Source organism: Battus philenor, unplaced genomic scaffold (assembly GCF_028537555.1).
Source record: "Battus philenor isolate CCGP_79_NKW_IND1 unplaced genomic scaffold, ilBatPhil1.0.hap1 SCAF_2, whole genome shotgun sequence".
NCBI lineage: Eukaryota > Metazoa > Arthropoda > Insecta > Lepidoptera > Papilionidae > Battus > Battus philenor.
The window spans coordinates 14,220,422-14,292,510 of NW_027181682.1; the positions used below are offsets into that span (position 1 = coordinate 14,220,422).

Sequence of the window (72,089 nt, forward strand, 5' to 3'; positions counted from 1 at the left end):
TTACTCATTCATTCTCTATAAAAGTCTTTTCCTCCACTGCGAAGCGGACTCGGAACGATTCGAAATTTTTCACGTCAATCTCTTCTACTTCCGTAGTCTCTTCGTTTTCGACGATTGTTATCTCGTTTCCTATACTCGTATCTATCCACTGCAGCGTGGTTGAGCTGTCGCATGGTACGAAGTACGTAGCGCCGTCAGTTTGTGCCACCGTTGTCGATACCAAGTTCATTTGCTCCCACGTCAGCGACAGTTCATTTAATAACGGCTCCTCATACCTGCGAATGTGTCTCACATTGTGAATAATTTTTATCTTTTGTACTATACTATACATATTTTTTCCAAATTTCAGAAATAAAGATATAAAATCGGATATTCCTCTGAACCCACCACCTATGGGAATAGTGAGAAAACCTTCGTATTTTTAGTCCGAAGATAGATCAGCTTATTTTCGACGTTATCTTTCACCATTTAAGTTAATGTTTATAAACTTGGCCCAGAGATATAAGTTACCGATGAGACGATAAAAAGTCACCAGAATCCCGTGTTTAATTACTCTCTTCCTGGAAAAATACCTTGCTTCACAGCAATGAAAATATTGCAAAGCTTGCAAAACTAACAGGAACGTATTCTACTTTTACATGACAATGTTTCTAGCCGAGAGAGTATTCATGTATACGAAACACTAACACGTGTAGGTTTTTATTCAAAACAATAATGTAATGAAATTAAGATCCAAACAGAAGTCTTCGCTTGTAGTATTATATTAATTTACAAACATTCATATTGACGATTTATAAAACGTTGCCTAAATAACGCTTTAGCTAAGGCTCAAACACCTCTTTTATCCTCTTAAGTTATTGCTTGCTCGCACAATGTAACTATTTTGCCTATAGTTACTTGATGTATTGAGTAAAAATATGGAATAAGCTTGCTAGGTATAGTAAAGTTTATTATGGGTAAGTGACCGAGAGAATCATTCCTCAGATAATTATTATGAAGATAGTGAAATTTTTGCTATATTCTCCGACCTACTTGATGTAGGCCAGTGTCTTTCAATTTTGCCATGTTCCTAAGCCTTTCTAAAATTCTCATCCCCTCCATCCCCTATATAACGTTCATAATTATTTAACAATATGCTCTTAACGTTTAATTCGGCACCGAAATCGGCCAAAGCGAAATGGTTAATCTCGAGTCCATTTTCGAATTGCCTCCCTGTGGGCTTCACGTTGGGAAACACTGGTACAGACAATTACATAAGTTAGTATTTAACACACAAGACATACTGAACCTCAGTTAATTAAGATATAGAGATATTACGGAAATGAATCGCGATTTCTCTACTAGATCGAATTAGAAATGAAGAGATCCGTAAATGAACAAAAGTTACCGACATAGCCCAGCGGCTTGGCAAATTGAAGTAGCAATCAGCATAACACAGCGCGGAGACCACGGACTAGTATGTGCAGCGCTGGACATCCGACCATAAAGCAGATAACCTCGTAACAGTCATCAAAAAACGCTGGATGAAGGCCGCCTTCAACCGGTGTTTTTTTTTTTTTTAATGAGGCCTCCGCTATTGCGACCTCTCCTTCCACCCCTGTTTTGTTGGGAGCAGGGTTTTTTATTTCTTAACTATTTTTTCACATGATTTTTTTATTTTCGACATCGTCTTCTATAGTTCACAATATCTTTTTTTCTACCTTCTATCATTCCATAATTCCATCTTCCTTTCTCAATCATTCCATTCCTTTCATCCATCCTCAAACACTTCAGTTATATTTTCTATTGCGGTATCACAGCTTTATCTAGTTTATTTATTTTTCTCATGTACATCAATTTTACATTTTTTTTTATTTCAATCTATCTATCTTCTTATCTTAATAAATCTATCTTAATAAGATTAAATGTATAATAAGACTTACTATATTTTATGTTTAACTATGTTTTATTCCTATTAATTACATATTGTGCAACTTTCCTTCAACCGGTGTTATAGGAAATCTATGGAGAGGTTTATGTCCAGCTGTAAAGATTCTACGGCTGAAGTGATAGGCAGTCATTGATATATATTCGGTAATGATATTAAATGTTAAATAGACTATATCAAATATTTACGTAAAACTTTAATTACATAATTTCTTTCCAGAATAATCGAATTGGTCTTTTACGTCGAGCGCTGACTTAAGTTCAAAGATATAAGTATTAAAGGAGTTTACTACATCATAACAGCTTGATCGTCTATTGCTACGTAAAATATTGTACACTTAATAAACAAAATCAAACGGTTTAAAGCAGCAACCCAGTGTTTCCCAACCTTTTTTATGACATGCCTCACTTAAGTTTTCTCTAATTTTTACGCCCCCTATGTAAGTTACGTAATTTTTATATAAAAGCAAAAGGGTTAAAAGCGTGATGAATCCATTTTCGAATTACCTCCCTTATCAATCAAATTGCCCACATGTAGGGCGTGGGCCCTACGTTGGTAAACACTAATATAGAGTAAATATAATGTTGTCTGTTCCTTCTAGAGTCTTAATTATGATTTAATAAATTAATATATAACGAATTTTTGTCTTATTCCTTATAAAATATTATACATCTTATAAACTTAGAACGCAATTTAATAATTGATAGATATTCATTTAAAATTGACTATTTATTAGATATTGCTTTCTGTTGACTCTAAAGTACAATTAATTTAAGAAAAGTCTATAGGAATTGTATTTCAGTATATGCTTATATTAGGGGGACCGGAAAGTAATGGCGCTTTTTTAAGTTAAATTCACACGATTACACTTTTAACAATTTTTTTTCCTAATCAACAAAATATTTACCTGCGTTATCAACAATCTTTTGCCATCTACTATACAATTTTTTAATGCTGGAGCGGTAATAATCAATCAGTTTTTCCTGTAAAATATGTTGTCAGAAACGACTTTACTTTCTGGTCTCCCTAATATATTAGGACTAATTTTCATTATCTAAATTTATAGAACTCTATCTCTTTTTTATAGCATAAATATTGATCTTAAATCTTATTTACTAAAGACTATAATGTCTAATGTTTTTTAATTGTTATTCGACAATTTTATTTTGTAACAATTAAAGGATCAGTTTAATCAAACCAGATTAAAATTATCATCATCATTTGAACCTTAGAACATCCTTTGCTAGATATAAGTAGTCTATACCTTGCCTCTATCGACGACCTTAACTAAAACATGACTAAATAGAAGGCAGAGAAATTTTATATTGTATATTAATTATTTTAACAGAACAGAATCTTAGAATGGAATAGTGTATCTTGGTCAGTATTTTTATCTTAACATTATAAGAAACCATATTGAAAATATAGGTTTTTACACTGAAGCATTGTACAAAGATCTCTTATCAACACTTAACATCAGGTGAAGTCGCTGTTGAGCTTAAGGCTGTTATTATCAAAAATTACGTCTGTACCAAACCAGCTTATACAGGGTGATCGGTTGTAGGTAAAAGCTTTCGTGGGGATTTTCAGTCATTCCTCATTTCAATGTAAATTATTATTTTCTTTTGAATGCCACATGCCAATAAATTCAACCAGTACAAAGTAAATGATAATTAATTTTAATATATAGTAATCCATAATTTTAAAAAATATTTTTGTACTATATTATCATTTCCTTATTTATTATTTCTAAACCCATTGAGTTTTGGATGGGAGTTATCATATATTAATATAGCTATAAACCTTTGAAGCTTTTACACTTTCCAATTACTCTGTATAGCTATAAATTTAAATAAGTTCATTCCTATGTAATTGTGAAACAAAAAAATGTTTAATTGTATTTTATAAAATATTGCAGTTCGCATCCCTCAGGGATAAAATTCTATTTGATCTCTTGAATTAACATTTTCGTTTTAATTTAAACGATTTTTATGCCAATTATGTAAAAAAATCTCTTTAATAATTAAATTGTAAAGAGAAGACCTGTGTGATTTTTTAGAGATATTTGGATATGATTGTTTAATTTGGTCGGATTTTCTACAGACCTTTGCTCGATTTTCTTTTATGCCAATTATTAGATTATGATTACCACTTTTAATGGTTTTAAAATAAATTTACCTATAATTTTTTACGCAGTCCGGATACAGTAGAACTTTATCGCCCGCCGCAGTTTACTCGCGCCGAAGAATTTTGAAGAATTTTTCCTGTTTTTTTGTTATGCCAATTGTGTTTACGATTTTTACTAATTTAATTAGAAGTGTTAATGTCTTGGGAGGGGATAGGTGTATTAGGTTTTTTACTAGTACGTAAGTAAAATCTAAGCTAAATATTAGTTTGATTAAATACGTCGTTGTATAGACTATTTAATCAATCCATAATTAATAAAATTGTAGATTATATACCAAAAATATTGAAGTAATTACGCAAACAAATTTTCATATATATATGTTGGAAACCTCTGTTACTTATAATTTTCAATTGAACCAAAAACTTTTTATTAGATTAGATTTAGAAACAAAGAATTTGAATTAAACTTTTTCAATATCCAATTTCACTTACAATCATAATTTATAACAAAATTACAAAGCTCCTTTTTTTTTAATTTTTAATGTTTTTGAAAATTTTTCGTTGTCCTTTCCTTTTTTTAAAGTTTATTTTAATAGGTTATAAAGCATTACGCAATATATTGTGTTCATAATTAAGAAAAAATAATATTTTTAAGACAATTTACCTAAATATCAAAAATTTAAAACATTTCATAACATAGTCAACAATAAGATAAATCGTATTAGCAATTAAAAGTTTTACAACAACCACTCGTAAATAAACTATGGGCTCGGTCGCATTAAACTTAAATCAGAAAGAAAAACCATAAGCAACATAAATTACTTATTTAAATGTAACAAGTTAGCTCACAAATATAACTTATATTATATTTATAAAGTAACATACAGAGATGAAAATCTTACAGTAGCGCCTTACCATTGAGTGTTATGTAAATACGCAACTTTGCTGTTATTTTTTGCCAGGCGCAATAAAATTTGAAAAGTTAACAATTAATAGAAAATCATCAAATTATTTTAAATAAACACAATAGTTATAAAATTTTTGCTTTTAGTTGTTTTTTTATATATAACTTACCATTTATTAATAAATTTTCCTAACTTTATATCTTATCTTAGTCAGGTGCTTACCTCTTAACATTCGCGAAACACTCAACGTTACTTAAGTACTTGTCTTACAATTTATAAAGTTACACCATCATAGTTTTCGATGATGCATATTAAACAACTAGGTTCATCTTACATTAATTTTATTCTTACCTATATCTGAGGATTACTTATGTTCTACAAGAAATGTGAAATAATAAAACACAATGATATATTTTAGCAACATTTTTTTATTAATTTAAGAATTCCACAATGGAACAAATGTTTTCTTCCATATAATATCTATATCTAAGTCAGATGTAGGTACGTGTAGTGGGATCCAACTGCATTTACTTTATATATTTAGTGCACGTGGACTATCAGAGTATTACCTGTATCAGAGTCCTATAACAAAACTTATTTACATCCACGAATTGGATATATGTGAGGACGCTTAATGTACATCTTATCAAATTAATACCCGGTGAAGGGTCGACGCTGCCTTAATATTACCGATTTCTATACACACACTTCAAGAGAGCGACAGATTGCGGAAATTGCGATAGTCAGATATATCCAAGACGGAATTTACATGGAGAAGGTGAAGCGGAATTACGCACATAGAAATGAACCGAGAGCAGACACGAACGCATGTACCATCGGCCCACACCGCTCCGTTGGTCGACCAGAAGCAAACATAACATTTACATCCTACGTATATCACATTAAACTAACAAATCATGAATGCCAATACCACGCTAAATAATTCGCTAGAATGAGGTAAATCATTACTCGTTAATAAATCATTTCGCTAACACGTGGAGAGCCGCGCGACTTCGAATCTGTTTAAATTCGTAACCGGCCCCAGAAATCGCGATTCCCAAGCCGTTTTTGTTTTGTTTTCGAAGCACACGCGACTCCTGTGCAACACAAAGAAGCCGTCACAGCCGCCGCAACGGCCGCTGACTTCGCCGCGTCATTTGTACGTCAATTTGTATACGTTATGTACAATCAACCCGCCTGCACTACACCGCTCTACCTTACCCATAAGTCGTATAATACAAAAAAATTGAAGTCAACTAATAAAATACCTAATGTAAAATATCAAGTAATGCTATTCTTACTGTTAAGAAATTTTATATTTTTCAATTTTTTTTTCCATATATATAAAAAAGTCGCTTAAAAAAATCACAGACAATCACTTCTCCCCTTTTACAGACATTTACCATCGACCGATTTACTCCCTTACTAAGCATTGTTACATCGCTACATACAAAAATCTACTTAGTTTTACAACCATGATGGTTTACATACAATCTTACAGTCGATTCCTAACACGATTTTATCATTCTAATAAAGTACTCGCCGAGTACCTTGTATACCCTTCCGCGTCGCGAGACTCCAATCCAAATCATAATGAAATTATACGTAAACAAACGCTTTGAATACAGTGGGCACCGTAAGTCGCTGTATCAGATACTGTCGAGTGGAAGAGTCCTTAGGTCCAAAGGTTGTTAACAACTGACGACGACGATTGATCCGACGCACGATGCCCACATATAACCTGTTAAACAAAAGCAAACACACTCCAAGTCCCCATCCTCGTACTGCGGGCCGCCCGTACATAATTCTTCACGAATTTCACCAAAATTTTTTGTACTCTGCACGTCTATACGCTAAATTAACAGTAGATGATGATGCACCAAAAATATAATTTTGGCAACATTTACAATAAAATCCGATACCATAATTTAATTATTACGTTCTTTAACCTTTAATTAAATTTGTACTGACAGTATTTATTTAAGACTTTCCAATTTGTACTATAGTTCTTCAAGGACTTTGACCTTGCGTCATTTATATTGATTTGTTACATTCACTAGTTTAATAATTAGTATACATGAGAGACATTTACTTGAATCGACATCGAATACAGAAAAAATGACAGCGAAACACACCACAAACTTAAACATAGAACAACAAATGTATTATTTCAATGAAATAAGTGTTTATTTACAATCATGATACCGATTTACACATCCAATAAATACAATGCGAAACTACATATAGAGACATCGAATCCAATAAAAATATTACAAAGGGCAATAATGCAAATAAGATGATTTGATTACATTATTAAATAATAAAAAAATATTGTAACGATAGTGGTGCAAAATAATGTAACGATATTGCCCTTTAAAATATTTACGGTGATAAATGTTTTTTGTTATATTTATTTTTATATAAAACTTGAAAATATATTAATAGCGAAAATGTAGACGTGATGACAAAAATTCATTTGTATGTTCCCTCTTGGTTAATAAAGCAGTTCTTAAGTAATAGATCGTTATGCAGCTTACAATGACAAACACTGTTTGGTCTTAATTACACACACAATCTTTAAAAGTGTGACCAATGTAAGCCATATAATGAAAATTACGCGTTCCGAGCCCATGTTTAAACATTTACTAATTAGTTCGTAATAAAGTGGATGAAATTATTATATTATTTGCATCTATATGATGGTTTTTCAGTTAGTCCAATGCGTGAAACACTTCGATGATGATTTTACCAATTAATGTATAAGATGTGAAAAAATGTTTGTAGTCTATGTTCCTTATTACCAAATTCGTTGAGATGAGTTCTTGACATTAGCTTATGGTCAAACGCTAGAACATCCTTAGAATATAAAACATCGAATGATCACTTAAATATTTTCCTGTTCATTTAAGTGCATTGTTGTTAGGTACAAATACTTAAATAATTTACTTAAAATTACAATAAACATTAGACACGATGGACGGGTGTAACTTGTCGAGATAAAATAAAAATAAAAGGTTCTGGATGAAGAGAAGCATAAGGAAAATAAGGAAACAAAAAAAAAAAACAAAATAAAAATTAATTTTGTTACAATTTTAATTCGCAGAAACCTAACAAACAATAATTTTCATTTTTCATGTCCTTAAAACATAGTAACATCTATGCAACACAAAAAGTAACTGGGGAAAAAAAATTAATAGTGATAAATTTATGAATAAAAATGTTTTATACTCCGGAGAGTGAAGAAAGGTACAATTAGATTACGTCAAATAACTCGTGGCCAATCCCCGACACGCAGTGCGCTATAAAAATGAGGTAGAACATCAGTGAGATTATTAAAAACTAGTCTAATTAACACTTACGCACTAAGGTTTTAGGACCCCAACTCAGGTCAGAGGTAGATTTGTTGCTCGCCAAAACATCTATACGCTCGCCACCGGGCCAGACACTGAGTCGAAAGCACTGTCTACACTCCAGAGATTCAATTGAACTTTACTGATTCCTGATCTGAATGACAAACATTATTGTTTACTCCGCGATCGCCTGTCGCCGAAACTGACTCTCGCAGCCACCAATCCCAACATATACATTAATTTTATCAATAGACATCCACTTAAAATCTGTTACATTAATTAATATTTAAAATATTATTATTCTGTGACGGCATAAAAATTCCGTATTTCTAAATTTGAATCCTGAGGTAGCATTTTTTGTACTTTATTTTTTTTAATACACTTAACATCTAGTTTTCAATTTTTTTTCTTCATATAAAAATCTATTTAAAAGCTTACTTATTACTATATTATATTCCTCGAGGTAGATTAACTTATACGCTAAACGAACCGGGCAGTAGAATACATTCATACGTTTCTCATTATACTTATGTTCGAACAATGACGCACGCAGTGTGTTGCTGAACATCCGTACCGTCCACGACACGAATGTACGAACTGCGCAGTCCATGTGACGGCAGAGGGTCACCATACCCGTAACAATCTTTGGCTTTACCATCACGATATATCGCGATACAATTACAATTAAAATAAAACTTATAAATGAAATGAAACTAAACAATAGATATAAACGTTAGATGAAGCCAAATTAAACAATTAGATTAAGCAAACGTGAAATGCGAGAACGAAGAATTGAATTATTTTTTAAAAAAATATTCTGACATATTGACAATAAGTTTTCAAATGGTAACAATAATTTTTGAGCTTTCAATAATGGTCTTAAAACGCAATTGCGTTAAAAATTTAATACAACAAATAATTGATACAATAACAAAGATAATAGCAACTTAAATTATAAATAGAAACAATCACTGGCCGCGTACGCAAAAGACTCGATGAGATCCACACCGTCTTGACACGCACGGTCCACCAAACATTTTCTTATTTAGAAATAGAGCCACAGAGGTAGGGGATTGACCCGAGATCGATTAAGAATTGCAATACACCGACTAATGTGAAACCTTATCACATCGAATAGAACATTACAACTATTAGAGACATCAAACAACTCGTCCACTTACATTAGTTATAACAATGCGACAGCTTAATTTAGAAAACTTTTATCCCAACGTTAGTATACTGATCTTTGTACAATCATAACGACAATCCGATGAAAATAATCGAACATTACATAGTGTCACGTCGAGTTGAAAATAAATTGACAATAAACATTGTAATCTACAGTACCTTATTAATTTAGAAAGATGAAATCCAAACAATTATAGCGACCCTAGTGCCGACCGTCGTAACCATTCATAACCCCAAGTTGAACTTATCCGAAACAAAACGAGGAAAAGCTTAAAGAAATTGATGCATTAATGCAGTTCTCTTTTACGTATCACAAAAACATTAAATGTCAAAAAAGAAATCACAACTATGAATTTTGAATTCATAAGAAAAAAAAACAAAAAGAACTAATACAGAACAACGTCTTTACGTCCCACTATTTTTCATAATAAAAATAATCGTCAACAAGTATACGTTATTGATATAGAAAACATATCAATATTAAAAAAAAGTTTGTCAAACGAGATAAATCATTTAAAAATTCGTTATTTTCTTATTGAAATGTTGACAGAAAATTTTGAATCTAAAACTGTAAATGTTTTTCAATTGTCTAATTACTCAGAATGCAACAGTTTCTAACACTTCAGATGTTACTACTGGAAAAAAAATGTCTCCGTCTATAGAGGTAGCATAAAAAATAACTTCCAGGCGTTATAAAGTTAAGTAAATAACAAAATATATATTAATTGTTAATATATAGCAATTCACTGGGTACGTTGTTATGCTAACTCCACAAGCGGTAATGTCAAAATAAAACAAAATTCCGGAGATACGTTTGTTTGTCAATAACGGCAGTAAATAAACTGTCAATTCTTCCAGTACATTTGTATTTAAAAGTCAAAAAGCTAATAGCGTATTTTTGTGTCTAACAACGTGTTAATCGTTTCTATTCTGTATTCGGTAGACAGAGTTAATAGATTAGATAACTTATCTCATTGGTTCTTCATAGCGAAGCAAAGATGCTTTTACATCGGTGGCAAAATATCAACCTACGTCAACTTAACAAAAAAAAATATGTTACTTCATCACCTAAAATGTACAAATCAACTATTTATGTAATTCAGTTATATTCCGCTTATGCTGCATTGCCTTTATTTAGCTTAACCGATAGTTGTACGAATTGCGCTTTGAGAAATATTGTACTAATTCTTTTTACAATCGATTCCCGTGGAGAATAATAAATGTAGTAAATAATATTGTAATTGGACCATATAGAAAACAACTACAATATGTTCAAATCAATAGAATTAATATTGTCAGAGGTGTTTTAAAAATTTTACCTAAGAAGTCGTAGAGTCAAAATTGATGGACCTTTGGCCAATAAAATAGAAGCAATCACTGAAACTTTAATAACTATCATAGAAAATTTTTACTATTACACTTTTTTAAAAAGTAGCCATGTGTAAATGCATCTTTGTAATTCTTCATGGTAACTACATCTGTCCCTTTCACTTGCTCAAACTGTGGTTGAAAGAGCGTTTTATCAACTCTGGTAAATACAGAATTATCATTTAACACGCAGTTCTCAAACGAATACATAAAAAATATATTTCAAAATATATTTTCGAGTGTAACTGTTTCTGAAGCGTTCGTAATTATGCTCTATCTTCTTCATGTTAATAAATTGATATTTTTAAATTTAATTTTACGAATTTTAAACATAAATTTTCGTAGAGAAAAATCAAAACTAATGTTCATAAAAAAACTTCTAGATAAAATATGTTTAACCCAAAAAAAAATTGAAAAGTAAATTGTGAAATCAACCCTATCATTTCAAGAGAAACATTATTTAATATTGCTGAATTTACAGTTTTTTTTGTATATATTATTACACAATTAATTTATTTATCTATCGTTTTCATAATTTAAAATTTGTCTAAAACGTTAATCGGAGAACACATGTAAAATATTGCTGGATACTGTATGGCGTATACAAAATAGGATTTCTATAAAATATAGTTACAAAATATAGAGATATATGATTACAGAGGTATAGAGGTATTTATATTAAGGACATATAACTAAACGGGAAAAAATTGTTTTCTTTCTAATGTACTTCAAGTAAATCGTTTTGTTTATCAAAGCCCATGTTGTTTTTGTGTGACATTTCGAATTGAGGCAACCCTAGCTTATCTGACACATAAAGGACGAAGACGGAAATAAGTTTCACGAAAAGAAAACGTAACTGCAAATAACTTCTAGAACTTTCTAACGTAGAAAAATTGTTTAATAAGGATCACTGAGCCTTCATAAAGCATATCGTTATAAAATATAAACCAGTGTATCCTTAATTATAAATATAATAAATATGAATGCAACTCATTCCTAAATATCAGGAATTCAACACGCAGTCGCTACATTCACACTTAGAGAAAATAAAAAAAGACATAAATCAACAAAAGATGTGAAATTAATGAGGATATTTGGCACTGTCCCATTTGCTTCAAGTTTAACTTAGATATTGTATTGCTCGGAAAGCATGATAGACAACGCAGCCGGCGTTCACTCAACATAATTATAATACAATAACACCGACGTGCGCTACTAAATTAAATAATTATTTACTCTTTTAAATCTCAACTGGTTGCACTCGAAATGACTAGGTATATAGAAGTAGCAAGTGGCCTTCGACTAAAAGCACTACGATAAAAAAAATATAACGGAATGTTAAAATCGACACCATCGCGTTAAAACATATAATTATTTGGTCTCAATAGTAACACCCCAGCAGGCGAACCTGGTACGTACGACTGTAACGGATTGTAGATCATTCACGCCTAAAGACTTACACAGAAAATTTTTTAACACTTTTTACCTAACTACTTATGTATCTAGGGCAAAATTGTACTTTGTACAAACTAAAACCGTTCCATTTCACTGTACAGTACAAAACTGCTGATTTCCCCGCTTATCTCAACCCTCTTTACGTTGATTTTATTGACAATGTGGCAAAAGTTAAATAACATATAGAGCCAGTTCACTATTGTATCACAGATGCGTTAAAAATTATAAACTTAGACCCGTAAATTACAGACTATTGCATAATGCGTACAGATTATATAAATATAAAATAATTAAAATGAAAGATTTGCCACAGAGTCGTGTTAAACGCGTGTCTCAACCTAGGCCAAGGCGATATACAATATTCTCCTATTATTTACATACACTTAGCCTATGACCATCAGTCTCAACATCATTTCTAAGATTCCCTAGCTCGGATAATACAAAATAAGCTATGTCTTACTCGACCGAGAGCTCAAAATAAATCGTCTATAAAGGTAACTTTATCTCACAGTCAAATTAAGGTACATAACATGTCCTGGCTGATAAACACAGGTACTATATTTTATAAACACGGTACCGAAGTAAGAGACAAGCGATGAGCAACCGTTCCAAGTCACGCAATGACACGTCGTAAACAAAATTAAGTAACAATTGTCGCACACGATCCGAAAACCTTATAAAACCCTAACATCAAAATTCTGAGGTAGACTGTTTACATTAATATGCATCGATGAGGTATATTATTGTACGTTTTACGAAAAATAGAGACGCGGCTCGGGTGACCATTTGAACGCAATACAGAGGACAAATCGGGACAATATTAAATCGTAACACTAAGTGGAGGTCACAGGAGCCGGTCGAAAATAGAGGTAGTTCGGTTGATAAAGAGTTTTAAGGGAATAAATATTTTTTTTTCTCTTACTGCGTGTGGTTTGGGAGAGGGCCTTGTTGATGGAGTTGTGTGACCGCGTGGCGGTGCTCGCGTGCGATGTGCCGGCGCACGGTGTTGTTGCGCGTGAACGTGCGCGTGCAGTGCGGGCACGGCACGCGGATGCCCTGATGCCGCTGTCGGATGTGCGCGCGTAGATTCGTCTCGTACCCATACAGTCGCTCGCAGTACGGACACTTTAGCTTTTTACCTGCAACCGTCGCACCTCGTGAAGCGACTTTCATCATATCAGCCGATAACTGGCCATTGCAAGGCATAGACCTCCAAGACCAAAGGATCACCATGATGACCGGACTTGCGCTGCCCGCATTCAATGCCATCCGACGGCCTTAACAAAGATGTCGTCCTAGCAACTGATGACTCACGTACCAATGCTTTGTAAGTCATCAAATGAAATTAAAGATCTTTGGCGTTGTGGAGACCACAGGCTGGCAAAGCGCATCGTTGACAGATCTTCTTTTACTGCCGTAAATCATAACTGGTAACACACATTAGGCGTAGAATTTGGCCACTGAGGGATATTGGACGAGAAGAAGAAACGTAGTTTCTTGAACCTTGTTCAGCCTAGCAAAGCCTGCTTCCCAATCCCTAGAGTGGATACCACAGATCGCCAAGTACAACGTAGGATGGACAGACGCACCCACAAGGTAAACAGATGATCTTGTCAAGGTTGTCGTAAAATGCTAGATGCTAGCCGCTTTCAACCAGTCTTATTAATAGGGGAGGCCTATAGGCTGGATATATACGTCAGTGGATATCCTACAGCTGAAATGTTGATGATAATGAATATATTTTGTTAAAAATACCAATAACGAAACTTATTTATAATATAAAGTACTTGTAACTTCTATGCTTTGTATCGAGACTAATGGAATTAATTTCGTTATAGAGCATATCATTCTTGTCCATCGACTGAAGTCAACGCACTTATAATTGAATAAACCGGTCACTATACTGATGAAACTGAGATAGAAAATAAATTTTATCGCTAGAACATATTGTTCGTGTTCACTGGCATAAGTTGACACCAACATATTTATTAGTTAAAAATCCTACAGTTTAATTTAAATTATACATATATATTATGAATAGACTTACAATAATAGAAAAAAACTTATTTTTTTTACTAATTCGTTATAATTCGTACACAAAGCTACAGTAATAAAAATTTTTTTTCAATAAACATAAAATAAAATTATAATTAAATAATTTAAATAAAAATTAACTTAATACAACAGGTGTCTCCCGCCCGCTTCGCAAACTAATGAAAGCCTTGCGAGTGGAATTTCGTCCGTTCTTAGCCGACCATGGCTCTACCAAATAAATATACCTACCAAACTTAGGTCTTTATTACTTATGGTTCCTGAGATATCGTGATGACACAAGAGTAGAAATTCCGTTGATGTATGAAAATTGACAATAAATCGAACAAGGACGTTGCCATCTCGGATACACGTAAAATAATTGTATCAAATTGATCTCACCATCAGCAGTTGCGATGCCACCAGATTTACTGGTGATTATCTTAGCTGGCCAAATGTCGGGGCTGGGTTTCGGCGGCACTGGTGATGTCTCTATCGGCTTATCGTGGTAGTTGGTGGTCGGTATTGGCAGGGCTGGTGGTGGCGAGTTATTGTATCCGCTCTGGAAGTCGTTCTCACTTTTTATCCGTAAATCTGTAAATGTTAAACAATACTACGTGAAGATTCATTCATTTACATTTCTAAAGGATAACTATTAATTTTATCATCTTCATTACTATTTTAGCGGTAAGACATCTACAGCTGGACATTGGCCTCCACTATAGATTTCCAATAAGATCAGCAGGACGGACCCTGCATGTAGCGCTTTCCGACAACCTTAACAGGGTCATCTGTTCACCTTGTGACGCTAGGTAGTATAGACCACAAGCAACGAAGGCGCTACGCTTGCTGTGCAATATTAAATTATAACAAAGAAAGAAATACACTACAGAAAACATTTGAAATAGCTTTAAATATCGAGTGTCAATTTTCAGTGCAACAATTTTTATTTCCATTATTACATTGCAAAAGAAATTATCCCATAAATGTAAGCCATATTAACATTACCAGACCCAATTATAACCAGAGATACATATTTGTCTCTTCTTTGTCTTTTTGTGTTAAAAGAAATGAAATATTCAATCATTGCAGGTTGCACTCGATGCCTATACCAGAATATATACATACATACATACATACATATATATATATATATATATATATATATATATATATATATATATAATAGCACGAAGAATACACTCGAGGCAAGTATGATTTGGTTGATAATAAATATCATTAGTATATTTGTACACAGGGTGACAAAGGGTGGTTTAAGGTGTAGAAGCTTGGAATGGGTAAAAGTATAGCACATTTGTCAGCAAAAAAACTTAACTCTGTTTTCCAATCACACTGTATAAAGTTCCCACTACAATAACACGAAAGGTTAATAACTCTGTTTACAGGGACAGGTTAACAAGAATAGATTTTAATACTTAGTAATTTGAATTTTAGGAACGTTTTTTCTTACTACGTAATCATTATTTGTTATTTATAAAATCGTTGATTTTTGGATAGGTTGTACGATATATAAATTGATAATGAATGCTTTTACACCTATTTATAATTAATCATCTTTTAAGCCAGTTTTGTCACGATATTCTATCTCGATACATGCAACTTAGTCTAATATTTCAGTTAGTAAGCACTAATTTTAATTATGATTTAAAATGTGTGACTAAAAAATTTTGCTTATATTTGGAGTAGCAACTCAGAAGCGAACCTTCAGCTCCCTGGTCGTTAGATAGGCGTTCCATCATTTCGTCGTTGGCGCTAGCGCTGCGTTCATATCCGTTGTTCTTGATCGGGTTGGCAAGTGTTGATGTGCATTCGGCGGGAGGCTCCTCATACCGGGCCCCGGCTCCGGGCGACGAGCGGGTATCCGGCTCGTCGGCCACGCTGCCACAATGCGACGAAGATGAACTCTGCCTGTAGTCACATTACGTAAAAAAATTAAAAATTATCAAATATTTTCAATTTGAACCATTAAACTTTTTCATTGTATTTGAAATATTAGAGTTTGGTAATTAAGAAAAATAACATATAAATCCACCGCGACCTTGCATACAAATGACCATTCTACTGTCAAGATTTATCAATTTCATTTTAGCGAAATGGCAGGTTTTATTTCGTTAACATTGTCACATATTTTGAATGAGTTTCTAATTGTAAGTGGCTAAAAGAAAATTAAAATTTTCAATCGAATGAATAGGCTCACAATAATATTATTTTTTCGGTTGCCTATGGATTTATGGGATAGGCCTATATCCAGCCATGGACGTCCTATGACTAAAATGATAATAATGATAATGATTCGATGGCTATCCGACATGAGGCCCATTTAAAAATCACCTTTCAGTGTTACCTAATCTGGAAAAATCGAGTAATAAATACGATCTCATATCTCTCGATCTTATTTACTGATTTGTAGTAATAGAGTCAAGAAATTATCATACTATCAATAATACGTTCTTATAGTTTATGTACCTGTAATTTCTAGCGTGCGGGCTTTGTGATGGTGATGGCTTCGGACCTGCTGGACGACGATGAGACGGCTGGTGCATCGGCATGTGAGCCGGTGGGGCATACCGACCCATGCTGCCACTACTGCCATGAATAGGAACGCCATACTGTGGCATGATAGGGGCAAAAGTGGCAGTGTGCGATTGCGGGGTAGCTGATTCCTGGGCCTCGCAATTTCCAGATCCCGACACTGGGCTTGTCTTAATGCGGGTTTGGTGACGATCTCCGGAGGGCTGTTGAGTTTGTTGCTTCACCCAAGCGTCTTGAGACATTTCCATCGACAGACCTTTGACCTGAAAAATTAACACTTCGAATGATGAATTTTTCGCTCGCTCGTTTTTTATACTTTTTTAAACTAGCTACAAGTGTTCATTCATCGTACATAACAGCAGATGCTAGATAAAATTTTATAATACGAAACTCTGTATATTTTACGCAGTATATTTTCGTCATCTTAAGACCTGTGACAGTACGAAGAAAAACCTATATATTTTCATTACTTATAGCACCTCTGAACCAGAAACTGCACCTTAGATATGTAAAGTTAGATATGTAAGGTGTGCGTTTCATAGTAGACAAACCTCATGTGGCACAGCAGTTTCTATAGCATAATAAAACTCAAATTAAATTACGCTTTGACTTATTTTGTTAATGGACTTTTCAGGTAAATAATAAATTAGTAATATCATTACCCCAACCAAGAACAGGACTCCAACGTCATTGTGCTTATATGCTACGAACAAGTAATCGTAACGCTGTAAAACTACGAAAGGCAACGAACAGACAGATATTTTATCAATGATAAAAAAGTATATTTTTAATAAAAAAAAGTATATATTGCTGACCTGCAAATTTTCTCCACTCTTGAGGAAGCTGGAGAGTGCGTCTTGACTGACATGCACTTCTCCCTTGTACATGAACTCCAGTAATGCCTGCATGTTGTCCGCGGTAGTGGCCTCCAGGATGACATAGCAAGCGCCCGCATGGCTGGGCGGTGCTGTGTCGAACAACTCTTGGAAGTGCTTGCTGCATGCTGCTAATATCACTTTATGCGCTTTGAACTGGCGACCTGAAACAATACATCGGCAATGTTTAGCTACTGCTATAAACAATACTGACTGTTTGGACATCCACTTCATAGACTTTTCCACTTCACTTCATAGATCTCTAATATGTCAGGTTGGAATCGGCATGCATCCAGCCTACTTGCAGAATAGACATTGAAAAGATGTTATGTTTTTTATATTAAATTTGCTGACCGCATATACTTTACAATCTCAAAAGTTATTGGCCATTCGCAATGTACAATGTAGTATTATGGTACAGAGAAGACGCTGCTGAGAATGTCTCTAGAAACTTTATTTGTAAGCAATGACAATTCTATATATTTAAAGCAAAAAGTGTGAATTTTATAACATTGTATACCGGATATAAAACCCGCGGCCTCCAATCGCAAATCTCAGCCCTCTACCGCTGCTCACCACTTTTTATGGTCAATATCGCAATATTAAGGGTACTGTATAAGTATGTAATATATATGTATCATCATAATATGTAATAATAATAGAATGTATAAGGGATATATAGTAATAGAGCAATTTATTTCCAGACATATGGTTTAAAGTAACTAAATAACAAAATCTATCATAGTAATCGTGCTATGAAGGTGCTATGGTGAGGCGTGCTAAGGTGCTAAGGCGTTTAATTTTTTAAACTTATCTTATACCTTGAACCATTACATGGGAATGTATTGTAACACCGCACACAGTTGCCCACAAATGAGTAACTAATTTTTTTATAACATTGAGAAAGACTTAACAAACTCATCTTTCTTTCTATTGCTAACATTATGTATATCGCTATTAATGTATTTAAACTGTATCTAATAACAAACTTTCATGATTTTCACAACACTTCAGCGTTTGGTTTATGGAGACATTTTTTTATACTACAAAAAATAGCAAAATTTCACTTATCCTACTGAATACGTGTATATTTCTAACTGTCGCGAATTAGCAATGCAACTAAGTTAGTGTTATTTAGTGTAATCTTGCTAATAATATATTAAAAATGAACACGGCATAGAGGTTATGTGATCTCGTTGCTAGATTAGCCGCCACGCGATATTCAACCTTGGGTACGGGCTAAAAGCGTATCTTACCGTAAACATATCCGTTGAAGTGTATGCTCGAAACTAATGCGACAGTATAAACGAAACCCTTGAGATAAACTCGCGGTGGTCTATCGTTTCCGAGAAGAGCGGCCTGCGGTCCCGTATGACGTCACACACGCACAATCACAACATTTATAACTGAATAGTTTTTAATAACAGTTTATATCTAAACATTTCTTTCTTTTTCAAAACAAATGCAACGTAAATTTTATTAAACATCGATGAAAATTATACAAGTTGATTAGTAGGGCTACTTTAAAAAAATGTGTAATAGTCCTATCCAAATATAAAGATAATGATAATATAGTAAAAAACATGGTTTAATATTTTAACATATTAAAATTCATTACCTTGTCGCATTATAACAGAAAAAATTATAAATTAATGTAATATATTTCAGAGTGATAAATTTATAAAAGATCTTTTTGCTGTCAAATGAGCAATAAATTCTATAACTAATCGACCTATATAATTAAATGAGGAAAAAAGTATTCATGATTATGTATAACGCAAGTAATTAGTTTATGTAATGAAAAAGTAATTATATTTAATAAAAATGTTTTCAGATGCACCAGCAAAAATGTTCACATTTAAAAAATCTTATGACACGATTTGAAAGTCAATTTAATGCAAATTATTAAATTATTCAGCAAACAAATTATCCGTAAATATACTAACAGCGCTCTAAAATTCCATGTGTAACGTACCAAATACATAATGTCGCATTACGTGATTTGTAATAAGGAAAAACGTGAGGACTGCGGTTTAAACTATTGAATAATCGAAGTGGTCAACTTGACAACACCACATTACCTCTTTAAACACTTACTCAGTGTTTAAATGTAATATGTTACTTTTTGGTACATAATATATTTAGACTCATAGCAATGTTTTGGGTGCAAAAAACAAATAATTATTTGCCGAGATATAATTTTATGTAATTCACACTTATGCATCAACTTTATAGGAATATTATTGCTTACAAAAAAAATAGCAGAGGATGAACAGCAACCTCCTCTGCATACCATAATACCACAGTGCAATTGCCAACCCCTGCCAAGCGGGGAAGGTATAGTTTTTCCTCATAGATATCTTTGGGAGAGACTTAAGCAAAGCAGTGGGATTCCAAAGTTTGAAATTACGACGGTATTTTAATATCGAAAACACATTTGAATTATTTGGATTTATTGAACATCGCATAGACAAATCATAGAGACTACAATACAAAATTACAGTTAACGGTCTTATTTCATACATATAAACTTAAAACATTAATATAAATTTAATACAGAGTATCGACTGCTACTAATAAATTATATTAAATGATAATAAAAATAAAAATAATAAGAATATTATTAATAATTAAATACACACACAATACCAAAATATGTATAAAAATAATACCCTTATAAATTTGAACACATAAATCAAGAAATAACAAATATCTAAGTATACGTATTCTCTTTATTTCCATTTTTTTTAATTGAGTCGAAGCCACGCTAGATCGGGTGTATCTAATTTAAAATTGTGTAATTATTGATTGAGTTTCACCAGCGCAAAGGGAACCGGTTGCGAAGTGCGTTAAATATATACTTCTCTGACAGATGCCTGATTAACTGATGCTTTCTAGTAAAAGCGAATACTTAAACGTTATAAGATCATAACGGTGTTCTCGAATCATTTCACTGTTTATACTGATCTATTTCATAGATCAATGGTTTATGTTTATAGTATTGGTATGATGGGATAAGGTCAACACCCCTAAAATTAAACCCAATGATGCCAACATTGAGAAACAATGGACGCACTGGTGTTTTAGTCTATAAGCGAGCGAGCGCCTACATCTGGAATGTTACGTCAGAAGGCAAAGCGCGGAACAAAATACGGTTAGCCTTGGAACGACCGTCGCATGATACGCGGAAGGCCAAACGAAATTACACGACAGTGCGTGCGATCTCTACGCGTTGATAAAACCGTTCAATTATTAAATAAAGATTTCATATTAATAATGATCTGAAACTTATTAAAACTGTAATGTCCAAAAAGTTATATAACATCAATATTTAACACGCTGAGAATGCAGATGTCTTTAAATATCATTTCAATGTAGATAGAATTCAATTGTTACGTAAACTTTTTTAAACATTTCAAAAAGCTTTTACATGTAGTCAATCACATCTATATAGTACAAAAAATACTTTTACAAAGATTAAATATAACGTAGAATTGAAAAATAAACTTGTAACGCTTCATTTTCGTCTTCGAAAAGTTAAAAAATCCTTCATGGGTATTGGTGTACGCCTATATAGTAAAGTTCCAAAAGATAGTGCTACCGTTTCTTAGTTATAAATTAAAATTTTAAGTATATTTTCAAATAAATCTTACTATAGTATTCAAGAGATTTTAGTTGATCAAAATGTGTGGAATAAGGTTTGTTGACTCGTTTACACGATTGATATTATAATGTTAATAAACAAACATTAAATTTAATTTAAAAAAAGAACTTTTAATTTTCTTGCCATCTCTATTCAACAGATTATCGTTCCGAACCGGTGATAACTCACTACTTACAATGTTAAAATTATCTACGATTCGAAAGCGCATGTAAATGCCTTCTTTAATAAAGATATTTTGAATTTTCGAATATCGATACAATTTACAAATAGTTATTGGAACGAATGAAATATGATCCAAATTTATCTACTTTTACTACTAAGTGTAAATATGCCTACTATTTATTCAATAACTTTCATAGCCGAGTGTAAAGTTCAAGAATATAAACGAACAGTTTTTATTTCCCTAAATGAGGTTAATAATGAGATAACATGAAATTAATATTGCATTTAATATTAACTATAGCACAGCAAGTCTGTGTGAAGTCATATATAGAACGATACATGTAACATGTATGCAAATCCTGGTAGTCGGGTTACCAATAAGGTACAGGTTTAACAAAATTAAAAAATAAAATAAAACAGTTCGACCAATCCGCAAGTCTGCGGCCAGCCTAACGCGAGCCCAAGCGCTCTCCAACCGTTCCGCTCCTACGAGCTCCGCCCACAGTACCTCGAACACTTCCTCGTTTCGCTCTTGGCTTAGTTTCTTTACTCGTAACTCTTGCTTTTGACTATTATCGATGGTATATTCCCACACTTTATAATTTTTTAAAAAAATCCATTGTCTTAGTAGACATGAATTAGTATGTTATAAATTATTAGGTTATATTTCATAGATAGGTTTTATATGAATTAGTGTTCATATAAGACCTATCTGTGAAACTAGCTGATCTTTAGTCATTTTTATTTATTATAAAATTAATTTCAATAGAGAAATTCATAATTAACAGATTTAAAATAACTTACGTATAATATTAATGAGATTAACAATTTAAAAAAAATATTTTACATTGCGAAATGCCTCTTATAGTCATTTTGGTATAATTTGTTAGCGGAATATTCTGATAATTTTTATGTTAATCTATTTGAATATTGTTATAAAATATTAACATAGGTACCTGACTATTATAGTGTAACTACACAGCTATTGCGATTGATTATTTATGGGCGATATGGTATGATCGCCACGCTTAGCATACGTGTTGACGATCACAATGTGGTTCTCTTGTTCGTAGAAACGATGCTGCCCATCCTGTACCTGTAACTTATACCTCTCTCGCCTAGTACGACACCCACGGGAGAAAAAAGGCATCGAGGCGATTTTTACGGGAAGCCAATGCCTAGTGGGAATCTACTAGCTGACAAAACGATAATTATAATACACCTATTTAAATTACGTATTAATTTATCTGGTTGTGAACAAGTTTTTTATGATACTGTAATGTCAAAAATAAGTACAACTTACTGCTAGAACACGTGTTAAAATAAAAATAAAAACTTATTGACTTTATCTATATTTTATTTGGTAATTTTTCCTATAAATTATTATATATTTCACATAAAAATAGGCCATCAACTATAATCAAAGAATGACCACAGTTTCCTTGCACTGTATCTACTTGTACATGTAAATAGGACGAAATATTATTAAGAAATTAAGGGTTTTTATTTTAGCAACCACGAGTTATAGACACCGAGCTTTCGTTAATTATTTACTGGAACCCATTAACCTACTGAATGCCAGTTCAGTCTGCATTAGCATAAATAATAGCAACGTCGGCATTACTATGAGAGTGATTTCAAAATTGGAGTAGACGAATCGTAATGAATACAGTCATTTATATTTCATAAATATATAAAGATTTATTTAAAAAATATATAAATCGCGTCGCAAAATTTCGAATACTTTTTTTAAGACCACAAATTCAAAATGATGTCGAATGCATAAATTACTTCAAATAATTTAAACCATATTTTTTTTTTACAAAATATCGTAAAGAACAAAACTAACTAACACAATCTAACTTTAGTTTAAAATAAAATTTATACTAATTCGTAATTACTGAACATCGTTATTATTGCAAAAGTAAATTAACTTAGCTATAAATATTCTATGCCACATAACACTGGGAGAATTTTAAAAAATTACCCGTTATTAAATTTTACATCGAAAATCACATTGTGAATTTTTAAATTCACAATGTGATTTTTGAGTCGTTTAATTAATATTTTCATGGATTAACTGACAATAACTGTCAAGCAGGACAATATACGGGACAGCTCATTAGTCAACAAAAAGCTTAAAAACTTTTACACCTATTTTCAATCAACTTGTATAAATTGATCACTCTGATATATGTTACATTCATTTTTTTTCTATTGGGATGCAACAGGCTAGTAATTTCTAGCAGTAAACAGTGCAGTGCTAATCCGAATTTTAAAAACGATGTTTCTTGCTATGTTATAATTACGTTATTTATTATTTTAAAAATCAATGATTTTTGTATAGAGTACACCCCTACATAAATTAACAGCAAATGAGCTATTCATTCGCTCCCTTTAAAATTTTTACGCCAATAACCAATCATCTTGCCTAAACTAGAACAAAGGAAAAAATATTTTCGTTAAATGAAAAAATAATAAACGTCAATTAATTCATGGCTGTTTAAACTACGTCGGAGTTTATAGTTTCGAGTGTAGTTCATGAAAACGGGGTCAACTTGAAACGGTCCACTCACACAAACAAGGCATAGTAGGGCCCGGGGAACGCATCAACGGAACTTCTATTGCAGCAGTGGCGCCGCGACGGTGGGAGTAGGAAACGAACGACATTGGTCGACGCATGCGCAGTTGCATCACGCCGACATTGGCCCAATTTGGAGGCCCACTAACGCTTATCTTTCGTTCGTCGCTTCATAGTGACATATTTATTATTTGAAATATGGAATTACGCATCTACTTTTTATTTCGATGTTTTTAAATAAATTGTCTAATATTTTTTTGTGTAATAGCTATATTTAAATTTGTGCTTTAGTTATTGATTAGTTTAGGAGATGTACCACTTCCCATGTTGTGATATCTCATTTGACGATATAGGTTAATTTCAGATCGAATATTGCTGTTGTTCTATTTAGATGAAGTACACTATCATTCGAGTTCATCAGAGACGTTGCTAAAAGATTATTATACCATAACAATCTATGATAGTAGGCTTTGCATGAAGTTTCAATCCGATTACAAATAACGAGTATTTCCAAATATTAATGGACTTCTATATTTCTTATATACCATGAAGTGCAGTCTGAGAATTTGTAAGTTGTTTTTTAGAAGCCTTTGAGGATATGTATGTTGTAGCGGCTTGCCTATTGCACAGTTTGAGTTTATTGTTTTACAGTTTCTCTGCTAGCTTTTTTTACATGAGTCTTTTTTGAATAATTTCTCCGTCCTTTTTTGTATAATTACAATGCATATTGGATTGATAAATACTCATTTAAATCATATAATGTACACAGAAATAAGACATTTATTGTTAAGCGTCGTGAAAACACACTAGGTGAACAATTTTCCGGTTAAACTTTTAAAACAAGTATTTGTTTTTCTTTCAGCATTTTCTTTCGACTTAATCCTTATTAGCTTGTTAAACGATAACAAAGGGAGGTTTTTTCTCAATCGAACCCATAAATTTTTTTCTAACATGAATCAAGATAGATTTAACAAATTACAATTTAAACAATACATAATGATTTTAATACCATTTGCTTTATTTTACTTATATGTGATAATTATTATGTGTGTACATATAGCAGTTACACTCCAGAAGCGTTTAGCGTATTTATATTTTAAACAAACGTAGATATGACATTAAAACGATCGTTATAAAGTTGATTCGAAGTTGACGTCATGTGACCTCACCTAAATGGCTTCTATTAGGAAATTATATAACAGCCCTTCGTCCTTCGCACGAAGGTAATACATATATCAAAAGTTTCCGCGTATGCATTTAAATAAAAAAATATTACACTACGAAAACATATAAAAAATTAAATATGCATTTCGAAATACATGATTTGTTTTTGGTTTAAAAGATTAAAAAGGGTGCATAGCTCATTTGTCAGCAAATAACATCCAAGATTTTACACCTATTTTCAATCACTATGTATATTACATATTATATGGACGTTTATACATTTACACATGTTCATTTATTGTTATAATATTTTAGATAAAAAGGCAAAAGGTACTTACTTATTACCCTAAAGACTAAGTAGATAATTTGTTCCAGGTATTATAAAAAATATTATTTACAGTAAAAATAGATGTTATATATATAATAGATGTTATATATAATAAGTTTTGACATAGATTACATAAATAGTGTATTAATAAAAGATAATCTAATGTTCCGCTGATTACATGTATGATTTAAGAAAGGAATTACGTGTATTTCAAAAGTTCAAAAGATTCCCAAAAAATATTGCAGAGAATTAAAAAAATACTACATTATACAATTTTGCATGCATGTTTTTTTTTAATACACGATATAAATGGCTAAGACATAAATAACTCATTAAATTTTTATTTTGTACACTTTGTTTTGAGGAACAGATTTTGAAAATCTTTGTTCTTATGTGATTGGTATAAAAAATTATAATTATTCTTATTATTCTTTAACTGAAAACAGATAACAACAAATAGATGACTGTAACCAAAAAGGTGATTAATAGAAAATTGATGTTAATGGGCGACATTAAAATTTCTGAATAAGTATTGAAAATAATATTGCAAAAATTTACGTCGTTCCAATTTGGATCAATATCAATAACGCGTTACCAGGTATTTTGTTAATATTTAATTCTAAATATTTTCATATAAAATCAAATAGGCAAATACATAATCTTTTTTATACTGAATGCATAATTATAAACAATATAGAACTTCAAATACAGTAACGTTAATTGAGTACACGTATTTAGAAGAGGGTAAAGTGTAAACATTGTGCATCGATGCAACATCAAAGGCAAGGGTTGTTTGACGCACAAATTCGTTTTCGAGCCCAAAACCCATTTTCGGTGAAGCGATCTATGTATGTTCAACATTAAATTGCGGGCGTATTGAGTTGGCATGGACAAATTTGATTCGTAGCGCGAAATATGAGTTACATTTTGTTTTATACGTTTATGTACCTCTGGTACCTCTATTAGAGCTGTTCCTTCTCAATAAAATTATTATTTATTTAGAGAGTGATTAATAGGTAGGGAAACAATAAACCTAACTATAAAACTAAGGTGTAGCTTATTTGTCAGTAAAAACTTATAAGTTCTAACTTATTTTCAACCACCATGTTTTGCTTGACTATCACTCTGAAATACATTACATTAATTAATTTTTACCATTGGAATGCGAACGAGTGAATGACTTTTAATCTGAATCTGTCCACGTAGACTACGTGGACAGATAGTAAAAACATTAATTAACGTATTTCAATGTGTATTAATTCGAATTTTGAAATAAAAACTTTTTTTACTATATTATTATAACGTTATTTGTTATTTCTGAAACCACTGACAGCAAATGAGCTATGAGCTTTTGCACCTATAACCTATCAGCTTGTATAAGACGAACTATCATGGTCTTTATTTATCTAATTCTTATTGCATTGATATGATCCATCTTTGCCAGAGTAAATAAAGAACCAGGACCAATAAATCTTTCATTAATAATTTTTATGCTCTTTCCCACAAATTTCTTTTTCTATGAATTTAAATAAATGCCTAATTAAAAACTTGTTCAAATTCCAATAACCTAGAAAACTAGTCATAAATTATTATCTTATTTTAATAAGCTCTTTTCAAGAGTAGAAATTCTTTATTTGTGTGAGACAAATTTTTTAACTAATTGTAAAAATATATCCTTAATTAAGATAAAAAGGATAATTAATAATCAAATGACTAAAAAGTTTAATTGCTACAACACTAATGTTATGATTGAAATGCATAATTTAACTAAATTCACTTTCGGAATCGATGAGAGAGTAATTAAAAATAATTAATAATTTGCGTTATAATGAAAATCGATATAACTGTAGAGCACGCCGAAACCTAGTCTGTGCTATAGATATATTCACAGAGCCTACAGGATGCAAGTGAAAGCTTAAGTTCGTAAGGGAGAAAGTGGAGGCGAAGTCGACTAACCCCGTTTCCAGACACACTCCCACACCCGAAAACGGGGCGCAGACTTTTCAGGGCTGTCTACGACATAAAAGTGAAAGTGATCGTTAAAACTTTATAAACACCAGCAATCTTTTATTCTACTGAAATGTACATAAACTGTGTATTTAATTGAATCCCTTTGAAAATTGATTCCTATTGAAGTTTAAGATAAGATTAATAAACAAATTTTGGTATAAGCCACTAAGCTTTACGCTTCATACAGGAAACTGTGGTCGCTAAACAATATACTTTCGCATGAATTTATAACTAAGATAACCCAAAAAAAAATTGTAATTTATAATTAGTCATTTATATTGAAAGTAATTGCGTTTCATCGTCAAGGGAAAACCACAAGGAAAAGTAACCGGTAGACAACCCTATTTGCCAGACGTTAGTGTGCGCTCACACCACCCACTCCCTCTCAAGGTCGGCACGAGTAGGCGCTTCAATGTAGAATGAGACAGCCATATCCACCCCAAGAGAAAGTGCAAGTGAATGCGCGAGAGAAAATCAATCTTGCAGGGGCAGAGGGGGATGGAAAACTAGGTGAACCGTTACCAACCGCCCGGGCTGGGCTACGTGTGCCCAATATTGATGTAAATACATCGTTAGCCTAATTTTTTAAATTGTAATTGATATTACTGTGTTCGTTAATAAAAACCTTAATGAGCGTAAAAAATATAAAATAATGCAAAAATTATTGCACCTAGTGATATTCGTCGATAACGTCAAAGTAAAAGACACAAATGAATAATTACAAAATAGAGAGATAGTTAACTATTCATTTGTACTCGTGCTAATACTATACTGTTACAAATTTTAATATATATCGATAATCCACGGTTGATTGATTTCGAATATAATTACTTCGTAAATACGTAGAAACATGCAGATAGTTTTTAAGCGTTATATCTCAAGTTGTGTGAGTACGTGAAGCTTAAACTAATACGTGAATTTGGCTAGTTTAGATTCGATTCTAAAAGTTACTTTATGAACAAGACAAGAGATCCTGTTACTAAATAAATAATTTAGTAAGATATTTAAAAAAAAATTAAAACAATGGTAACAAAGAAATATCAAACCAAAAAAAACATGTTTATTCTACACACAACCCTTTAGTAAAATTCTAAATGTTATCATGCACTCGCTATATGTACAACCCCGTTTATGTTTTATTCAAGTAATTATAGACTAAAGATCAAAAGCCAATACAACTTGAAAGATTATTGTATTGACAATTGATTGGTACATACGAAGAGACCGGAAATGAGTTTGAGAAACCGTTTATCTGAAGCAACAGTACGAACTGGCTTTTAATGTATCTTCTATGAACTGTTCAAATATTTTATCGTGTATTTATTTTAGACATGTTGTAATTGGAACACGCCTACTGTAATATAATTTTAATGACGTCTTTGTACAAAACAGATACTGCCATAACGGAGGCCCGTCAGACCCTTATATAATCATTAAGCTTTGATAAGATACAAAATGCGAGCGTTCGCTGTTTGAGCCCAAATTTGTACGTTGACTAAAGCCAAAATCGATACACATACCCTGCAAATTCACGCCCAAAACCGGGGTAGATTAGAACATGCACAACTACCTCCCTATTCAAATTCCACAGGGGGTGGTTTTGTTTTACGTGTGCAATATATGCCTATATTTGCGTACAGCGGGGTGCGTGGCTGAGGTAGCACCCTCTCACCTCACCCGCAGTGTACCTAAAATCAGATAAACCTTGATTTTTCGTCGCTAAATAGAATGTTGCGTTTGATTAACATTCTCGATAGTGCCCGCAACCGCTAACTTAGATAGTATTATACGAAATTATATTTGGTATACATTACAGACGTAAATTTTTAAAATATTTTTATATAAATATCGTTTTTTCTACAACATTTAAAATTAAAACCCACTGCTTAATAAAACATTCTATACTAAGCACACAGTAACACAGTCTGTATTGTTATTGAGTGACATTTGGATAACACTCTGGACTGGCCTGCAACTCTGGATGCTTAGACAGCGCTAAAAGTTTAAAAAATAAATTAAAACGGCTACTGTATTATAATTATTTGAAACTCTATATAATATTTTTAAATTTGTAAATAAGACCAATGTATATTACATTGGTCTTATTTCAAATTTTTTAAAAATGTGTATTTAAGACTTCATTTTCAAACTCGAAACGTTGATTGAATAATGTTCGAAATGGAGGCACCGGTGTAGAAAATATTTTAATTAATTATTTTTCTGCAATTATTAACTTTAGTTTGCAAAATATACCTCATAAATTATTAACAAATATTTTTATACGCCGCAACATTGTAAATATCCGCCATTTTAACTTCGATAGAAAAAGCATAAAAAAACTTAAATTAATTTATGTATATTATCGATAATTGAATTTCCATTAAAATTATGTATTTATAATGCAATTCTTTTATAAAATTAATTATAAATTGTTATATGCGTTTTTAGCATTACGATAGTAATACGGTTCGGTTAAAACCCATACGCTTTTCTTTGCGAGGCTTGTATTTACTGGTTGGAATACCGAAAGCGATAATATTAAAATATATTAGAATATAGAAAAGATATCTCTATAAATTTTCTGATAATTAATAAGTTTTTTCTCTTGAAATGCGAACAATAACTTCTATCACTTCTTGTCTGCAGGGACATAGAGTAATCAATAATCAATTTTAATAAAGACTAATAAAAATTATTACTATTATTTTTTAACTAATTTTACCTTGATTTTTACTTAAAAGGGTTTTTTACTACATTAGCATTACGTTATTATTTATTTCTAAAACCTCATTATGTCTTCGTATATATATACAGTAGTTTTAAACAATGGATGTCAAAAGATATTAAATAATAATTCCTGACATCATGAGTAGCACTCATATAACAGAAAATTAATTTTAAAAATCTTTATCAGAAAGAAAATTCAAAAGAAATCATTTAATAAAAAAGAACCACTTTAAATACACATTGTCATCATATGAAACTACGCAATGCTTTATTTCGTAAATAAAACAGTAAAAATCCTTTATTTAATTGTATTTGAACCATGTAAAAAATATGCTATGCTATTTACAAGCTGTCACCTAAAAATTATATTATGCAAATATGTTCGTTATTCAAATATCAAATTATTCATGTCAAATACTTTTTCCGTATGAATGCGTATGTGAAATTAACGATAATACATAAAACTCTATTATAATTAGACATTCGAAATACAAAAAATTAAGTGAATTAACTATATCTACAGTTAACTTTAATCGATAAGTCTAAGATCGGCTAAACAACAAAGCTTTATACATATTTCATAACCAAAGAATACGAAAATTTAAAAAAAAATATTCGACAACAAAACATGTATCAGCAACAAATCATTAAACGCGGATAGAATAGAAATATAAAACACGCATGCGTTTTAAAGTTTTAGCCCCATATATGATTGTTTTTAGGTATAAAAATTCAAAGCTGTGAATGTTTAGTTCATTTATTGTCAATTACAATTATTTCAAGAAAAAATATATATATAAATATATATATATATATATATATATATATATATATATATATATATATATATATATATATATATATATATATATATATGTATGTATGTATAAATATATATTTATCAATATAATTTAAATGTGACTTAATTCATTTCATCACTAAAGCCCATAATTTATCGTTTCATCGTTTGCGTAATAAAAACTGACTTGTTTCCAAATTCAAATCTTGTTTAATCATGATGATTTAGTTCTTCTTAATAAGATAATTCTCATTTACTCCCTTCTTAAACGTTTTTAACTTATTGGCACGAAATACTAACTCGAATAATGTCACAAAAAAGTAATTGAAAATGCGCCTTTTAAATTGTTAAAGAACTGTTATTCGGACAAATGAAAAAGTCATTATTCTAATGTACATTTTCGATAGCCCGTACAAGTGCGTAGCGATAATAATCTACAGTACAAAAATCAAGGTTGCATGATATTACGCGTTTTACGTTGCATGCCTGCTACTACGAACACGTAATTGTTTTTATATGTATTAGTCTCCACAAAAACAACATTTATCGACCCTTACAAAGCCATCGATAATATCAAATATTCTCATTGTAATATTAACTGAAAAAAAATTGATATAGTTCTCATAGGAAGATGAATCAACGCAATTAAAATATTTTAAAATATTGATTTGCGGTATACGATCAGTAATAGAACCTCTTTTTTATATTCAGTAGTAACTAGTAATAATATCTGGCTCAGTGGTTGATAAAACTATGAAGATAACAATTAAATTCCTTTACAGAATTTAAAAACAACCTTTCATTTTGTTAGCAAGTTTCATTACGACACACCAATAAATATTTTATGGCAATATTTAAGAATATATATTAACATTTTTTAACATAATAGTTTTGAAAAATAAATAAACAACATGATTTCTATAGAACACATGAGATATTTATATGTCTCACGTAAATTTAATGAAAATCATGTTTATTTGTTATTGAGAGTATTCAGTGTGATTATCTATAAGTGTAAAAAGTCCAATACGTAGCTCATTGGTTGTCAATTACAAATAATAAACAAGGTAATGATACTATTAAAATTAATTATAGTTTACTATCTGTTGCTGAAGATTTTTAGAAAAAAGTTGCTCGTCTGTCGCATTGCAATAGAAAAAATATATTAATGTAACATATTTCAGAGTGATCTCTTACTACTCTTACTTACACTACGATAACAGGTGTAAAATCTTTACGATCTATCCTTATGATTTTTAATGACTAAAGAGCTATAAATTCACTCTTTAATTGCTGGTTATAACCGATCTCCCAGTATAGCAAATATTTTAATTTTTCAGAATATTATTTCATGTGTGCAGTTGTGGGAATGGGACCTCTTTTTAAACCCGTTTTTAGTGATATATAATTTATTATTTAGTCTCGTATTTTAAACCTACATTTAAGGGAAAAACTATGATTGTTAAAACAGAAAGTTAAAAGCTGTCATTAAAAATATAACAAAAATAGATAATTGTAACTGTAAGTAAAAATACAGGTTTCAGATGGTGTTCAAATGTAGAGTAAAGTTTTTTTTTAATAAGATTAAGTATTAAATGCGGTTGGTATGTTGTAAATGTCGTAGTAATTTTGAATTTTGGCAGCCCTGTAGGTTGGGGGGTGTTGGGTGGTGGGCGGTGGGTGGGTTGCCGAGCGACATACATCAAGGCCCGGTCGATAAGGGCACCGGGCGACGATGCGTTCAGCCCGGCCCCAACGCACTTGATGCGGCTTCACGAACTGGTTTATAAAGCTGTTTGCTTATGTAACAAAGCATTTGAAATATATTCAAAAGTTCATCATATAAAAGAACGGTTCTCAAGAAAAAGCTCTACGTTATTTATTTAGTTAAACTTTTCTCATATAACGACGAACTTTATAACGAAAGTATTATCTACCGAATAACTAATTGAGCAGTGCAAAAATAATTTATTAGATTGAAATAATATTAAATGAAAAAAACATTCAAAAAAAAAGAACTAAACAGTAAAGATGAACAAACTTGATGTAAATATACTCACGACCACTACTAAATTCTAATATACTACTAAATTATAACAATAAGATCATTATATCAGGTAAGGCTTTATATTTACCTGCCACCTTATATTTCCCTAATTTTATCTTTCAAAATCCATATAAAATTATAAAGTCATTAATAACGCCATCAAATTTAGTGCGTCAGTTACATTATGTTGATATTTTTGTGCCTATATTAACATGACAATAAAATTCGGGGAATGTAAGAGCGTATACTAATGTATAGTATATAAGTCTAGTAGTTATTATAATAGGTGAAAATTTTAAACAGTTATTATTGGTCATAATCATCATCATTTCAACCGTTATACGTCTCAGCTGTGGACATGTGAAACTCTTTAAAATTTCTGATGGTTAAAAAAGGGTATAATAAAAAAATACAAAGTCGATGGTAAGCAAAAAAATACAGCCTCAAATTTAATAACAAGAGGAAACTTTGTTTAATATTTATACCGAATTAAACTGAGGTATTTTCTCATCCAAATACGTTCACAATTTCTTTCAAATAGATTAAATTAATTTGGTATTAGAAAAGCACTGATGCCATCTGCGAACTGCTAACGAATCTCCGATTAAGCCAAGCATGAAACGAGATTCACCCCTTAACGTCAGCGGAGTCTCAAGTGATCCAACCTTATCAACGTTTCTACTTCTCTCTTAGAGACTCGGGAAAACTTTAGAAATACTGAATCGAAAATTCTACTCAAAATATATGTTTAACGAAATGGTAAGGATTTCTAGTCAGCGCTAAAGTAAATTCACCAATACTAAAAAGTGTAATTGAAGTGTCAAATAGTCTTTTTTTATATGTATTTAATGCGTCGAGAGTGAATAATAATAGCAACTATTTTTTTTCCATTAATGTACCTTCACAATAATAAATTGTTTTATTAAAAAATTATAATTTTAAATGTACGAAATAAATCAAAAAGATATGAATTAATATTACTAATTTCATTTTAAAGTTTTATTCATATGGATTAAAGCTCATGTGTATTTTCCTTATGTCGACTTAGTTGTCAAAGTATATGAGATATTATTTACTACGAGATGAGTTTTAAAAAATAGGTTTTAATCTAGATCTGAATTAATAAATTCGACTTTTACATTTTAAGACATTTACTGTAATTAGCATAATCAAAAAAAAATCAAATATAGTAATCAAAAAGTATAAAACCTACCAAAAAAGATGCGACGCACGTGTTTTCACGTCGTAAATAAATCAACGTTCCATTTTCAAAAATCGATGTAGGTACGTTGAGTGCAAAATTTTTCGGCACTGGTTCTCACGGGCCGACCGACGGGAGGCGCAATTCATCCCCACCTCGTAACCCAAATCCCCCTCTCCCGCTGCGTCTGGTCCCGAACCGACCTCGAAAAGTCAAGGATCTAAAGTCTTGAAGGAAAACTCGCGAAAAATCAACCTTTTCGGACACGTAACAAATGTGCTACAATTAGACGGCAAAGCAAAGACCAAATTCTCGACTCGACTTTTAAAACTATTTTGAAATTTTGGAAGTCCTTAAAAGTACAGATAACTATACGTTTCGGCTTAAATATATTTTTTATATATTTTAATAGATAAAATGTCCCTGACTTGCAGAACTAAGTTTGACTCACAGAATTATTTGAATACTAAATAAATGTAGTTTTTTATCCTTTTAATATCCTAGAGTAACACATGAATTACACCCCGTTCTATTCAAACTCAATAGCCATTACTTAATTGACAATCAGACACTTTGGGCTGAAATACCACAATCGCCACGATTGGCAGCCCGGTTAGCGATCGCAGTGTGGTATTATAGTATGCAGAGAACACTAGCTACCAGCTAAATAATTTACAGAATATATGACTGTTCAAAGATTTTACATCTTACATTCAGTGTTAAAATTGGAAATATAAATTACTGTAACGCAAAAAAAAACAAGTGAGGATATTCGGTCAATAAGCATTGACCGATGCAGAGAAAAGCTCAAATAACAGTCGCCCTAAAAATAACAGCAATTTATTAGAAACCAAATAATGGATGGCATACGCCCGATCAATCTTTGTCAGTGATACTGAATTAAATAAATACAATTTTCCTCTGCCTGCGGTTAGGTTCACCGATACTTTTTGGTTCGTTTCAATGCGTACCGTAGCGGTAACTGTAATATTGATACCGTATTTCGGTAATAAGTAAACAAATAAATCGACAAACAACTTTGAATTCTTAACGATCCTCTGTGTAAGAACCTATTAAAAGTTTTATTAGTTTTATAATATATTGATCACAATACGCCAACAGACTTACTATCAAAAGTCATTTACCAGTAGGAGCCTTTTATTATCGATTTAAAGTCTTTATTATAAATAATACGTTTTTTTTCATCATCAATCATTATCATTATTTCAGCTGTAAGGCTTTCGCAGCTGGACCTATGTCCAGAGACCAAAAGCCTATGCTTCTTACCTAGATTTTCAATACGACTAGGTCTGCCTTGTTAGTAGTGAACTTCCCACGCAGCGGTGGCCGATATGTGGTCACCACTCCAAAACCTAAAACCCCTGCGGCCATCTGTTCTGCACGTGTGGCTTGCTACCCACTGCTACACCAACTTACCAATCTGCTAAGTTATGTCGGTTATTTTCGATCGTCGACAGATCTCCTCATTCCTTATTCAATCTCGTATAACGCTCTCCATGGCTCGTTATTTAACTTTATGATATATATACTAGTTTCACCTACCTTTATTAATTTATCTTTGCACTGCCTAAAGGTTAACAGGTACAATGGCTTCGGCATTACATTCGCCCTTTTTCATAAAATGTACAAAAAGTGTTTGAATTAATAAATGAAATAATTCTATTGATCGATCCAAATATTTAATCGATCAAATGCGCAGCATTCGAAAACAAGGAAATAATAACACGTTTCTGCAGAAAAATAAAAACTATTTCCATGTATCATCAAATGCGTCACTAAATTTCGTTTACAAAAATAACGCATTGAATAAACATGTTTGCGGATTGATAGTGAAGTGCACTCGTCATTTGTTTTTTTATATAATACCGAATAATAGATAATCTAACAACGTACGCCTAAAATTATCATTGAACAGATATGGACTGGCACGTGTAACTTTTTGTATTATGCAGCCAATGACCAGTTTGCGTGGTCACTTCTGAAAACTGCATATTTTAGCAAGTTATTTATCAAATGCCGACTTAAACGGTATTTGATAAACAACTAAGCAACACAGCCTTGTAAGTTATTAAAAATTTAGTTCGAGAGTTTCTTTGCGTTATCAGAAAATACTGTGCAATGAACGATGGCCTTTTAAAACGGATATAAAACGCAAATTTTATCACGGCGCAATGTCAACGACCCCTTTATCAATTTAGCAAGATTTCGCGGACATGCACAGTCGCGACATCACCAACTGCCGATAAGTGGCGATAATGTAATTATACCATTACGGAGTATCTTGCGTAATGGTCGCACACCTTGAAATATGGTTTAACTTCTTAAAATATCAATTAAAAATAATATTCATCTCATTCGCCACACAATATGCATGGGGGCATGAATAATAAATTTATATTATACCAAAATATATAACATTAAATTTCCATACGCATTTATAAATTTAACGTATTTTTTTAAATATTAAGGCAAGCGCTCGGGATTTCTCCATCGTATCCAAATAGCTTGACGTAATGGCAAATTAAATTGTAAAATAGATGGCCCCCCAGGCCTTAGGGTTCTGGTGTTCAGATCACGAATCAGAATTCGGAGCGTTTGCGTATCACTTACAAGGTGGATAGATGACCTTGAGATCGAAAGGCTGAACGCAAGTCGCTGTCAACCGATCTTAATGTAAATCTATGAAGGGGAAGAAAGGTTCAGCAGTATACAAACTGCAGCTCAAATAGTAATGAGGAATACTTAAGTTCCCCCTCCCCATATGCGTTAATTATATTTTTTTTATATTAATTATATTTAAAGAGAGAAAAGTGCTTTGTTGTAAGTCAACGTAGCAGATTTAAATAACGAATGAACGCTGTACTTTTTTATAATACTTCCATAAAATCTAAGTCGCCAACTACACAAACTCAAAAAACATCAAATTGCTACGTGTCTGGCTGTAGTTTAAAAAAACATTATCTATTCATATACATATGTATATGTATATATATGTGTGTGCATATATATACGTATATATGTACATATATATATATATATATATATATATATATATATATATATATACGTTCTCGTACATATATGCGTTATTGATTTAATACACATAAAAAAACGATTGAAAGATACATTAATCAAGAAACAATTGGTTTAAAGAAAATTTAAGAAGTTATGATGACACCAAGAAAATATTAAACTGGCCATGACATAACTTACACATAACAACGCGATGCTATTTCAAATTGTACTTTGTTCTCGCCTTGAAACGTAGTGTTTGATTGACCACAGATTTTAATAAATACTGCATTTTCCGGGAAAACAACAATGTAAAGTTCTTACAATACTATCTACAATAATTATTTCGCCTATTTCTTGAGTGAAAGATAGTTTAAGTAAGCGGGTCTATATAAAATATATTCAATCGATACCTGACCGATACCTCATCTATTATTAGGTGTCTCTCGAGGAACACGCGACGACTTTGTGAAATGGGTCACTAAAACCTTTCAAGATCTATTACGAAACCAATATAAATGGACAAATATTACCTGAATATTTAATGTACTGTAATACTTGTTATATTTTTACTATTACTAACATTACTGTATAATTACGCGACCTCGGTACATTCTTATCATGAAAATTATATCATCATCACCCGTCCACTACTGGATACAGACCTTCAACATAGATTTGTAACGAAAGCGATAGGGAGCGACTTGGGTTGAAACTAAATTTATGAGAACAGAATAAAAAAACAAAATTAATAATACCTTTCCTCAAATATTCATTTACAAGTAATTTTGAAACTTCAATTATTCAAATATGGTATTAGTTATTAATTTACTTAAATAAGTCAACAACTATCTATATTATAATTTTTTTTTTCATAATATACTTTTAATGTTATATTAAATATAAAATAAAAGTTAGAATAAATTTTTCTCGTAGTGTTTCAAATATTTGCAATTCATTTTTTTTAATTCAATAATAAACCTAAATAAAATGTCATACGATTATGAAAGTGTTATTAAAATATTTAATAATATTTTAAATTATAGTCTAATTTTAAATAACCAAAAAAACCTGCACGTAATAAAATCATCCTTCTAATTTGAATCTTCTCTAAACACTTTACATATGGCCTCCAGTGACTTGCATAAAATTAAGTGACGTATATAAATGGTCGCAGTAATAGCGTTCATGGAATGCAATCCACGAACCTAATTCTCTAACTCGAAGTTGCTAACCAAACTCGAGGCCGAGCTAAGGCCGTAACTGCGCGAGCACGTGACCCTTCTGTAATACGACTTCCTGAACTTGGGAGCCGACTCGATGAATTTTTGAAGCTTCATCTACATCAATATTGTGGTGTCGTTATAATTATATAAAAATTAACACCCTTTTATAACAAAACTTCGTGTATATACAGAGGCAATTGAAAATATTGAAATAAATATAAATTTTAAAGAATCATTAGTTTCTAGATTAAAAATTAAGTCAAACTAAGAAATTATTTATTTTTATTTAGATTAGCGATCGCAGTGCGATATTATGATACGCAGAGGCCGCTGCTACCCATTCTCTGGAAGCTTGTTTATTATTAATGACAATCCAATATAATTAATACACAAAGTATTAATTATATTATAAATGTATCCCGAGAAAGTAAGTAGTAGTAAGTAATAGTAAAACCTGGCATTGAAATAAGTTTGAGATATTTTGCTGGCCAAGGCTTTATACCAAAAGGTACGAATCGGACCTAAACAGAACTATGAACTTGTTTCCAAAATGGACAAGAGAAGAAGAAGAAATGGACTAAATCAACGCATATTCGATCGAAATTCGAAAACATTTTTTTCTCAATTTCACTGTCTTACTTTTTATCATTGCATTTAAGATATGAATTAATCCAAAACTGCGTATATTTATCTCGAAATAACAGCTTATTGGAATAACTATACTATTCATTCACCGCAGATAATCCTCGCCTAAAAGTACGACGTCGGTTTGAATCGACATATTCGCCGCAACTTTATAGTAATAAATGAAGGAAATGAATTGTACCAGTTCCTTATCAAGATTAGACGTATATATAGAACATTAGATGACAGCGCGTCCAAAAAAAAACAGATCAAGGTGTGTCAGTGGAAATTTCCGGACCGTTCGCTTCTGTGTCATATACGAGTTTCATTCGTTAAATTTTTATCATTGACATTAGGCGCTACATTATCAATGTTCATAACTACAAATCGCCTATTTAATTGCGAATTCAACTTGATAAGATAATTACTTCTTTATAAATTGGATTTTAATAATATCCTGCGTTATATATTTAGTTCTAAGAAAATTTCTATTTTACGTATGAAATAATCTTTGTCATTTTAGCACACAGATGCCCACTGCAAAGCTTAGCCCTTCCAAAAAAACATCCATGGAGAGATTTGTGAGCAATGTTAATATATTATAATAATGCGTAAAGTGTGTACTATGTAAGATTGTTTCCCCGAAATCGAACCCGCGACTTCGGGGTTATGCTGTTTTAATTGCGTTCCTGTCAGCTCTTTCAGTAAATCACTTAATAATACAAAAGTGCACACACGTACAAAGTCCTGTTTATAACACTATTCTAAAGCCTTACTAATAAATTATAATAAATTTAATTAACTCCATACGTTTTTACATAGAGTAATAAATAAAACTATACAAATTTGATAAAAATTGGACTTTAAATTTACTATTTATGATATATATATAGTATCATAAAATCAATACGATAAATGAGAATTTTTTATCCTTTATGTCTATAAAAGACACGCTTAACTCTAAAACCGGACACGCATATGTGACTTTACGTTTTAATATAGCAATTTATAATTGATACTAAACAAAACATTAATTGCAATTTATGCACGTACCTGTGTCGATATACTTATAAAAGTTATGCTATAAATATATATATACTATACTTGTAAAAGTTTAATCTTTGTTTTAGATGATTAAAGTCTTTGGCATACGTAGATTTTTCGACATTGGAATGAGTTGGAAAGAGGTTTATATTAACTATACCTAACTACTTTTAACTTTTACATTTGTAAATGTCTGGCAATAAATAAAAAACAAAATGAAACTCACCTTCGCAATACAGCGTGACGTCGGCGAGACTCTCCGAGTTCCAGAGATTCGCGAACGACGTGGCCAAATTCGAGCCGAAGCTGTTCCATTTCAAACAGTACTGCTGCTGTTGGGAGTCCATGCCCGGGCCGCCTCGTATACCTGCCCTGTATCAATAAAATAAACGTTATTTTTTTAAGAATATTATAGTTCTGGGCGTTTGACATCGTATGAAAAAACGGACCATTAATAATATATATCGGATTATAATTATAAAAACATTATTAAAGACATCATTTTAGATCATACAAAATTAAAAATATGTCTTTAACGTAAATATAATTATAAGCGAAATAATTTAAAACGAATTATAACTACCATCGCCCTCTGAAGAACTATAAACCGATGGTTCTATAAGAAATTCATTATAATTTGGATAGATTTTAAATATAAGTAGTATTACCGGGATATCAAACGTCTTAACAACTTTAACATGTATTGTGGTTTAAGATAATACGTTACAAACAATTTTTAACAGATATTAGAAATATAATATTTTATTTAAAACTAATTTAGTGTAAAAATGTCTTGTGGGTATATATTTGGCAATCTCATTCGATAGGTTTCTGTTGAAATGAAAATCCACCATAGTGAGTACAGTCCCCCAAAAATACCTAATTTTCTTGAACTATAATCCGTAAAATCAGAGAAACTTAGCTAATATAATCAAAAATTAAATAATTTTAAGAAATATGACTTGTGCTCCATAGAGTATAAATAAATGTAACAAATGTTACGAATGCCTTGGACAGTAAGACGCAACAAGTCGCTCGACCAACTCTAGATTACGACTAAGCTCTCCACAATGTCCTACCAACGAGTCCTAAGTTATTTTGGCCATATCACCCGTAGACGACTACTTTGTAAAAGACCTTATGGGCGATCACCTACCCATTAGTCTGATCATGTCAAATCAATAACTAGACTCATTACTATTGCCCTGAGGAAAAGCAGAAAGCATTCATATTTTCACGCCAAGTCTTCCCAGACCTTCATAAACAAAGAAAATATTTAGGAGAAAGAGTATATATTATTACAAACACTAAAACTACAAAATTAGGACGGCCAGTAATCGATATCGCACCGAACAACCCTGCCTACAGGTGGCGCCATCTTGACACAGTTTTACGATAATTCGACACAGTTTAGACAGATAACTTTTTTATTAAAATATATGTATTAAGAATAATTTGTAATTACTGCTAAAATATAATATGAATGACAAACTTTCCATGCTACAATTTAAATTTATGTGATAACAAATGATAAGTCGAATACCGTTAATCTAAACGTTTATATAGTACACTACCAAAAAGGCTTATTACCAAGCAAGTCTTCTTCGTGTTCTTATTTGGAGCTCAGTCTTAGACGTAAATAAAACTACGCGTCAATACGTTCCAGTTAAGCGAATTCCGTGGTCTTATCGTAGAAACAACGCATCTATTCTGATGAAAATCGGAGTGTCCACTAGCTTTTCCACTATGTGCACAAGGCGGATTTTCGATTTTTTCAGTCACATAGCCAGGGAAGACATAGACAATTTAGGAAATCTTCTAATTACCGGAAAAGGAGATGCATGGCGACCATGAGACCACAACCTCATGCGCTTGTTCGGACCGGAACAGACTCCTTAATATTTTCAAAAATGGATTACGATGCTCAGTAGTGAACATTACGACGAAAGGAGGAAGAATACACTACTAGAAACATTTTATTTAACTACAGCCGGTATTTATCAGTTAGTGATTTCAGTTCCAAAAAGGTCCACTACCTACTTCACTTTTCTAGAGCAATGGGTCATGTTTCAAACTTATATCTGAAAGTTATTAAACATGTTACGATATGACAAGTCTGTCTAGATGATAAGAAATTCAGCCCATAAATATTGGAGCAAAAAGAACTGTATCGTTTTATCTCATAATTATTGCCATCATTTAAGCCATAATCCTCCTGGAGATCCGAAACGGTCTATATATGTCGTCCAGAGACAATGAGCTTGGCAATAAGTGACTGACCAGATTTCAACGCCAAGAATCATGGTGTTGATGCCATAAGCAAGCCATAGGTAAAATAACGTGTGTAACCCCTAGGTTTTTTTTTGTGGTTTACCAATATTTATTTATACTGGATTGAAAATAAAACAATAACAAACATAAAATCTTCTTTAGATCAAACTATACTAAGTTCCTTTTTAAGTACTAAATATGAAGAGTTCTTCAATATAATTTCTTACTGTCAGTGTTGAGTCGCAGGTAATCAGATTACTTTGTCGACTCCTACCAAATGCTATTTACGGAGGATTACACAGATAACTAATTTAAAGTATAAAAAAAAAGGGTCCATTTTTATATTATAGGATTATTCATTATACCGTCTATAAAAAGAATGCTTAAGTATAAAAACTTGTAAAAGATTTTTATATCAACATAAAATGTACATTCCATATTCAAAATTTTTCAGGCAGTATAAAACTAATGATGTGATGATGATAGCTTTTTATTTTATTATTAGCGCTAAAAAATAACCGCTTAATTATCCTAATTATAGATGTTCTAAATTCGAACTCAATCGGTGACATACACCTCATATCGCTTCCATAAATAAAGCACGTTTTAAAACAAAATAGTAACGTGAATGCCGAATTTTAATATTATATTATATGTGGAATATTGGACATTAACTTTATATGTTTGACTGTTATTTATCATAAAATTCTTTATAATATATCAAAGAACTTTAGGTCTATGTCTTGAGTTGATTTGTTTTTAATTATGATAAAAATTACCTTTTTTAGTAATCATTTTATTTATTATTTTCGGAAAACTAACAATGAGATTAAAAATTAAGTTCATTTAAAAGTTTTCACAAATATTTGAAAAAACAATATAAAAGGTTGTCAAATATCTCCCTTCCGCCTTTTTGTCTTTTGAATTTCGCGGCTATGTACAAAGCGCTACAGAGCTCGTATCTGGCAATACTATACATAGTTTGAAAGGTCTTGACATAACCTACAAAACGACGCTATGCATGATTAGTTTGGATATTGCGTTCAACAGTTATAGACGTGTAAACATGGAGTTCACTAACGCCGAAATTCGCGCTATTTTAAAGTTTTCCTTCGTTAAAGGCAAATCCGCTAGAGAAACGTTCCGTGAGATTAATGGTGTTTTGGGGGATGGTACTCTATCACTTCGAACCGCGGAGGAATGGTTTCGACGATTCAGAGCCGGCGAAAACGACACCATGGATAAGCCAGCCGGCGGAAGACCTGTGACGACAAATACCGATCAAATCATGGACTACATCGAGTTAGACCGGCATGTGGCATCTCGTGACATCGCCCAGGAGATGGAAGTTAGTCACCAAACCATTTTAAACCATCTGCAGAAGGCTGGATACAAAAAAAAGCTTGATTTTTGGGTGCCGCATGATTTGTCGCAAAAAAAACCTTCTGGACCGAATCAACGCCTGCGATATGCTGCTGAAACGGAACGAACTCGCCCCATTCTTGAAGCGGATGGTGACTGGCGACAAAAAATGGATCACATACGACAATATCAAACGAAAACGGTCGTGGTCGAAGGCGGGTGAATCGTCCCTAACAGTGGCCAAGCCGGGATTGACGGCCAGGAAGGTTTTGCTGTGTGTTTGGTGGGATTGGAAGGGAATCATCCACTATGAGCTGCTCCCATATGGCCAGACGCTTAATTCTACCATCTACTGCGAACAACTGGACCGCTTGAAGCAGGCGATCGACCAAAAGCGTCCAGAATTGGCCAACAGGAAGGGTGTAGTGTTCCACCAGGACAACGCCAGACCACACACTTCGTTGATGACTCGTCAGAAGCTACGGGAGCTCGGATGGGAGGTTTTATCACATCCACCATATAGCCCGGACATAGCGCCAAGTAATTACCACCTGTTCCTGTCCATGGCGAACGCCCTTGGTGGTGTAAAGTTGAACTCAAAAGAGGTTTGTGAAAAGTGGCTGTCCGAGTTCTTCGCAAATAAGGAGGGGGGCTTCTACGAGGGAGGTATTATGAAGTTGCCGTCTAGATGGAAACAGATTATCGAACAAAACGGCGCATATTTGAACTAAATCCGATCACTGTAACACTTTTTATAAAGCATTGAATAAAGAGCAAAAAAGCGGAAGGGAGATATTTGACAACCTTATATAGTTATGCTGTCGGTAATATACTATAATTCTGTTATCTACATATATTTTAAACTTCCATCGACGCAAAAGCAGCAAAAATTGGGTAAAATGGACTTTAAAATTAGTTATCAGATTGAGATTAACGGAGTATTGTTTTTCTTTATAAGGTATCGTAAGTTATAAATATATTTTACAAATTATTTTTTTTTAAAGTTGCAACGAAATGTGGCAGCTTTATTCTTTATGGAAATCGATATCCTTGATCGAGTTTCCACACCGCCATCGGGTGAACAACCGTCTTGTGGCAGATGCGGGCCCCGAACACCAGTGGCCATGAATTTTTAATATCCACGACTGCTGGGCGCCGTTCCCACGTTACTGTTCTGTTACGCGCCGTTTTTACTATTCGTTAATGTGACCAGTGTTGTTACTGCTCGTCACGTTGTACCGTGTTCATTCGGTATCATACCATACGCGAACTAAATAATATATCGATATTTGTATGGTACAACACTAATATTATTTTCTTATTTCTAAAATTAAAATTATATTATTAAATTAACCTAATTTTAGCACAATATTTATTTCATCGAAATGTGCCGAATTTTGCATGTTGACTTATTTACATGGTAAATATTTTAATGTATACATCAAACATTGTTAAATTTGATTTTAAAAAAATTACTATCGATTTTCTGGCCGACTCTGTTCAGCAGATCAGAATCCCGAGCCGATGGTAGCTTACAAACTGAATGCACTGACCTTATTATAATGTTAAAAATAATTAACGATTAAAAAGTGCTTGTAAATTAATTGCCAACTTGAATTAAATAATTTAGAAAATAAATTTGAAAAAAGAATGTTTATCGCTTTCAAGCGTGCACAGTTTATTGTACCAATAATATACTATGAAGGTTGGTTAAACATTTTATTGCATACTTTTTGTTGTGAATAACCACATATAAAAGTAGCGGAAAAGTACGTTCGACATTCATTATTCGCCAGCAACGCAAGTAATTCTAATTATCAAACAGATTATGAGAAAGAAACCATTTTTTTCAAATACAACGTCTCGAACTTGAGTAGCGAGTATGACATGAATACCTAGTAGCGAAAGTAGTCAAATGAAATTTACTACGGTGTGCTAACACGTGATAAATGAATTAGAACGTTTGTTATTATTAGATGAAGACATTGAAGGCACTCGTGGGTGATTTTACGGATTTTTTTTTCCTAATTATCTCTGTGTACATTATAAGAAGAGTGCTAGAAGAACCCGATTTAATATAATTAGATACAAGCAAGAGTCCTTTTGCGCGCTCATCCGAAAAGCGCCCACAGCAAACTCGGACTGGTTTCTTTGTGTTCGCATTCACAATGCTTACTACAGTAATAGAACAAATACAATAAAGCTTTATTATCACTTCAAAATCCTTCACGCTATTTCCATGTTTTTTTTTTTTAATTTATGTTAACTCGAAGACATTACACAGGAGTGTATTGTAAAAATGTACAGAGTTGCCCACAAAGGAATAACTCGCCACGCTTGGCAGAAGGGCTGGTGATCGTTATATGGTATTATGGTAGGCAAAGGACGCTGCAATCCATCCTCTAGAAACTTATAAGTATTGATAATTCTATAAAATTATTAAACAACGTGTGAATTATATAAGATTGTATTCCGAGAATCGAACCCGCGGCCTGATATCAAAAGTCTTAGGCTTCTACCTCTGGATTACCATTGCTGGTATAAAGCAATCTAATGTAATTCGACAATTTTCACTACAAACGGTGAGACAATTGCTTTAAGCTCATATATTAAATGTATGATAATACAACGACAAGAATCGAACAGTACGATCGCTTTCATAAACCTTAAACCGTAATCTTAATGATTGACATGATTCTCATGGACATGATAAATTCGATAATTAAAAAGAATAATTCAAATATTTTTCTGTACATCGAAATGTTAAATGGATTACAGGACAGTTACATAGTGAAATAATAATAGTTTTATTCATATTTCAAACGTATGACACAATTTTCTAACATCAAGGTTTGTTTGTATTCTGTATTGTGATGCTCTATAGACAATACCATAGAATACGATAATCTTATGTTAGTTGTTTCTTAAATTTAAATTTGGAACTTTAATAAAAATACCAGTAAATAGTAAATAATTTTTAGTATACGAATATCAAATTGTTTCTCTCCTTTCTGAAAATTCTTTTTTTTTATGTCAACCTAGATATTCATATATTGTTATTAAAATTCCTCCTGCCATTAGTAGTAATAAATAGTTTTTTTTATTTTTAATAAAGGAAAAAATGTAAGAATTGATTTCTAAATGATTCGAGTACAATAGTGAATTATCATAAATATTTTATATTAAACCACAACATTACTGCCAAAATTTATTTAGGTTAGTTTAATTTTAAAATTCAAAACATAGATGTTCTAAATATGAAAAATATTAACCTGTAGGCCTTTGTCATAAATAAAACTTTATACAAATTTAGTTAAAAAATAGTACGTAGCGGTATTCTCGTGAAATGATTTTATTTGGTTTGTTAATAATGTAAGTACACTGGCCTAACAATGCCGTAATTTATTGCTAGAGACACCGTGTGAGTCGTATATTTTTTTTTAAAGAAAGTTAAGTGAAATAAAGTTTGAAAGTATTGTTTATGGTTTCATATTTCGCATCGGTTATTAATTAAATCCCGGGCTCGCCCTGGAGCCAGCGAGCGTAGCGGCTGAGCCGATACCGTATCGATTTGATTCCCAAGCGCTCCGTTACAGCCTAACTGTACATTTGCATGCGTGCACGTATACCTCGGCTGGCATTAAATGAGCCGAGGTATCTCTATTGTAGTCCCTGCGCGTAGTACCGACAGAGGGGAGCGGAGTGGACCAATTTGGGCTGGTCTCTGTCGAATTTCGGCTGCGACCCGGTTCCGGAATGCAGCACACGCGCAGGCGTACTAGTTAGAACGGTGGGCAGGCGGTGGGGGGACGGTTGCATCGAGTTGCGCAAACTGCCACAACGGTCACTCGAGGCCCGGAGAAACCCTGATTTTATCGACACACACTCACACATAGACACATAGTAATGTAACAGATACGCTCATACAAAACAAATAAGAATGTACATCAAACCTTCTTAGTATAGATAAGAAGAAAACATCAGTACCATCTGTCAAAAATTTCAGAACTGTTTATGATATCCGATACCGTGACTTTTCGTTTGAATAAAATTAACTACTAGTTGACTTTATTTATGAACAAAAAACGAAGTCTTTCAACGCATAGGCATCCACAACAAGGTATAAGCCTCCCCCAAAGATATTTATGGGGGAAAATACCATAATCGTCACGCTAAACAGGCAGGTTGGCGATCGCAGTGTGATATTAGAATAGAAGCCGCGACGTATGATCGCAAGTTTTAGTCCTCTAATAATATATGCAGCTATAGTTGGAATATATGGGTAGGAATTTAAGGTAAATTTCTAGAAAATATATCGAAACTATATTGGCACACTTTATCAATCGATATTTCTAACAAAAATTTATTTCCTGTTGACGGAAATTGGTTCGAATTCTTACATTTGACTGTACATATGACTAAACTACATTTTGATTTATCTACAAACAATCAATTGTCGTAGAAAATTCTGTAATCTAAAGAATTTTTTATTCAAAAACTTTTAAATTCTTCTAGACTCAAAGATGTAACTTAAATGTAGAATTAGTAAGTAGCAACTAAGAATATTTATAAAACTGAACAACATAATAAAGTTCAACCTTGTATCGTTTTCAAGTTGTAATAACTAACAAATTTTACAAAAACCGAAACAGTTAACAGTCAACTGAGAGAAAGGCGATCCCGACTGTGACTACAGAATATGCATTTCTGAAATTGAATTCATTGATTCAGTTCTGAAAATGAATTCTCAGAACACAAAATGATTTAAAAATATGTATATGATTTCAAATAATATAAATAAAAAAGTATTTTTAAATCAGGTATAGATACATGATTAAACATCCTATATATTCACATATGTTGTTCCTGATAAAGGACGATGCTAGCAGCCTGAGACCGATCACATTGCCTATTTTTGGGGGAGTTGTATGCCTTTTAAAGGGCGTCTATCGACTGCGAAGAAGAAGTATTTTAATATCATTCACAATTTTAAAATTAGAATTCATTATAACCCAGTTATTCAAATTGAAGATGGTATGACGATCGATGTAAACATGTGTTAAAAAAAACTTTATAAAGAACCTTATTTATTGTTTGTTATACATCCATAAACCAAATAAATAAATAAATAAATAAATAAATAAACAGTACTACTATGTTTATGTCGATAGGAGTTATAAAAATGTATTACCAAAAATATTTGAAAAATATTTTATTATATACAGGATGGTTTCATTAACAATTTCACACGTTATTCCATGTTTCTTTTGCAGTTGAAGCAATAGGAATCACACTAATAACATGTTTTTTTTTAATTTATACATTCCCTCCTTCCCCCACCATCATTTTGTCTCTACGGAACGAGTAGGAAGTCAGCCCAATTACACTGGTAAACCTCGATCAAGTTTTTGGAGGCGTTCCAGGAGTTTCGACTCAACGTTTCTGATCCGCACAGCCCGAGTGTGTATCGATCTGTTGGCTTCCTTATTTCCTGAGAACTATAACTCAGGCCTCTCAGGGTCAGACTGAATAGGTTCCTGAGTTTGTGAGCTTCATCTTAGATCACGTCATCGCTTCCACCAGGGGAGTTGTTGGTCAGAAGCGGAAGTTAGCGTTACAAAAAACGTGCATATTTCCAAAAACTGTGGCGTGACTAATAAGGTAATGAGACTCTATCATTGCATTCGGCGGTAATTTTTGGTACCGTTGTAAGCACTTCCAAGGTTTGTAGTCTCCACGACCGCGTACTGTGGTAAACAGTGGCTTTGTTACTCGTAAAATAAATAAAAAATATAAACGATGATTCGTTATAAGTGTAAAAGCCTTACATGCGTAAATGAATAGATCGTTTATCAGTAAAAGCCTTTAAAACTCTTTAGCCTTTATATAGTTATAACCCGAAAATTTCGAAAATAATTTATTTTTTAAATTGAAATCACGCAGGCCAATAACTTCTAGCACTAAAAAATTTTCAGAGACATAATAAACAATAATTAAAACCCGAGAGTTTTAAGTGAAAATTTCTACTTACTTTTTGATTACAAAGTACATAGATTGTCAGCAAATATGGTATACATTTTCTCTTTAAATCTTTTACATTTACAACTAATCACCCTGTAATATTATATGTGTTTTGACTGTGTTTCTTTTTACAATTGGACAATGCGTTTGTCTAGAACAAGCGATTCTTCCCACAGAGTGATTCTGGGTCACGTGACTCGACAACGTCACGTCGACAATTCGACATAAATGCATTCGCTTCCTCACAAATAGGATACGAGTATACCGCAGTGAAACAACGTAGTAAAAACATATGTTCGAGATCGTAGAAAACATTTAGATTTATTAATTAATATTTATAAATAATAGAAAGTCGTGTTAGTTGCACTATTTATAATTCAAAAACGGGTGAATCGATTTTTATAATTTTATATTTTCGTATTTATCTTCAACAATACGATAATGCGTATTGAGCTAAGATATTCATCAATTCACATTAAACAAAAAAACATGAATTACAAGTTGTATTAAGTACGATTTTGTGTAAATTTGTAAATCCGAAATCTTTTCGTGCATTGACTGTAAAGCGGAACGAAGTTCGCCGGGTCAGCTAGTTTATCATAAATACATAGCATATGTAGGTACTAGAGGTCCCCCGGCTGTTTATCGTGGCCCCCACTGCCTTTCGCGGGTGTAATTTGATAAAATCCATAGCAGGTATATTTTCATAAGATATGCCATAAAAGGTGTAGTTTGAAAATATGCCTTATTTTGTAATAAACGCCCTCTCAACCTATTGCTGATTGAATTTCATTAAATTTTAGCGGATCTCTACTTAGCGAAAGGAACATTCCTACTAAATTGCAAGTCTCCATACCTTACCTTATAGCTCCTGAAACATCGCGATTAGTCAATACATTAGTTGATATATATATTTATACATAGATATCGACTACTATATATATATGTACGTATATATGTATATATATCAAAAGTATGTTAATCAATTATAAATTGTCTAAAATTAAAACACACATTGACTACAATGAAACAAAAATTATTTCTACATCTAATTTTAAAGATACATATCATATTTTTTCCTAAATATTTCGTTTAAAGAAAAATATTTAGTGTTATAATTTATGCGATGCATAGAAAAAGCATAGAGTTAAAAAAACCCTTCTTATTAAGAAAATATGGTAGCCCAGCGATAGGACTGAAATCTTACAATCGTAGATCGCGGATTCGATCCCTAGATACAATGTTACATAATTCACACTTATTACATTACATAGGATTGCCTCGCTCACAATCAAGTTTTCAGAGGATGGGTGCGCGGTTTCCTCTGCGTATCATAATACCACAATGCGATCGCCAACCCGCCTCCCAAGCATGGCGATTATGGTACAACTCACAATAGATTAATAACTTTTTGTTGACTTTTATTGCGATTAATCAATGATTATGAAATCATAATAAAAGTCAACAAAAACTTTTTAATTTTTTAGTAAAATATTTTAACAAAGCTAATTTAACAAGTCAAAGACTACAAATATATTAGGTAATAGAAACCCAAGATTGTTTAGATATCATGGTTACAAGCAATACATAAATACAGTTAATCATTTAACGACGTGAAAAACAAATCTTCACTTATTGTAAAAAGATTTTAAACAATGAAATTCGTGTCTTAATTTCTTAATATGCATAATTTTAAATTTAAAACGTCAACCACACAATTGAAATATGAAATAATAATATAAGATAAGTAAAATATTTGTTAAAGTTTGAATACTTAGATAAACAATTGCGTTTGCTTTGTTTGTCTTCTGCATAAGTCATCCCATTGTGTAAGAGCGGCTCGGTACTTCAAACGATGCATATGCAATTCAACGGATTATAGCTAGTAGTTATATGGGGTCAAGAGTGAAAGTGGCGTGCACCTTTCGCCTAAATTGTACGATGTTGGAGAGCGACCCATGCTCTACGCAGTTACGCAACGCAGTGTCGACATCGTGCTGCGATTAGTTTCGAAATTCTACGCGCTCTTTCAAAGTGCATATAATCATCACATCTACTGCCCTACCAAAACACTACCTGATACATTAAAAAAATATATGTTAATTCTATTTTTAAATACGGAAAACAGAATAAAGAATTTTAAACCCAAATAACGGCTTTTACATTAAATAAAAGCTATCATTATCTATTTTTTCGGTGTTAAAGTGACATTTTTTTTAAATCAAAAATATGTTCGATGCTGTGTATTTAAAAACTAGCATTTCCTAAAATTTTACAATTCATTAAATTAATATTCCTTACCGTATCGTCACATAAAAAAAACGTTTCAATTTTTTTTCCAAAACATCAACAAGTCTGAATCCAAATTGTTGCCTGTAAAAGATTACACAGGCAAGCACACACCACACACACACGCATATATGCATTTAAACACTCCAGCACTAGAAGTAAACTTTCTAGTGCACCGGTACGCTTTTCCGGCACAAAAACGCTGCGGGTCCGACGCGTGGTACGAACAAAATAGAAAGTTGCAAGGCGCGTTGCAACGCGTAGCGTGGCGTCGTGGGAACGACGGCTTCACGCACATACACGGCGATATCGCGAGTTAACCGCTATGCACAACGGTAACCATACAAAAGTTTAAATCTCCATGTAATACATTCATACAAACCTCCAAATCAATAATTCAACGTATTTGAAACACTTTTGTGATCAGTGTCTAAGGTCCAATAATATTGTATTTAATTAAATCATGAAATTTGAACTAACGAACGACCAATGTATACTTTCTGATTTAATGTTACTTCACAAAATTTTAAGCGTAAAAATTTACATTAACGTCCATACTTGGGAACATCAGGTATACCCTGTAATTAAATCTATCGTTCAATGACAATTTTTTTAATATCTCATGGCACAATACCATCCACGGATTACACTAATCAGTTCCTAGAATGTGCAACACTTACAATTAATTTAAAGCGGAAAATTCCTAGTAGTATTTTAGGTATATTTAGAGATATCGGAGGTGCTTTTATAGATAAAATGTCTTAACACTTCGGATATTATTTACTTTTATTTTTATTATTTAACATACAATAGATTTTCCGAATCTTCTTTTATTATTGTTTAGACAGTCGTTTATTATTGCTTTCTGTTTTATTCTATTATTAAAGCTTCGATATAAGCTAGTATAATTATGGCCAGAGCTTTGTACGCCTACAACAAGTAAAAATATTAATTTTTGTACTTTAATTAATGTAAACTTATACTATGTATTGCTGTTCTCGTGCCTATTTGAAAGAAAAAATTAAAACTTTGGTCACAATTACATATAAATAAGGTTTTAATTGTTTCATTGTGTACATTTTAGATAATTTAAATGATTTATACCGAAAATAATTTTTATTTTTAACGCAGTTGTTGTTAGAAAATCGCATTTTTTTCGTATTTTGTTGCAACAATAGAAAAACTAGAAATTCGTTCAATCCCATCCCCGCTCCGCTTGTACACTGTAATCTATGCCTAACGAAAGTATGACAAATTTTGACGTTTTATACAGTTACGCGACTTCAATGGACGGGTTTTATATCTTAATTTATTGTCTTTATTACTCGAAACTATAATTTATTATAACGGTCTTTTAAAAATATAAAAAAAATGTTGGACAAAGCTATCATTTGTTAACTTTAATATATCAATTATATTATTTGAAAACAACATAGGTGGAAGTGTTTTGTGTCTTACAATAGGTCCTGACCTTGTCGAATTAGTTATGCGTTTGCTTCGACATTCAGATACAGTTGTGATACAAATGTTATAGCGTTTGTTACGGTTTAATTTTATGGGCGATACGAATTACTTGAACATATAAAACCACGCTCTCGGTTTCTAGAATATAAAAAGAGATTCGTGAAACTCTCTTCTAAAAATCAATTAATGTTTAACTATATACTGCTATGAGCTTTAGTTATTAAAATAACGTATAGCAGTCATTAACATCCTTTACTTAACATAGGCCTGTCTCATAGATTTCCAATCTGGCAGAAAGCTATCTACATTCAGCATCTTCAACTTTAACAAAGCTAAGTAAGAAAAGAACCAATATATAGCTTCTTCCGCTATGTAGCAGTAGTCGTCCAATAAAGTGCACCGCTCGCCAGCCCGCTGATAAATGCGCATGCCGCAAACAATGCGAACTACACCACTACCACCGTTAAATTACTCGACACGTGTTTCACCCCTCCACGGGGCATCCTCAGGAGTAATGTTACACCGATTAGTGCCAAACACCGAGTCTAGTGTTACACTATTTATAAGCGATCGGGTGGAAGTAGCTATATATTGGTCCTTTCCTTACTTACGATGGACTTCCGCAAGTAACGTCTGAATCTATTGGATATTTAACAAAGCTCTTTGTCCATCATACGTCTTCTACTTCTTTTACTTCTTCTTCTTCTCTACTCCAGACCCTTAAGGATTCAGGCGTTCTCTGTTCTGTGCTACGTTCCCTACTCATTGCCCTTTCAACTATCCGATCCGCTGTACTATATCCATATCATTTGTTTATCTACGTATCTCCTCATTACTCATTACATGTCGTGTAGAAATCTGAAGCATAGCCATTATATATAGTGTTGTATTAAATAGTGTATGCATATGGACCTTTTTTTATATTTTCAGCCGGCCCTTTACAAATACGAGTCGTGACTCTCGTTGTCCAATGACCTGAGACTTTTCTTTTTCGATACTCTCTAGTGGTCTCCCTCTCTTTGCACGAGGCAGCCATAACTTATTTTCTCTGCTACTTAACTCTATGATCTATATATGAGATATACAAGAGATACAATCTGAAGGTAGTATGTGTATAAATTACGTATTAATACATGTCACCACATTTTCGACTGTCAGCATATTTTTTGAATTTATACGCTTTATGGCTCTTGAGCGGCGGATATAGACCAACTGTGCACGTATTATGTTCTTTCTTAATGATGAGGAATAAGCCACGTGTGATTAAGGTGTCATATTTATCTATTTATAGAGACTACTTACATTCGTGTACTATTTACAATTTTGACCCAAACTCGATAGCGCCGACTTTTTCACTGATAGAGCCAGAAAACAAAACGGCGAACGCATAAATAAATTCGTGCTCGATAGCGCCGACTTTTTCAATGATAGAGCCAAAATCAAAACGGCGAACGCACAAAAAATACGTGGTCTTAGTCGCCAGTAACATGAACGTTACAAGTTTATCAATGATTTAGTAAACTGTAAACTCAGGTATGATCGCTACAGATCTTCGCAAGCAATAGCCATGTACGTTACTCAAAAGTAGCAATAGATCTCACACAATGCGAAAGTTTTATGCGTATTAACCTCAAGAGAGAGTGCGAGAGTGACGTCATAACGAGTTAAACCACGAATCTGCAAGTTAATGCATATAATTTGTCAACAGCGCAGGATGTATAGCGTCAAATTCATTTTTTATGGAACCAAGAGTGACAAACGAGCGTACGGTACAGTAGATAGACTTAATAGTGAACATCTTTCAATGCTAGCCACTAAGGACACATAACGAGATATAACCTCGACGATGCGTTGTGTTAATAAATAATAAGCACCTCATTCACCGATCGATTTAACACGACACATCACAAAAAATACTTACACAGAAATTATTTCATCTCCGTTCTACATTTTATTAAAGTAGATTCAATCATATACATACCTGTATATACGGAGTATATACTGTAATCGCTAGCTTGGCAAGGGGGTAGATGACCGCAGTATGGTATTTTATATTATTTAGGCAGAATTCGCTGCTGTCCATCCTCTAGAAAATTTGTTTGTGAGCAGTGGTAATCATACATAATTAATGAGCAATAACATTGTATTCCCGGAATTGAACCTGAGGACTACGATCGCAAGTGTCAGTTCTCTACCGTCGGGCACCTGGCTATATTCGATTGTTGCCGCACGCTGTTAGTCGTTTTAACTTTTGCAGGTTCATCGGACCCAGGGCTCGCGGATCTGAAATCCGCCAGCTAGTAAACTAAAAAAAATCTACTTCAGATGCGTCGCTTGACGTATTGTTTTGGCTAATTGCTATCGAGTCGGTTTTCAGAGAAAAGTGTGATCCTTTCCGAATTACCACGGCTCTGCTCAGATACATACTCCGTAATAATAAGAAAAGGCAGAATTATACATGGCAAAGATTTAATTTGTAGTTCTAGTAAAAGTTAGCGTATTACTATTCATATTAAAAATACATTAAAAACAATTTACGATTTTGTGACAACATTGAAGGCAATAAACGACTTAATTTTTAATTATCGAATTACAAAAAAAAATTACGTATTCATTTATTCATTACGACCGTTAATTAGGTATGTTAATATTATAATAAAGATCTATCTTGTTAATTAATCTTCCCTTATCTACAATTCATGCATCATATTCGAAAAAAAAAATTTACTCGTGCCACGGGTTCATATTACCCATAAGGAAATGCCGATGTTAAAAGAGCTGTAACTTCACACGGCCGTATATATTTCGTTTAGATTCCCTTTCACTTATTTTGTCGATGACATTAATTATCGTTCAACCTACTTTCAATTTTCGAAAAAATTTGAAATAAGAATGCACATTCGAATTCTTTATTCAACATGCGATTGGATTGGATGATAAATGTTTCAGACCTGAAATAAGAAACGGTCAAACCAACGGTCCCATATTTTTTTTTAAAAAAATTATATTACCTTTTTAATAAATATTAAAATAATCTGGACGCCAACCCATTGATCCCAATGCATGCGTTATTACTCTATTTGACATTTTTTTAAATATAGTGATAGAAGTTTTTTTTAAATATTATCTGAGATCCCGTTGAAAAAGAAGTGTTTAGTTAAAATTAAATGTTATATAGAAAATGACGGAATTTAAAAAATGGACGCCAATTACAATGTATTAGCGTTGTCTATAACTAACCAGCATCTCAAAATCACATTCTAACTTTTATGATTTACTCAAAAGCATTTTTTACTAACCCAGCAAATTTTAATACTTTCGATCAAAATGCAATGTCATTTTTGTAAACTGTTTTTCTTTTTTCAATTTTATTAAGGCCCCCGTACATCTGGTTTTGGACATGGCTTTTCATTTTTAATTCCCTTGAATTCCATTCCGTCATCTTTTATATTAAAATTCTCTAACATATATCACAGTTTATTCCTTTTGCTTTTATTAATATTATGCTGTTTTTTACTTTATTTTATAATTGTTATTACATATAGTCACAGCAACATTAAAAAATAAATACAATTTTTTTTATACATTTTAGCATTATCTTGATATTTTATTTACAATTCTTGCTTTACTTTTATTTTAATTTTCTCCCTGTTTCATTAAGCTGTTAAAAACATGAAGGATTTGGGGCAGTATTTCCCAACGTAGGGCTCACGTCCCACAGGAGGGCAATTTGATTGTTAGGGCGGGCAATTCACAAGATGACTCGACACTAGTTTAACTCTTTCGCTTTAATTTAAATAATTTAATTTTTTTTTAATTAAAATAATTTATATATATATATATATATATATATATATATGTGTGTGTGTGTGTTTAAATGTAACACATATATATATATATATATATATATATATATGTGTGTTACATAGGTAAAATTAGGCGGGGCATAACACAAAAGATTTGAAAAATTCTGGCCTAGAACGTACTCGGACAACATACAAATAATATATTTTTTAACAAAACTAAAAGTTTTTTGTAGTGATATGTTCAAATTACTTACAATCACGTATTGAATTATATTTTTCTTAATTTAAATTCCATTTTCACATCACAAATATCAAAACGTGAAAAATGTTATCTAATTTGAATTCATTTCGCGTTATTTCGTTATTTATTCTTCTAATGACATTCGATACATTCATAGATCAGAAATTTAGATTAAAAAAACAAATGTCATTGGGGAAAAAAATGAAAGACTGTAATGCTAATGGCTTAATATCAAATTCGGAAACACGCCTTGCATTAAGATTCTCGAATAAATTAATGATTTGAAAGTTTATATGCAATTTATTCCATAACACGATCATTACAAGAATCATTTTAACCAGACTTTTTTTATATTTAAAAAGAGGTTCATTGTACAAAATTCAAAATAAGTTACGGCCATATAAGAATGATTTACGAATTGAAAATAAAAAAAAAATTATGCAATGTATATAATGCAATACTATAATTGTCAGGTTATTTAAATATATATAGGAATAAAACTTAGAGAACCTCTGTATAAAATAATTTGACATTAATTTTTTCTTTTGATCCATCAAAAGACTCATACTTTTTAATCATTTAATTTCAAATCTCGCATTTGAAATTTCATATGTTAGTAATAAACAATATGTAAATATTTAACTTTTAATGTTTAAACAGTTTCCAGTTTTGCAATTTAAGTAGCTGTATAAATCGTCCATCATGCATAATTAAATAAATTTGATCGCAGAAAGATTGGAAGAAAATCCCCTAGTTAGATGTCAAAACGCAGACACTTTTTCTTTTACTAGATATAACATTTCTTATATAACTTGGTACCACACAACCACGTTTCTAGTTCTATGGTACTGCACCGTTATGACAAGCACGTTCAAGTGCAGTGAAAGGTATGATGCGTGTTTATCTGATTTTGGACATATACAATACGTACTACAGTTATTTGAATACATTATTCTCTTCATCTACAAAATTTTATGCAGAATGAATGGAATAATAGTATATCAAATGATAAATAGTATCAGAAATAATAAAAACGTCATTATAGTACAGTAAAAAAATAATTTTCAGAATTCCGACTACTGTGTATTAAAATTATGGTTCTATATATGTTCGTGTAAACTTTGTGAAGCCAAAACTAATGGGCTGTCGCATTCCGATAAAAAATAATGTAAGATTATTCAGAGTGGTCACTTTATGTATGTTGAATAGAAATAGGTAATTTAAAGCTTTTTGGTAACAAATGAGCAATACATTGACCCTTTTAAGGCTTTAATCTATAACCAATCACCCGGTATATCTTAAGGATTTATTATCTAACACAATACCGATTTAATGAAGTTCTTTCCTTCGCCATTTGTAAGCTGTGATTTTATTTGATAAACACAAAATATGCGTGACTGAAAATCATACCGATGAAGTACAAAGTCAAGTCGCAATAAAATTTGAAACGTATTTACCGTATAAATAATTGTACGCATTAGTATTAATATCTTTGCTTCAATATTTTGTTGACGGTGGTCAAGAAGATTCGTAAACCAGACCGTAAGTAGAACAGAATTACGTTTACATGCAATATATAGTTAATAAGTCACTAAAACAATGTTTCTGAAACATCTGTTTATCTTGTGCATGCGAATAAAGCTCTTAATGTGTTTGTAAAAGAGATCAGAATTACAAGACCGAATTATAACACCGTCACTGTAACGAATTCTTGCGATTAGGCAAATTAACAATTCAAAATTCACAAATTTATTCAAGACCTGGCAAGCGATACCTGATGTTACTAAAAAAAATTATCGCATTGTACTCTTTCGAAGCGTTATGTGTAAATACGATATGCATTTGTTATTACTAAACTGTATTATTTAAGCCCTAAGCAAATAAGGCTTTGTGTCCTCTGCAAAATTTTCCTACAAGAGTTTTTATACATATAAGTCAAGTATCATTTATATCATATAACAGTAAACTTCTCTCGTAATGTACTAGTCGGGATTATTTACAAAGGCTAAGTGCTTTATTAAATAAACAAGTTACCGTATTACAAAGATTATAAGATGATTACCTACAATTAGAACATACCTTAATTCATTCAATTGATTTAAAATTAAAGAGATACTTAGACGAATAAAGTTTCTTCGTGGCCCAGCGGATTAGCAAGTGGTAGTGGACAATACCAATAGCGCGAAAAACGGATGGCCGCTGGAACATAAAATTTCCGGAGTGGAGATCTCGAATGGACGAGCGCAACGTGAGAAGTTCCCCAGCAAAAAAGGCAGATGATCATTTTAAGGTCGACGGAAGGTACTGGATACAGGCTACTTCCAGCCGGTCTTATTGTAAATCTATTGAAAAGGCATTTGTTCAGTGGTAAAAATGCTGCAGCTAAATTTATGATGATGATTTAAAATTGATGATTATTAAAACATCGAATTGAAATTTGGTACTAATACCAAGTCAGCATTTTTATGATCTAAGCTAGACATTTTTTATATTATCATTTAACTGTTCACAAAATTCATCTAGAATTAAAATACTAGATAGACAACTGGACGCTTATTCCAAATCCTCTACGAGTCCAATTGTCATCCAGATATTTTATTTTGATTAGTCTTATAGACCATAAATACAGACGCAAAAAAATACGTAAAAATTTGCATCATATTTAATAACTTCGAGGTTTCGATTCCGGAGTCCCATAACAAAAACTTTCGCCAATATTTACCGTAAATCATTCTACCTGTGCAGTTCATTGATTATAAAAAACACAAATCTTTTTTCTTTTATTGCTGGCAACAACGTATTTACGGTTTCATTGAAGAAATAATTAATCTGCCATTATCCTCAGCTTCTTTATTATAAATTAATTTAAGATGGCTCATTAAACATTGCAGTAATAAACTACGATCCTATAAAACTTTTGTCCGCACATAAAACTCATGTCAACTTTACAACATATATTTATGTTAATTTATACATACACAACAAAAGAGACACGTTCTTTACTATTTAATGATATATTAATTATACAATATCATAGTGAAAGAATTTTTAAAGATATATTTTTACGTGACTATTATATTAACTTATTTAATAAACGAACAACGCTGTATGCCACATCCTGGTGAAATTATTTGACGTAAATATAATACATAATCCTATTTTCACTTGTAACAATTTTTCTCTTATGTGAGTCAAGTCGAAAAAAGACGGGAAAATCCAACCAAATGAAAAAGTTTCAAGCCTTTAGTTTACCTGAAAAATGAAATTTTTACTAAATTTAAATAAAACCTGAGTTTATTTTATGTTAAATTAAGTTTAACTTTAGATCTTTTAATGAAAAAAAAATAGCGTAATTTAACCTGTGTGGGACACATCAGTAGCGTGGACTGGTTCTAAGCTGTTTTGTGTCAAATCCGGGTCAAGGATTGAATTCTACCGCGGAGGTCCGACGTTGCATTATTCTAGCTCGCCCCACGCGGAACAAGCGCGTCCCCAAGGTGCCCTTTGACCCTTTTTTCACTTTCAAAACAACCAGTTTGCAAAGATATCATTCAAATCAATGTCGATCTTCACGAAACACTAATATTTTTTTTCATTTATATCAAATTTAATCCTATAGTTATGATATACAAAACATTTTCTCTAATTAATCACTATGTTAAAGCTAAATTAAAAACTATTTTTATTAAAAATTTAAGATTCACGAAATATTTGGTTTCGTTACATTTTAAAAGGCTTTTTTAATTTACGTTAAATGTTTCAGAGATACAAAAGGGTATTTTAAATGACTTCAAACTTTGCATGAAAAAAGAATTGTTTTTAAAATAAGAACCTTCCTAGTGCTTTATTCAAAATTTGAAAAAAAAATATCGAACCGAACCGAATTTTTAACTTTACAACACATCGAGCGATGCATTTTTATTTATTTATGAATATATATAAATAAAAATCTACAATGATGTAGAGTTAGTAGCTTAGTAGTTAAGAAAAGAGTGTAGATTGACACACATTTGTTTTGAACTATATACATAGGCCCCGTGCTCACAGACCATGAAGTAAAGCATCACGAGAATTCAGGTATATACTCGACCCGTATTCTCGTCGGCTTACGTGGTAGATTTCTAACAATTTCCGCACAATATTTTCACGATAGGAGACCTGTGCCCCAGCTATGGAAAGGTATTATTATTAATTTTTTACTCTTTACTCATAATTAAACGTAAAAAAATGTGATAAGCCAAAAAAATTAAGTACAATTTCCTATTGCAAAACGTGTTTTCTTCGAAACAACCGGTAAATGAACTTGGTTAATAACTAAAAATAGAGAGAGCGGTTAACAAACGATAGAAGTAATTGTTAATAGATGTACACGCATACTTCATATTATATTATCCACACACTACACATTCTATAATAATAAAAAAATATTTATTTATGTTTGTATCAGCTTAAATGCGAAGTTCAAAAAAATTGTTGAGGAATCATTCGGTTTTCGTTACACTTTTTAAGTCCAAATTCGTACCGTGTGCGTCACACACTCTTATAGAAGCCTTTAGAGAATTTTATCATTACATCTATTTCAACCTCAACGTTTAACAGTTGAATTCATAACAATAAACACAGCGGTTGGTGTTCATGTATAAAAAATGCTTTCCCTTTCCCAATACTCTCATTTTCTACATCGTTATATTTCGTATCAATTAAGCAAACAAAAAACGTTATCGGATCTTACGTATAAATTCTAGTACGACCTTTATGAAGCTTACCATTGACTAATTGGTTTAATTTTTGGAGAATCATTAAAGAAAGAATTCTCGTGATAAAACAAAATATGTAGCTAATACATTGCACGCGCATTGGAGGCTCCGTGGCCTTGGTTACGTAAACGTCGCGCCTCGAAGGTCCTCCGAGAGACTGTCCTTGGCCCTCTCTACTCCCCTCCCACCTCACACCGTCCCCGGGATCGAGCCTAGACAGAGCGCTGTTCGGAAATGAGTATATTTAGGTACAATTATTAAAAAATCAACGTGGGCGGTCCAACAGACGCCGTTTTGTTATTAAATATTTGTCGATCATGTTTAATTACCCAACGATGCTTACTTCATCAGTTACTATTAGCGCGAGAACAATCTATAAACATTCGATAAAATACCCGTGTTCTCATTTTAAATATTTCCAAGAAAGACTCAAAACATTGTTAGTTACATTTATTACAAAGACCAGAGAGAATCGATGTAGATAGATAGATATCGTTGTCATGCCTTCGGCTGTAACAAATTTGTTTCCGCTAATACATGCGATTCAGAATACTACAGATTTAAATTTAAAAAGTATATATTTTAAACACATTTATATTTATGCATAATGACAATATGTAATAGCTTCATTTGGACATAAACTTTTAAACACTTTCAAAATCAAGTCAATCAATCAAAATCGATACATGAATTAAGAGTACTTAACTAGAAAATAAAATAAAGAGAGTAAGCTCTATTGCAAGAAGAGAGGCTTATTATATATATTATTATTTATAGGCTATTGCAAGAGTTAATTGGTAATATGATCAGTATTTTGAATTGTGTTCTTTTGGCGTCAGAAGTACCTGCATCATACTACTAAAATTAAACTTAATTTGGAACACGCAACACAATTATTGTAAATCCAAAAAAAATCTACGAACACTCGTTTCTTCAAGAAAATAAGTTAACTCAATGCGACCAAATTATGGTGTAGTTATTAGCCTATGAATTATTGGATCGTTGAGGCAATCTCTATTTTACCTTTCAGTCACGTGCCTTTCAAGCGCGTGGAATGACATGAACATAACTCGAAGCAATGTTAGCTGAAAAGTATCACATTTCGGACTTTTGATACTAAAATATGTACTGGTTTTCACACGATGTTTTCTATAATATTACTGTTGAATAATGATTACATAAGTTTATAGGATATTTACATTACTTATGAATGGAAATCACATAGTCTATTATAAAACTTTTCTCCGCAGTATGATAATAGTATATATAGATAATAGAGTATAATAGTAGATGGAAAAATCTTAATGTTGTTACGGATTGACGCCATTACGTGGTCTTATAATAGTTCTCAAATTAATTGGTGTATGATAAATGGCATAAACTATAGAATTTTCTTCATTTGGTAAAAGAGTTCGTCGTCCATCTCTCTTATATAACAGTCTTTAAGAATTATATATCTATGATACCATAAATAATAATCTTGTACTGTACTACTAGATTTGCAAAATCAAAATTCAACTTATTATTCGTAATTTTTATAACATATCATTTCCGCGTAAGTACAATCAAGTTTATATCGAAAGAATTACAAAGAATCATAGATTGTTAAATGTAAAAAAAACGGCAGCTGAAATTTCTAACTAGATACGGACTAGATAAATAAAGACCGCCGATAATGCATTGATAACAGCCACAATCTATCGCGGAAAATAGGGCAAAAAAAATCTACGATCAGAAAAATCTTGTAGGTAAAATGTTACGTAAGAAGCTATCGGAAAAATATAGAAAGGTTAAATAAGTTGTTTCACGTTTATAAAATTTAATTCTTAGATGCTGAAGGATAATCAGGACAAAGATTACTATATGTTCAGGGGATTACAACCTTTGCGATATGGAAAACGATGCTTGGAAAACTTAGTAGTTATATTTGTCAATTTTTTTCAAATGGCATGATACTTGCTTTTTATTTCATGAGTAATAGAATTATTTTTAAAAATTAACAGTTAACGGACTAATATTAAAACAACGCAATTAAAACAACCAAAATTGTATTCAATTCACGTATAAAATCCGAACAGTGAAGAAGTTATTAAAATTCATGCATACTGCGATAAAAATATTTTATATCTTTTGGTATGTCTAATTCTCTTATCTTTGCGGTAGGCCGACTAGATATAAGGTTATCTGTGTTGCAAAGAGATGTTGTGTACCAACATGGGTTAAAAATTTTACGTTAAAAATAACAATTTTAATTAAATAAAATCATTCATAAATCGAACCGAATTTAACTTTTTTTTTAAATTGCTTTATCGTAATATATTGCTAGTATCGGCACATCTTATTGGCCATTAGGTTTAAAAAAAACGCATCAAATTTCGAATACACCTTTGAGATTCTGAATGATCACAATTTTTTTTTTTAGTATAATCGTTATAACCAGGTCAGTTTTCGCCCTATTACATTTCAACCGATACATTGTGACCTCATTTTGTCGAAGATTGTTCTTTTAGCAGTTTTCATAGCCTGTTTTACACGTTATCTAATGACAAAAAAACTAAACGTATGATGATGATGATGATGATGTAAATCTTTTATAAATTCAATGAGGAAGTATTTTATTTACGTGATAAATAGTATATAGCGTTGTTATATAGCGGTCACGTAGTGTTTTATTTTTCTATTAATTAAAATAATCGTTGTAACTATGTTGTAAATACATATATACTCACAAATTTCTTTTTCACGAATTTTAACGCTTTTAATGTTTATTTATTAAAAATAGCCGACTTTATAAAAATTGCAAACAATCATTAATTTTTAATGTCATATATTTTATTTTGTTTTACTAAACAAATCTTCTATTAGCTTCAATCTACAATGACCTACGGGATAATATTCTTCTATCGGTCATTGTTTAGACTTTTCTACGAATCGCCTTGCTTGTTTAAACAAGGCACAAGATCGAATATTTTAAGTGTTAAACCTTCATAGCCAAGTTCCAAAAATTACAAAATCAAGCGTATGACCATCGCTAGTATAAATGCGTTTTATAATTTTTGTATAATGTATTAGTGTTGTATCATCTTTGTTTTTATGTTCATAATATTATTCGTTTAATGATAATATAAAAAAGCAAATAATTAAATGCGTAATCGATATTTTCGTCGACGCAGAGAATTCGTATTAACAGTGACGTTGTTGTAACGAAACAGTGTAAACGAAAACGATCAGCCTTGACCTTCACACTAACCCTGAATATAAAAGTTTGGACTAGGAACTGATGAAAAATGCTATTTAAATATGCAGGAGGTGAGGCGAGCTAAATAAACCGTTTGAAAAATAACTCACTAAAAATAATTTCATGGAAGCGAGACTAATGTTAGTTGCATAGTATTACACAGTTAAAACGGACCGTAACATATGTTCGCAAAATTTTTTCTTCAACTTCCATTTTGTAGAAAATTGATGAATGTAAAATCGATATATTAAACTGGTTGTTCGGTTAGCGAGTTAAATACATACGACACGATTTGAGTTCGAGAGGCGATGGTAGGTGCTAATAGATGACCGCGGGCCGCTTTGACAGTTTCTATGCAAATGTTAATGCGTCGCGAGACCAGTTTTCGCCTCACTGAGCGGTTCCGGACTTACTCGCCCGCGGTCTATTCACGCCCATAATAATTGTCGATCGTATGCTTCTAAACTGGATTTCTTGAGAGACTTGTTAATGGCATGTTTTACATCATAACGGCGCGAATCGTTCAAGAGGCCGTTGAAATTCAGGAGCCTATTAGATGGTACGCACCACGGACACGACGCCGCACGATGCGGCAACCACAGTGAAAACTACGAAAACCGGTTGCTAAGAGAACGAGCAATAAATTTTAGTGATGCAATATATGTGTGCAAAAAAAATAGGAAATACAGTTGTCTTATTATCAAGTTCAATAGCCTCAGCACGACAGCACGTGTATGCAAAACCCGGGAGACGGCGGAGGCATGCGCAAAAATATCCTCTCGACGGACGGCGTTAAGGCGCACTATGCCTTACGCCCTCCTACGGTTTAACATTTATCGCATGCTACAGGGTGTCAACACAAATTTATCAATGACTGCGTAGCTCCTTTTTCGAAGCCTGGATTGACTCACAGATCAGGCGAAACTCTTCCGGCCACCTCATTGCGGCATCTAGAGATGAAGCGACAAAAAAACTGCGATCCATTCGGCTAGTTACAGTAAAGAAAAACAATACTTTCCTCGATTCCATGAATGTCCAGTAATTCCACAGTCCTCGTGTAAGTTAACAAAAAACCATTAGAGCTCTAGTGAGCCGCGCACAAATATCATAGTTTGCAACACTGAATGTTCACTGCGTACACTCGCAACACTAGCACGGCGCCGGGCGATGTCCGTGCTCACTTCCGCATAGTGCAGCGCGCGCTCGCGCCGCTATACTTGCACAGTACCTACGCCGCGTCGCTCCTAACCGACGCTCGCTCGCAAATGCGACCGCCGAAAACTCCTCGCGCCGTCCGAATGCAGAAAATTCGGACGCGCCGAGTGGGGGACGCTCTACGACTATCCGAAACCTGTGCGCGTACGTGCAGCGCTTCGCTATGAAAAAATCCAAGGTTAACGCGCGCTGCCAAAAAAAGACGCACGCAAAATGAAAAAAAGACGGCTAGAGGCGCCCCTCGGCGCTGCAGCCGCTCTGCACGCCGCGCCCGTCCCGCGCCCGCCGCGCAGCCCTGCCGCGTAGTGCCGTCGCTGTGCGTACTACACGCCTCTACCGACTTGTAATTATTATAATATAGTACTAACAACCCTCACCACCGAATCTGTTATAAACCCTTACTTCGGCCACTAGAGCCTTAAACCATTGTTTTCTTTTTTAAGTTACCAAAAATTTTTCCTCTACTATGTTCAGCAGATGCCTTAAAGTACGGTAAATTATTTTAAAGTTATGCGCATAACTAATTTTTCGCTTATTTCTAAATACTTAAATATTACTTTTTAACTGCTGCTTCGTTGTCAACATTTGTATACATAATGCATCTCGTTCTTATTATACGTAATGACTAATAGTTATACCAAAGAGATAACTATTCGTAGAGTCTAATATTTATTTAACTACACATAATAATGTGTAGATTTTGAACGTAATAAGTAACGCCGCAACTACTTCTGGATCAAATTAAATGAAAAATAATCATTTTCATTAAAGAAAGATTTCTCAAACGCGATTATAGAAAAATACATTAAAATTTTTAAGGGCTCGTATAAAAACACGCTTTGAAGTTTTATAAAACCCAATGATATATTAATCGATCACTTAAAGATTACATTACTCGTGTTTACGTCAACCGGTGTTTGAAGCCGTCCTTCTTGTACGTAGAAAATAACTCTACAAGTTTTTATATATATAAGCCGAAATATACATAAAATAAGGTAGCTAATTAAAGCTAATAACTTTTAAAATGTAAAATATAACTAAGATCTTCACTAAGTGATAAATATATATATGTATATATGTATATATATATTTATCACTTAGTGAAGATCTTAGATATTTAGAAATTAATCTTTTTATATATATATATATAAATATATATATATATATATATATATAAATATATATATATATATATATAAAGTCGAGAGAATTCGCTGGATGGTCGCGCAAGATCGATCATCGTGGCAAGCTTTCAGGGAGACCTATGCTTAGCAGTGAGCGTCTATCGCCTGAAAAGAAGAAGTAAAAGAAATCTTCGTTACAATGAGATTATAAAACGTATGAAAACGATGAAACGTAAAAAGAAAATCTTCGCGTAACTAAGATATTATTAGCGCGAACATATAAACATGCAATCCTACGCCTTCCCTGAACGCAGACGGAAGAAAACTGTGTATATCTCAACAATACAGTCATATTTCAAATAAAAATGAATGTAAATAATCATATGAAACCAAGTCCATTCATTTCAATATAATAGTATAATATTCGATTGAAAAAAATACATACGTAGATAGTAATGGTTTCTAAGATAAAATAGCTTTCTATAGTTGGCATTAACAATAGCAACCAGTCACGGAACCGGGACTCCATCTTAAACAGACTTAATTAATTATTTATGTTATATATAAAAAAATCTCTTATGTCACTCTAAGCATTATGCTATTAACTGTCTAAAATATTTTTTTTATATTTAGGAGAAAGGTTTTATTCAATATTAAGAAATCAATCTTTTTTTATATATAGTAGTAAATAAACGATAAGCGATTGAGACAAAAAATAAATGTTTTATTTAATTATATTATCTATGCAGCGATTCGAGAAAAATGTTCCACGAAAGTGACAGTTGGATTCATACCTTGACCGGTTGTAGGAAGCTCGATGCTGTAAAAAAGCGAATTTTACGAGCGTATTCAAAGGTACATGCCCCGTAAAAAACATTTCAGCGGCTCATTGGATCGTGACGCCGTGATTGCAAATAAAATCAATCGCTGGACTTCAATCAATAGTGCACCGCGATTGGGCAGCCATAATCGGCGGCCTTGTAGCGCCAAATTTTAGTTCCTTAAACAAACATCGGTCACATTAAATGTGCAGTGTTCGAAAAGAACAATAACAAAATTCAATACAGTCACTGTTTCCTTATCAACGCAACCAAGGCCACCGTGAATTATGATAACGTGTCAGAATTAGAATACAGGATGTTTGGAAACGACCCCATTTATTTGCGCGCATCACTATTTCGCTTAAAATACATGAATATTCTTAGAAATTGCGATGATTTTGGTGCTTTTAAAACCACATCGGTTTCTTTGGCTAATCACACCTTTACTTCAATATAACAAAATTACTTTTAGTTAAGAAAAACATATAATATATCATCGTTTCACATCACATTAGGGGGATATATCATAATCGCCACGCCTGACAGGTGGGTTGGCGATCGCAGTGAGATATTACGGTAGACATAGAAGCTACAGCATATCCTCTAGAAATTTGTTAGTGAGCAGTTGCAATCCTATGTAATTAATGCACAAGTGTGAATTGTATAGTATTCCGGGAATCAAACCCGCGACCTACGATCGCAAGTATCGGTCCTTTACCCGATTGAGTATTGAATAATACGTTCATTCAAATGAGTCGAAAAATATTATCACGCTTTTTAATTACAGGGGTAAGCAGTGTTAAAGAAGACGATTAAGGTTAACGGATGTTTTCTTGTCTTATAATATTAAAAGATTTTCTTTTTTGTCTTAATAAATCGACATATTTTATGCGAAATACGAACTAACATCAAATATTAATAAAATGAAAAAAAAAATTTTACCGTAAGTAAAGGAGGCCGATTAAAAATTAATCTTGTGAGATATTTGTATGAATATATATTAATTCATTCTTTTAACGCATAATCAACATACTCGTAACTCGTCGTTTCAGCCCTTAGTCGAATAGGCCACTGCAACGTATAGACCTCCCAAAGAGACATCTATGGGGGATATATCATAATCGCCACACTTGGCAGGTGACCGCGGTGTGGTATTACGGTGGGCAGAGAACGCTACTGCCCATCCTCTGGAAACTTGTTTGTGATCAGTGGCAATCCTTTATAATTAATGCACAAAGTGTGAATCATATATAAGATAATCTCCGTTGGAATCGAACCCGTGACTTACGACGGTTATAATTAATTTAAGTATTTATAAGTCTCCTATAAAGTAGGAAAAAAATTCCGTAAAACTTCGGAGTCATAAAACAAATAGACAAAGTTATTTGAAACGCTCATTTGACCAAATCGCCCATTCGATGGTAATAAGTCTGTATTAGTAAATAATAAACTCATCAATTTTATTTTATTTTTCGTGTAGATTAAGACAATCGTCACATTATAATGCGTAGGATTTCACCCGACAAATTCCATTTTATTAGTCGAACTATAACTATTATACCGGTACACACAAGGTCGCATCCATCTTTATTTACATACACAAGCCAACTGGACACACGACAGCGCAGTAATATTCAAAATTGTTTTTTTTTTTTAATTCCAAGGTGTAATTTTACCAACCGAAAGTCAACGTTTAAACCTGCTCGCGTCCCATTTAATGGATCTGTTCATTAAATTTGAATTTTAAAATGGTGATAAACGTTGACATATATATATTTTGTTCGGAATTTATCTTATTCGGATTTGAAACCTGTTGAAGACGTGTTGCGACTGTTCCATTGATGTTATTTTTATTGTCCCTGGTTTTTTTTAATCTGCTATTTATCGTAAATATCTGTTATGAAATACAATTAAAATCGCTGCTATATTTTTTTTTTGAAAAATCAATGCCCTCGATGGTACAATCTAATTGCTATATCGCATCGGCTATTCCACGAAATAATAAGACTTATCAAAATAAGACATGAATTAACTGTACCAAAAATATTTTTAGCAAGAAGTTACTCTAAAATATCGCAATCAATATTAATAATTCTCAATACAGACGTCCATATTTTTGAGACTTTCAGACTTTTTGCGAAATATAAATATCAGTTTCGAGAAACAGATATAAATAGATCTTGATATTTTTTCACACCTAATTCATATAAAATTATGTTACATTTTCATATAGGCTCGAGAGGCGTGGGATGTTCGACTGATGGCAGACGCCTGACCTTAACCGTGCCACACTGCCATACTTTGTAAATGGTTCTAGAATAATCTAAGTATGGTATAATTACACGTGTACAATATGTTCACTTTACAAGTTTCACTCATATCGTTATTGTATACATATCTCCACGTAACTTAACACGTTCTTAATAATCATAAGTATAATTGACAAAAAGCGTTTAGGTTTCCCTGACCATAAGCAGTGGAACTGTCGTAACCTAGCGCTAGAGAACTAATATTGGCGATCGCGGTTATAATGTGTGCGTTTTTCGCTCTACACCTCGCAACAAGATATTTCTTCAACCATGAAGTATAAGTTTATTAACAATAGCACACACGTTTATTGCATGTTGTAGGAGGCTTTCAAAACAGGCTTCAAGTTCAAACATTAAAAGTTAGAGACGTATGTGTCCGGGCCCCGTAGTGGTGCGTGAGCTAATAATTAGCTTGCATGCTTATGATAACGCGTGGAGAGATACAGCTCTGCCCTAAGTAGCTGAAACAACGGTAATGCTGTGAAGAAGTTTTCGTAGATCAGACAAACACGGTCTTTTGTCAGAGGTCTTGAGATCAGACAAAAGACCGTGTGGTTTTTCATCTCCCATGCAACGAAAGGTGAGACACATATAGAATTTTCCAACGACGAAAAAAAGGCAACGTTCTGTAACCATACCGAAGATGAAACTAAAAAAGGTTGACACAACGATGATTACTTGGTAAAGACTCCCCCATCACTCTCCCCTGTACTAAGGCACTGCTTTAGCCTTTTCCTATCAGGTTTTTTTGAAATATGTTCTGTCTTTATCTCAGAAAGTAT

At 32.4% G+C, this 72,089-nt stretch overlaps 1 protein-coding gene across 1 annotated transcript; it reads right to left on the minus strand.

Annotated features, from left to right (window-relative positions):
• Positions 1-11,823: 11,823 nt before the first annotated feature.
• chinmo (Chronologically inappropriate morphogenesis) lies at positions 11,824-40,757 on the minus strand. Its single transcript, XM_068765364.1, has 6 exons — positions 40,616-40,757; positions 17,720-17,943; positions 16,839-17,167; positions 16,075-16,280; positions 14,754-14,945; positions 11,824-13,459 (listed from the first exon to the last, which is right to left on the minus strand). Exons 1-6 carry the CDS (start codon positions 40,734-40,736, stop codon positions 13,239-13,241), a joined length of 1,293 nt encoding a protein of 430 aa, XP_068621465.1. The 5' UTR covers positions 40,737-40,757; the 3' UTR covers positions 11,824-13,238.
• Between the last annotated feature and the right edge of the window lie 31,332 nt (positions 40,758-72,089).

What these genes read in the sequence shown, in the direction of transcription:
- chinmo (XM_068765364.1), bottom strand. Translation starts at nt 40,736, where the DNA reads ATGGACTCCCAACAGCAGCAGTACTGTTTGAAATGGAACAGCTTCGGC. An exon ending in AGAGTGGAGAAAATTTGCAG is followed by an intron (nt 17,168 to 17,719) that starts GTCAGCAATATA and finishes TTAATTTTTCAG; the next exon opens with GTCAAAGGTCTGTCGATGGA. An exon ending in TGGCATCGCAACTGCTGATG is followed by an intron (nt 13,460 to 14,753) that starts GTGAGATCAATT and finishes CGACGGTTGCAG; the next exon opens with GTAAAAAGCTAAAGTGTCCG.